This window comes from Macrotis lagotis, chromosome 4 (assembly GCF_037893015.1).
Source record: "Macrotis lagotis isolate mMagLag1 chromosome 4, bilby.v1.9.chrom.fasta, whole genome shotgun sequence".
NCBI lineage: Eukaryota > Metazoa > Chordata > Mammalia > Peramelemorphia > Peramelidae > Macrotis > Macrotis lagotis.
In genome coordinates this window covers 146,499,491-146,571,579 of record NC_133661.1, presented here as the reverse complement: position 1 = coordinate 146,571,579, position 72,089 = coordinate 146,499,491, and the positions used below count along the sequence as shown (strand labels likewise).

General features: G+C 35.4%; 1 protein-coding gene and 1 pseudogene across 4 annotated transcripts; both read left to right on the top strand.

Moving 5' to 3' along the window:
• The first annotated feature begins 36,201 nt into the window (after window positions 1–36,201).
• On the top strand, window positions 36,202–71,208 carry BNIP2 (BCL2 interacting protein 2). Of its 4 annotated transcripts, none has more exons than XM_074234276.1 (11): window positions 36,202–36,426; window positions 49,034–49,140; window positions 49,684–49,751; window positions 52,030–52,206; window positions 54,028–54,204; window positions 60,182–60,284; window positions 60,818–60,949; window positions 62,290–62,376; window positions 62,473–62,571; window positions 63,424–63,459; window positions 66,404–71,208. In XM_074234276.1, the coding sequence occupies exons 1-11, from the start codon at window positions 36,202–36,204 to the stop codon at window positions 66,453–66,455; spliced, it is 1,263 nt and encodes a 420-aa protein (XP_074090377.1). In that variant the 3' UTR covers window positions 66,456–71,208. The 4 variants fall into 4 exon arrangements, with proteins under 4 accessions (XP_074090377.1, XP_074090376.1, XP_074090378.1 ...); XM_074234275.1 differs by having other exon boundaries at window positions 66,401–71,208; XM_074234277.1 differs by lacking the exon at window positions 63,424–63,459.
• On the top strand, window positions 42,008–49,027 carry LOC141521580 (serine/threonine-protein phosphatase PGAM5, mitochondrial pseudogene; annotated as a pseudogene).
• Window positions 71,209–72,089: the final 881 nt, after the last annotated feature.

Sequence of the window (72,089 nt, the reverse complement as noted above, 5' to 3'; positions counted from 1 at the left end):
AGTAAATAGAAGCTTATTTAATGTGATACCTCAAAATAGGTACAAGTCACATTATTGCTTCAAACAGAGAAGAGTCTGGCTCTAAGCTTGTTTCAGGAAATCATGAACATAAATAAGCTTACAGAAGATAATTGGTAGGCTGTGAACAAGACTAAATTAGGACAAAACTGTAAAAGAATTTCTACATTGTCTTTTGATTTGTTGTGCTAATCCTAAAGGGAATTATGTATTGACATGGGTGGCTCAACCTAAGGAATTCTTGCAATTAGTCCTCTGCTTGGAAAGTATAAATGATGCTACTTGTTTTCTTGCAACTATATTCTCTAGTATTAATGTGACAACTGAATTATCCTTTTATTTTTGCACTTCAACTGGGGAAAACTTTATTGTCCAGGTAACCCCAAGGCTATGCAACGTGCCACTTTGAAGGGTTTATCTCCATCAATTTTGTGTTATACTGAAAGTGAGCCTTGTTTTCAGAAAGTTTCTATGTCTTCTTTCTTCTACTGTATGAAGAGCTTGCCAAGAATGTTCAGACTTTGAGAACTTTAACATGAGACTCTAAGTGCTTATGTTAGTACAGAAGAAAGATAATTGAATTTGAAATTAAAAAAAGCAATCTAGTATAACCTAGGATAGGAAATAATTTTCTGGAGTCCAGAAGATGTGTGTTCAAATCTCCCCTCATTTATTTACTGACTATGTGATTCTAAGCAATTCAATGAATTCTTTCATCCTAGGCTTTCTCATTCAGAAGATGAAGAGGTTTAGATTCAATGGTCTCTATGATCCCTTCCAGCTCTAAATCTCTCCGACTTGTTTTTGAATCCTGCCTCTGTTATTTACTACCTATATGACTAAGAAAATATTTAGCCTCTCTGGGTTTTCTTAACTACAAAAGGGAGAATTTATAGCTCTAAACTTATGGTCTTATGAAATGCCACCTTCTCACAATCCTCTCCCCAATTCCTAAAATTTGAAGAAATATCTCTCTGCTATGAACTACCAATTTGCCACAAATATCATTATGCTATCTTTTCCTCACCCTTCATTCAAATTTCCAGAATAGGACACAACTATCCTTCAAGTTATTCAGGTTCACAACCTTGCTGTCATCTTTTTTTTTAAGACTGGGACTTTTCATATCATTCAAGTTGGAAGTGCAGAAGCTCCTTACAGACCTAGTCCTATTCCAGTCAGCACAAGAAACTTGCTCAATTTCTTACTTGTACCAATTTGTTTCTCCATAGACAACAAGGTGTCTCCCTGCTCCTGGGTCAGTTAAGTGGATAGAGCATTGGACTTAGAGGCAGGGAGTAAGCTCAAATCTAGCTTTATGCACTTACTAGTTATATGACTGGTTGGTCACTTAAACTCTGTCTGCCTCAGTTTCCTCATGTCTAAAATGGAATTAATGATAACATATTAGGATTATTGTGACAATCAAATGAAATAAAATTTATAAAGCACTTTACAATTCTTAAAGTGCCATGAAAATGCTAGCTATTGTCAGATCTGTGGAAAAGGGAGAAGTTTATTACCAAAGAAAGATAGATAACATTTAAAAAGAAAAAATAGATAATTTTGATGACATTCAATTGAGTGTGTTTTTGCACAAACAAAAACCAATGCAACCAAAATTAAAAGGAATGCTTTAAATTGGGAGACGATTTTTACAACTAGTGCTTCTGACAAAGGACTCGGTTCTAAAATAGCACACTGAATCAAATGTATAAGAAAACAAATCATTCCCCAATTGATAAATGGTCAAAGAACATGGAAAGGCAACTCTCAGATGAAGAAATTAAAGATATCATACCTCTCAGATTGGCCAATTTGGCCAGAAAGGACAATGATCAGTGTTGGAAGGGATGTGGGAAATCTGGGACACTAAACATATTGTTGATGGAGCTGTGAACTCATCCAACCTTACTAGAGAGCAATTTGGAATTATACCCAAAGGACAATAAAAATGTGCATACCCTTTGATCCAGCAATACCACTACTAGGCCTATACCCTGAAGAGATCATGCAAAAGGGTAAAAGATTACTTGTACAAAAATATTCATAGCTGCTCTGTTTGTGGTAGCAAAGATTTGGAAATCAAGTGAATGTCCATCAGTTGGGGAATGACTGAAAAAATTATGGTATATGTAGGTTAAGGAACACTATTGTTCTATTAGAAACCAGGAGGGATGGGAATTCAGAGACACGTGGAAAGACTTGCATGAACCAATGCTGAGTGATATGAACAGAACCAGAAGAACATTGTACACCCTAACAGCAACATGGGGGTGATGATCAACCTCGGACTTGCTCATTCCACAGTGCAATAATCAGGGACAATTTTAGGGTATTTACAAAGGAGAACACCACCTGTATCCAGAGAGCAAACTGTGGAATTAAAACGAAGACCAAAGGCTACTACCTTCAATTTTTTAAAAAAGTTATCTTATGTACTACATAATTTTGCTATTTCTAATATTTTATTTTTTTGTCAAGGATATGTTTTTTTCTCTCAACACATTCAATTTTGATCAATGTATAGTTGTCTTCTGTTGGGGGGAAGGGGAAGGGGGGAAATTGTAAAATTTGAAACCTTACCAAAAATGATAGGTAGAAACTACAATCATACATAATTGGAAAACAAACAAAATATTTTTTAAAAATTAAAAAAAAGAAATTAAAGCTATCTATAGTCATATGAAAAATCATCCTAAATCATTATTGATTAGAGAAATGAAAATTAAAACAACTCTGAGGTACCATCTCACACCTATCAGATTGACCAATACAACTGACAAGGAAATCAATATTGGAGGGAATGTGGGAAAACTGGGACACTAATACATTGTTGGTGGAATTGAAAACTGATCCATCCTTTCTGGAAAGTAATATGGCATTACGCCCAAAGAGTAATAAAACTGGGCAAATCCTTGGATCCAACAACACCCCTACTAGGGATACTGCTGAAGAGATCACAGAAAAGGGTAAAAAAAACCCACATGTACAAAAATATTCATAGTAGCTCTTTTCATGGTGGCAAAGAATTAGAAATTGAAGGGATGCCCATCAATTGTTCTATAAGAAATCATGCAGGACAGGACTTCAGAAAAGTCAGGAAAGACTTACATGATGCTGAGTAAAATGAACAGAACTGGAAGAATATTAAATACACTAACAGCAACATGGGGCAATGATCAACTTTGATGACTTGTTCATTTCAACAGTACAATAATCACAGTCCATTCTAAAAGACTTGTGATGGAAAATACCATTCCTATCCAGAGAAAGGGAACTGTGGCATTTAAATAAAGACCAAAACTTACTATCTTCAATTTTTTTGTTGTTTTTGCAAGACAATGGGAGTTAAGTGATTTATCCAAGGTCACACAGCTAAGTAATTATTAAGTGTCTAAGATGAAATTTGAACTCAGGTCCTTCTGACCCCAAGGTTGACTTCAATTTTTTTTAAGTTCTCTTATGTATTATGTTGTGATTTTTCTTTCTACTGTTATTTTCTTCTGTTTAGAAATGATTCTTAATTCATAACATGATTAATATGGATCTATGTTTAGCATAATTACACATGTAGAGCCTTTATTAGATTACTAACCTTTAAAAAAATTGGTGAAAACTACCATTGCATATTGTTGGGAAAGAGATAAATAAAAATATTTTTAAAAAAGAAAGAAAATTCTAGTTATTATTATCACTAACACCTTACTTAGAGCAGGCATCCAATCCCCTTAACTCTCTGCAGCTCAAAACTCCCAAACTCAAGAGGTCTGCAAGTTTTAGCCTCTCCAGTAGCAGTAATTACAGACCTGTGCCAGCACCCTGGGATGCCAGCTTCAACTCTTTACTCTCTCAATCTACTTTTCCAATCAATTGGCAAATCTTAATTCTTTCTACCTCCTCAACTCTTGATTTGTCCTCTTCTCTCAATTCATGCAACTATACCATTAGTTCAAGGTCTCATCATACCACACTGATCTCACTGAATCAAGATTCTTTTGATTCCAGTCCTAAGTATCACTCCATAAACTCCAGGGATTACTCTAGGATCAAATATTATTTCACCTTTTATCTCATTCTTTTTGCTCTCTATTTTAATTTGTTATAAAATATTTATAATACAAATATGTACAATAATCATTGTATATATGAAATTATTAATGCATATGTAATTAACATATTATTGGAAATAAGAAATTATGCATATATTGATATGTATGATCAAAAATTTCTTTTGGGCATGAATCGTGGTCAAAAAGTTTCTCTTACCCCCAATCTTGTCAGTTACTTGAAAAGTAACCTAGGGGGCAGCTAGGTGGCGCAGTGGATAGAGCACCGGCCCTGGAGGCAGGAAGTACCTGAGTTCAAATCTGATCTCAGACACTTAATAATTACCTAGCTGTGTGGCCTTGGGCAAGCCACTTAACCCCCAGTTGCCTTACAAAAAAAAAACAACAACTTTAAAAATAAATAGTAACCTATAGGGATGGGGTGGGGGCGAGAGCAGAGACAAGATAGCAACATGGGACAGGAATTTCCAGACTCCTCCAGAACACTATAAATACCTTAAAATCACAACTCTAACCAAATTCTAGAGTGGCAGAACCCGCAGAAAGACTAACAATTTTCCAGCCCAGGACAACTTGGAAAATTTATGAGAAGGGTTTGTTCCCCTGGGGTTGGAAGAGGCTGAAACACAGCCAGGGCCCCACAGCACTGGAGCAAATAACCTCCAGCCTTCCAGGAATAGCCTGCAGGGGTTCCTGGGTCCCTGGGGGTTCCTGAGTTCATGGCAGTGGAGCGATTTCCAAACTTCTCAGCCCAGGGATCGCCAAGGACAATTTGCAAAGTCAGTGGGAAAACTCTGCTGCACCAGAGTGAGCAGGGAGCCCAGCACAGCTCAGGTCTCAGTAGAAGCATGTGTGGAGCCACCTGGCAGCTGTTTGCATATCCCATGGACTGTCAGGAGAGTCTGACAAGGTGCCTCTATGGTCCCTAAGACAAAACTCTGTTGCTTTTGTCCACACTCAGATCCAAGTCACAGTCTGGGGACCATAGTGAAGCAGGGACTCTCGTCACAGCTCCAAGGAAGAAGAGAGTGTTTGTGGTCATCCACAGATCAGAGCACAGGCCAGGAGAGCAGTGAGAGTCTCTCATAAGACCTTGAAGGAATTAAGGTCCATGGGGAGGTGTCCCAAAAACTCAACAGCTTGGGAAGAGCATTAAAACTAGATCATAGACTGGGGAAATGAGTAAACAACAGAAAAAAAAGAATTTCACCATAGATAATTACTTTGGTCCAAAGGAGGATCAAAACACACACTCAGAAAATGATTAAGTCAAAACTTCTGTATCCAAAGCCTCCAAGAAAAATCAGGCTATGAAAGAGCTCACAAAAGATTTTGAAAATCAAGTAAGGGAAAATTGGGTAGAGAAATAAGAGTGATGCGGGAAAATCATGCAAAACAAATCAGCAACTTGGTAAAGGAGATTCCAAAAGAATACTGAAGAAAATAACATGTTTAAATCAATGGAAAAAGCAGTCCAAAAGGTCAATGAGGAGAAAAATGCCTTAAAAAAGCAGAATTGGCCAGATAGAAAAGGAGATAAGAAAGCTCTCTGATGAAAATATATGTAAAATGGAGCTAAAGGAAGCTAATGACTTTGTGAGAAATCAAGAAACAATAAAACAAAACCAAAAGAATGAAAAACTAGATGAAAATGTGAAAAACAACTGGCCTGGAAAACAGATCCAGAAGAGATCATTTAAAAATTATTGTGCTACCTGAAAGTCTTGACCAGAAAACCCTAGACTCCATTTTTAAAGAACTTCTCCAGGGAAATTGTCTTGATATCCTAGAAGCAGAGAGTAAAATAGATATTGAGGAAATCTATCAATCACCTCCTGAAAGAAATCCCCGCCCCCAAAAAAACTCTCAGGAATATTATAGTCAAATTCCAGAACTCCCAAATCAAAGAGAAAATATTGCAAGCAGTCAGAAAGAAACAATTCAAATATTGTGGTGCTATAGTCAGGATTACACAGAATTTAACAGGATCTTCATTAAGGGCTCATAGGACTTGGAATATGATATTCTGGAAGGCAAAAACACTTGGAGTACAACAGAGAATCAACTACCCAGCAAAACTGAATATCCTCTTTCAGGGCAAATGATGACCATTCAATGATGGTGAATGATCAAATGATGGTCAAATGATGACTAATTCAATAGGGGACTTTCAAGCTTTCCTGTTTGACCAGATCTGAACAGAAAGTTTGATCTTCAGGGGCAGGTAGGTGGCACAGTGGGTAGAGTGCCAGCCTTGGAGTCAGGAGTACCTGAGTTCAAATCTAGCCTCAGACATTTAATAATTACCTAGCTGTGTGGCCTTGGACAAGTCACTTAACCCCAATGTCTTGCAAAAACTAAAGAAAAAAAGTTTGATCTTCAAGTGAAGCATGAGGAAGATGGATGGGAAGGGCAACCAATAAGGGATTTAAGGATGTTGAACTCCATGTATTCCTACATAGGAAGATGATACTGATACTCATATGGACCTTCTCATTTATTAAGGCAGTTAGAAGGAATATATATATATATACATATGTATGTATATATATATATATATAGGCAAAGAGGGAACTGAATATGAAGGTATAGTATATTACAAAGATGGCATTAATGGGTGAGAAAGGAATGCACTGAGAGAAAGGGAAAGGAGGGATATATTGGGTGAAAATTTTCACATAAAAGGCAAGAAAAAGTTTTTGCAATGGAGTAGAAGCAGGGAAGGTGAGGGGGAATGAGTGAGCCTTCATTCTCACTGGAAATGGCTCAGGGAGGAAACAACAAACACACTCAATAGGGTGTAGAAATCTATCTTACCCTAGAGAAAAAAAGGAGAGCAAAGGGATGGGAGAAAGGGGCCAGGGAGAGGGGAGAGGGAGTGTAGGTGATAGAAGAGAGAGAAGATCCTAGGAGAAGATAGTCATATACAACACATTTTTTTTTTATTTTGCAAGATAGGGGGTTGGGTGGCTTGCCCAGGTTCACACAGCTGAGTTGTTGGGTGCCTGGGGTCAGATTTGGGCTCAGATCCTCCTGGGCTCTATCCACTGTGCCAACTGGCTGCCCCTCAACACACTTTTGAGGAGGGACAAAGTGAAAGGAGACAGCAAATAGAATAAATTGGAGTGTGAAGGAATAGAATGGTGGGAAATAGCAATAACAAGTGTGGGTAAAAAATATTGAAGCAACATCTCTGGTGGACTTATGATAAAGAATGAGATCCATCCCAGAGACAGAGATGATGGTTTCTGAACACAGACTGAAGTACATTTTTTTCCTTTTTCTCTCACTTTATTTTTCTTGAGGTTTCTTTATCTTTTGGGGGGAGAGGGGATTATGTTTATTTTTACAACAAGACTATTATAGTAATGTGAAAATAAATTAATTAAAAACAAATATTTTAAAATTTTTTTATAAAAGAAAAGTAACTTGTATCATCAGATGCCAAGAATCACAAACATTCCTTCACAGATATTCCCACTAAGAAACTTTTTTGGTATTCCTGAAGTAAAATGGGTTAGCAATATCAGAGCAGTTCTCAATCATCTGAATAAGGATAACTCTTATTTGAAGAGACAAGTACTGACTGACTAGGGCAAACTCCTTTGGGACAGAGATTTTCTCATTAAAATCCTATCAGAGTAGAATTAACGGCAAGAGTGAATTCTTTGCTCAAATGGATCACAAAATATACAGAGCCTCTTGAATGAGATCTATGATCACTCAAAAAAGGTAAGTCTAACAATTCACATGGTAAAAAACAAGATCAAGAATGCTCATTTTCTAAATCATGATATGCAGTTGAATGAATATCTCACTAAGCCAATTCATCAGCACATAGCCCTTGGACAAGCATTGAAGTGAGAAAATGAGTGAGACCCAAATCCTAGAGAAGGGAGACAATGGACTTGATTATATTAAGGAAATTATACAGCAGTTCTGTGGGATCTATAGGCTACCACTCGTAGTGGGTGATCATGACATGATTCTATAATAGTCTTTTCCTAGTTCTGCTCAATCAGTCAATGGAAGGAACAACATGAAATATTAATTAATCTTCTTGGAACTTATAAAGATAATCATCCAATTTAATGATTATTTTGTTAAGCATTAGCAAACTTGATTTGCCCATAGCTTTTTGACCAAGGTTATTAGAGAATGATACAGGATCATCAACCACTTTAATTGAAATAGTCCTTAGCTCTCTTATGGAAGTGCCTACCATGCCTTCCATACCATGGAACTATACTTTTATTAGAGTGCCTTTCTCCCCACATATAGGTTAGCAATTATATTACATGAGATCAGAGTAGAGGAAATAAGGAAGAAATATCAAGTAAGCAATAGGGTGGGCAACTAGGTGGCACAGTGAATAAAGAACTAGACTTAAGGTCAAGAAGATCCAGCTTCCTGAGTTCAGATATATCCTCAGAAACTTGCTAGCTCTTTGACCTTGGACAAGGTACCTCACCCTTTTTGCTTCATATTCCTCATCTGTAGAATGAGTTGGAGAAAGAAATGACAAGGGGAAGCTAGGTGGCACAGGGGATAAAGCAATGGCACAGGGGATAGAGCACCAGCCCTGGAGTCAGGAGTACCTGAGTTCAAATCCAGCCTCAGACAATAATTACCTAGCTATGTGACCTTGGACAAGTCACTTAATGCCATTGCCTTGCAAAAACCAGAGAGAGAGAGAGAGAGAGAGAGAGAGAGAGAGAGAGAAGGGAGGGAGGGAGGGACGGACAAACCACTCTATATCTTTGCCAAGAAGACCCAAATGGAGTTACAAAGAGTTAGACATAACTGAAAGGACTCAACAACAGAAACTTAACAACAGCAACATTGATGAGTTGCTTAAATGGGAAATGGGAAAAGGCAAAAACCCTGAAGGCACTGAAATATTTTTTTTGAAAATGATATTCATGGTGCCTTAAAGTTTACTAAGCACTTTCCTCACAAAAATGTTTAGTACAAGTGTTGTATTTTAAAGATGAGAAAACAGAAAATTAAATAGGATAAGTGACTAGTTGGTGTTCATAGTAAATGTTAGAGCATGTATTTGACACAAGTTCTCCTGAATCTAATTATTTATACCGAAACATGCAAGTATTATTATCCTCATTTTGCAGATGAAAAAATTTAGTCTCAGACAGGATAGGTGATTTACTTGAAATTACACAACTAAGGGGAAGTTAGGTGATGCAGTATATAGAGCACAGGCACAGGGAATAGAGCACTGGCTCTGGAGTCAGGAGAACCTGAGTTCAAATTTGGTCTCAGACATATAATAATTACCTAGCTGTGTGACCTTGGGCAAGTCACTTAACCCCACTGCCTTGCCAAAAAAAGAAAAGAAAAAAAGAAAAAGAAACTGCACAACTAAGTCTTGGAATCAGAAGGTGAATATAGGTTTTCTGACTCCAGGTCCAGGATTCTTTCACTTTATTGTGCTGCCTTTCATAGAATGAGAAGCAGATTATTGTTGCTGACCAACTCTTCCTAGATGATATATTTTTGTAACATGTATCCTTTTGGCAGTCTGAGGAAGCCATGGAACCCTTCTCAAAAAATAATGGTTTTTAATGCATAATGTATTATACTCAGAATTACAAAGAAAATTTTAATTATATTGAAATAGTGCCAAAATATTTTAATAAACTCACAGACCCAAAATTAAGACTCCTGGTATATAGCACTTTTCTTTTAACTATATGGACAAGGTAATTCTGGTACTCATTGCCTTATTGTGACTGGAGCTCTAGAAACTTGCCCCCTTCCACAATCTGAAAGCACAAGACAATTGTTTCAATCTTCCATACTCTAGGCATTCTTTGCTTTCATCCCAGCTATTGGGATGAATCAAGACTCATGAAAGACTCACAAAAAGATCTTTGCTTGAAGGGTGGCTAGGTGGTGCAGTGGATAAAGCACCGGCCTTGGAGTCAGGAGTAGGTGGATTCAAATCCAGTCTCAGACACTTAATAATTACCTAGCTGTGTGGCCTTGGGCAAGCCACTTAACCCTATTTGCCTTGCAAAAAAAAAAAAAGATCTTTGCTGACATATTTCTATTGATATGAAATACAGAAACAATTATTTACATGGATTTGGAGTCTAATTTTCCTTCTTCCCAAAGATGGAATGGACTGTTACAAGGCCAGCCCTTCCTTAGTCTTAGGGCTTATACTCTGAAGCTGCTGTGTGTCCTCTTGCAATACAGGTGGCAAAGCACAGAAATTGATAACTGAAAAGAAGTCATGCTGTGAAGACTTTATTTCCATTTTGAAGGTTAGTAAGTGGGGGGGGAAGTGAAATCTAACAGATTCTTTGATCAGATGTTAAAAATGATGTCATCTGTTACATTCAGAAATATTCAGACCTTTTATAATGTTTTATCTATCTTGAGTTTTAGCTTTAAATTCTAGATCTGGACGTAAGTCAGATAAATCTTATCTCCTTTGTGTGCAAAGGAATTCAAAGATGAAATTACCAGTATTTCCAATTTGCTAAAAGTTGAATGCATTCCATGTTCAATATTTTTTAATAACTACAGTAAATAATAGGCTGTTCTGAAGTATAATAAATGATCACTTCTAAATTTTAATGATAACTGGCCTTAGTTATGACTCTTCCAAAAGCAATAGCCAATTAAAAAAAAGATCATACCTTCAATATATACATATCATTTTTAAGACTATAAAGTTCTGCATTGAGTCCATTCATTTAATTTATGGAAGTATGAAAGCCATTCTAAGTAATTTTTTATGAGTTTGATTCTCAGCAACTACATTATGTTCTTTCAGTACCTCCATTTCCCAATTTCCATTTCTGTTTGAACTCTTAATATTTTCTTTTCTTCATTTCATTATTGATCTATTTTGTAAGCAAATTCATCTGTTGAAAAACACTAGATAGAAATATAGATTTTCATCTTTTAAATATTTCCCAACTTGGAGACTACAAACTCACTCCATTTTAGATGGTAACCATATTTATTTCGAACTTACTAATGAAAATAAATCATTAAGTGACCTTTAAATAGTAATAGATATGGAAATGGCATACTAAGAATTCTGATTGTATTGCTTTTCTGCTATTTGCATATTATTAAAGTAATTTGCATTCTAGTATATTTGGAAATTCCTATAATTGTGTTCCCCTATGCTTCCTCTATTTTCAATATTGTTTTTACTTTGTAAATAAAATGTGCATTTGCAGCATAGGTATGTACTTTACCTTTTATGCAAAAGACTGTAGAACTATCACCAGTCAACATTTAGAAGAAAATCTCTAGCCACTACACTATTAGCACCTACTTTTTTATTTTAGTTCAGTCCATTTGAAATTTCCAAGTGCTTTTAATTTTCCTTTATGTTTTCTCATTATAATTGTCTTAATAAATCAGAGCAAAATTCTCAGACACAGCATTTGCAGTTCACTATCTTTATATGTATGTATGTTGATTCACTAGCTAAATCACTTAGGGAAAAAAAATTCTATTTTGGTCATCTTTTTCCATCCTCAGGAAAATTTTCAATGTTTTGAATTTTGAAAGGAGATATGGAAAAGAATATGGCTTATTTTTACAATAACAAACATAAATAAGTTGATTTGGAGACATAAATATCATGGATATAGTGCTGAAAGGGACATTACAAAACTCATCTTATTCAGCACTCTGATTTATAGATGATGAAACTAAGGTCCAGGGAAATGAAGTGCCTTGCCCAAAAGAGATTCAAATCCAAGTCTTCAATCACCAAAGCCAGCATTCTTCTCACACTCTTTTATTCCAGAGTGTCTCCCAAGAATCAGAAAGACCTGATTTCAAGTCCTTCCTTTCTCACATACTAGCTGTCTAACTATGGATGCTACTTAATCTCTTAGCTAGGAAAAGAGAAAATTCAGGAAAAACATGATGGCTTTCTGCAAGTACACAGTTCTCACTTTGTATAAATTTACATTATACAAAATTGAGGTTTATGAAAAAATTCTAAAAAGGCATGAGAATAATAGAAACATGTATGAAGAGAGTTTGAGGGGGGAAGGATGCCTGAATTTCATTCCCAACAATTTGTGGATTTGACAAACATGAAAGGTTCAAATAAGTGAGTAAAAAGATTGTAAAATTACCACTGAACTAGAAGTAGATGAAAATTATGTGGAGGTGTTGATTGAGTTTTGTAGACTGTCAAATGAAGATCTGATTGAGCTGCAAAGATTTCAGAAGAAAGGGAAGCTTCAGAACTTGAGATTGAACCAAAAAAAGTTCACAACAAAACAATTGGCAAAAGCATTTTCCAAAACTAGGATGCTAAAGAATTTTTGCTGGAGTTGTGAACTGATTAAACCTTTCTAAGTGTTTTCTGGAGAGCAATTTGGAACTATGCCCAAAGTTCAATAAAACTGTCCATAACATTGATCTAGGTCTATATCTAAAATATTACTAGTTCTATATCCCAAAGATATTCTCCTAAAGGGGAAAAAGGCCACAAGCCCAAAAATATTTATAGGAGTGTTTTTTTTTTTGGTTGTGACAAAGAATTGGAAAATCAGGGAATTCCCACCAATTGGGGAATGACCGAACAAGCTATGCCACAGGAATGTGAAATCATGAGGGATCAGACTTTAGAAAAGCCTGAAAAGACATCCATGAACTGATATTGAGTGAAGTGAGCCGAGCCAGCAGATCTTAGTATATATTAACAGCAACATTGTGAGGTGGATCAACTATGTTAGATGCAGTTCCTCTCAACAATTCAATGATCAAAGACATCCCTTAGGGACCCATTATGATAAATGGCATCCACATACAGAAAAAACACAAAAATCAACAACAGCAAGAGTCCCCCCAAAAAACAATGAAACAGATGATGAAGTTTGAATGTAAAACAAAGCATACTGTGTTCACTTTTTAAAATACGTTTTTTGTCTTTTATTACTTCCTCATGTTTTTTCCCTGAGTTCTAATTTCCTCTTTCACAACATGATTGATATGGAAACGTGATAAACAGGAATGTACATGTATAACTATTACCAGGTTCTTCCCTTGCCATTGGGATGGCAGAGAATAAGGAGAATATGTAGAAAAATGTGGAACTCAAAAACTTGCATGTGGATGAATGCTGAAAACTATCTTTGTTTGCAACTGGGAAAGAAATAAAATTTTTAAAAAAGTAAAAAAAAAGCATTTTCCATTTGAATTAATTTTTTCTTATATTGAAAAGATGAATATAAATACTTCATGATTTTTAAAAGTCCAAATACTAGGGGCAATTAGGTGGTGTAGTGGATAGAGCATTGGCCCTGGAATCAAGAGTACCTGAGTTCAAATCCAGCCTCAGACACTTAATAATTACCTAGCTGTGTGGCCTTGGGCAAGTCACTTAACCCCATTTGCCTTGCAAAAACAATAAAAAAAATAAAACGTGTCTTATGTACTACATAATTTTGGTATCTCTAACATTTTATTTTCTACTCAAGGATATGATTTCTCTCTCAACACATTCAATTTCTATCAATGTATAGCAATGTATAGAAACAATGTAAAGATTATCAGACTGCCTTCTGTGGGAGCATGGGGGAAGGAAAAGGAGGGTAAGGAAAAAATTGAAAATTCAAAACCTTACTAAAAATGATAGGTAGAAACTGCTATTTTATATACATATATATATATATATATATATATATATAATTGGAAAACAAATAAAATATTAATAAAAATGCATTGTTAGAAAATTGACTAGGCCAATCTGGGATCAGTGAGGGATAATAGATAAATAGCCCAAGTGTCCCATTGGTACTCTTAAAGTGCAAATATACCTAAGATGAAGGCTTTTTAGGTTTTTTGTTTTTTGTTTTTTGCAAGGCAAGCAAGGCTAAGTGGCTTGCCCAAGGCCACACAGCTAGGTACTTACAGTGTCTGAGACTGGATTTGAACACAGGTACTCCTGACTCCAGGGCCAGTGCTTTATCCACTACACCACCTAGCTGCCCCAGAGGAAGACTTTTTGGCACCTATGGAGAGCTTAGAAAAAATCATTAACATGTGCAGGTTAAGAAAGTATAGATATATACACGGCAGAGGGACTACACAGTCTTTTTTAACCTGGAAATCAGCAAACATTACAAATTAGGACTTGATTTATTGTTTTGTTGCCTGTCTAGACTTTAAAAAGTGATGGAGAAAATATGCAGATTAAACTCAAAAATATGTCCTGTGTTCATTCCCCCACCCCCAGAGTGTTGTTAAACATTTGCCAGCATACTCCTGTGACCAGTTCCTTTGACTTATAGTCATATGATGCGGATTTACTTCAATTTATCATGTACATGAACTATCTTAATGTACAACATCTCATAGACTGGGCATTATAAAATTTTCATTTGCTTTGTTTTTCTAGTGTACGTGCTTAAACTAATCCCTTTTACATTAGTAATCTGAATTTCTAGCCAAGGTTAGGGCATTTTTGTATATCTTTGAATATGTATAAGGATACTCCTTCCCAAATGATGAAGAGAATGACGATATTTGTGAGAGGCAGAGTTGTTTCTAGATACTCTGAGCCAGAATTTCTTGGCAAAAGATATTTGTGGTTGCATCCTTTCTTCAAATTGGACTCCAAGAGGGCAGGAAAAAAGAGAAGAGAAAAGGAGAATAAAGGAAAGAAGAGGAGAGAAATAATGAAGCAGAAGAATTCTGGGCTGAGAGAGAGATATTGTATTTTCTTCTCTGTTTTAGAGACAAAAATTGTAATTTAGACAAATGTCATAATCCTTTTTTCCTGTATTCTTCTGATACTTTGTTTTCAAGCAATATATAAGAGCAAGGGGAAAAAGTATCTAGCAAACAATTAATCTTTTAAAACAGTTAAAACTTCTCTTTTATTTATATTAATGTTGTACTAGTCTGCTATGCAATCCTAGCTAAACTACTGTCTCCAAGTTATCTTACTAGTTATAGTTATACATAGTTATACACCATAAATTCCTAGTTATGCATCATAAATTACTCAAAACTACCTTGTATTAACAAAGAATCTAGTTAGGATACTGTAATATTATAAGTTCTTAAGGTAAATTTTTAATTTTTGTAACTTTTACCTCCTCCAGACACATGCAGGAAGGAACACAATGTAATGAATGCATTAAACCACTCCTCAGTCCCTCCTGGTGCTGCTCTATCTAACCCATCGCCCTAACTCCTCTGTACAGGAGGTGGGCAACACTCCCTTTAAAAATTCTGCTCAAAAAAAAAAATTCTGTTCATTCTCTCCAAACTGCTGAACTCAATTTATCTTAACTAATTAACTCTTCTACTACTTGCAGCTGTATTCCTCTTCTCCATTCCCTCTTTCCCCCTTAACTGTCTTTGATGTTCACATTTGTAGCTATTTCTATCTTTGCTTAACTTTACTACTTCTATTAAAATTCACTCTCTTTATCTTGCTTTCTTCCTAAAGAACTCTCTGAATCAACTTGAATTTTGTTTTGCAGTAGCTTGTGAATTAACATTTATAAACTTTTCTTATACTCTTGAGTCAGAGAACCTTGTGATTTCTACACTGATAAATGAACTAGCCCCCCCATCCTTGCAAGCTCCCCCCACCCAGCAATTATCCTTGTTCCAATGTGGGGGGAGGGAGGAGAGAAAGGAAGGGAGACACAGAGAGAAAGAAGGAAAGATTTTGAAAATTTGAGATGTAAGGAAGTCAGTTCCTTATGTTCCTTGATTCCCAGTTTGCTTTCCTAGAGACTTTGAAGAAATAATTTCCCCTTGGAGTAAAATCGGGACTCTCTCTCTCTCTCTCTCTCTCTCTCTCTCTCTCTCTCTCTCTCTTTCAGTTTCAGTTGAGATCTTGTATTATTCTCCTTAGAACTAATTCACTCTGAAATTTTTCTAAAATATTTTAATCTGTAAGACTACTGCAAATTCTGTTTACTTTTGGTTAGATAAATGAATTTACTCACTATTCATAATTTGTGATGGTCTTCTGGAGTTGGTGGGAAAGGGTCAAATTTCACTTGTAGGTATAAATCTGTATTACCCTCCTAAGTGACCAGAGAAGTGGCTTGTATTTTGAATTTATTATATACCCAGACTCCAACAAAAAGAGCACTTTTGTTCCCCTCAAGACAGCAATCATAGTCTTCCTTAGAGAGTTATAGACCAGATTCTGGTACTAATATTTATGCTTCCTTCAAGCCATGTTTTAGACAACCCATGTAGATATATACACATATATCTTTTTTGAGTACATACATTTTCTATATTAATCTGAATTTCATTGTGATATAGTAGCAGAAAAGACTATAATTTCAATCTACATGAGGAAGATAACTAATTTGAGGACCGTCTTTAAGGCTGCATTTTGTTATACTGAATAAAATTGTTTTTTAAAACAAGTCAGTGAGTGACCTGATGTAAAAATGCCACCACTACAACTGAACTAAACTTCCCTCTTGTGAGAGATTATACATCCCCTTGGATAGATCTATTAGGGATTAGCACAAAAAAAAATTTCTAGTCTTATGTGATCCTCAAATTTAAATAAGAGTCTTAATTTTGGTCTGTGTAAAGTAAGAAGGATGCCAGAATAGACCTGCTAGGGATTATTACTTAAGAACTATCTCAGGACAGCTAGGTGGCATAGTAGATAGAACACCAGCACTGGAGCCAGGAGGACCTGAGTTCAAATCCAACCTCAGACACTTTATAATTACCTAGCTGTATGACCCTGGGCAAGTCACATAAGCCCATTGCCTTGCTAAAATAACAAAAACTATCCCAGGATACTTCTTAGTCAATTAGGTTCCAGTCTTGAAAAGTTGATTTGAGACCCTTTCCTTCCAGTCCAAAATGATTACACACATAGAAGGATACAGCACCTTCACAACTTCAGACCTGTGGAAAAGTATCCAAGCAACTTGGCCTTTACAGCTGACATTAAGAGGGGTCATCTCTTGTGGAGAGGGAATTTGATATTACCACCACCAGATAACTAAATGCCCTAATTCTTCTATCTTTTCTCCCATAACCAGGGGATATTGTGAGACTCAAATGAGACAATAGATATAAAGCTCTTTGTTAACATTTAAGACCTAAATAAATACTAGTTATTAGTATTGTCCCACTGGGCAAAAGCAAACTGGCTTTCCTCCCTCTCTCCTTCCTTTCCTTTCCTTTCTTTCTTCCTTCTTTCCTTCCTTCTTTGCTTTCTTACTTCCTTGTTTCTTTCCTTCCCTCCTCTCCTTTTGTCTACAAAGTATCATATCTTTACCTACAGGTGCTTTGCCCAAAGTAAAATATATTTTGTTCACTGATAACTCCCAAGATATCTTGGAGTTTATGGGCTAGATTTCTTTCTTAAGGAGCAGGACTTAAACTCAAATCACTCTGGCTCTCATTGATTGGCCAACAATAGGTCCCAGTCCAAGACTCACTTGTTCTTTATTTGGGCCTTGAAGGCTCAGACTGAGTGTAGAGATTGTTTCTATTTTGGTCAGAAATTCTGAGGGCCTTCTCCCAGATTGATGTTTTTTTTTAATTTTTTTTTTACTAGGTAATAGAGATCATCCTTTGTCTCATTTTTATCTAGCCTTAATCACTGAGTGGCCATTGCCTCAGTCAAAATGACTGGGAAAGACCTTAAGTTAAAAATGCCAAGGTCTCCCCTTACATCCAGGCACATCTGCAGTTGTCTTGGCCCATATCTGGCCACTGACCCCAGATGGTTCCTGAGGAAGGAGTGAGACAGGTGACTTTGCACAGCATTCCCTCACTTAAATGCAATTCACTTGCCAGTCATGGCATCACCTTCCTAGTGTCATGGTCCTCTTGTAGAATTTTGTCCTTCATTCTAACAAACAGCAACAATGATTATCCTACAACTCTTTATTCACTGAACCTTTTGCTGTACTTTTACTGAACTCAAGTAATGCTTATAGTGCAATACAAGGGTGTGCTGGTAATTATTTAACAGTCAGACTCTCCAGAAAAAGGGAAAAAAATGTATGCTTGCAAACTTTATTTTTAATATGCTTTGTTTACACTTTCTTAAATCTAGACAGTTTTGTCATTTAAACATTGATATGTGAATTTCTGAGGTGTAAATGCTCACTCTGAAAACCAATAGAGCTAGATAAACCTTATCTCTAGTCTGAAGAAGCAACCCTTATACATTTGTAACCTGGGTACTTCCTCTACAAGAATAGCATTCCTCTCCTCAGTGGTTACAGTTATTGAAGACCTAGAGAAGAAGGTTCTTAGCACCAAAGTTCCTCATACAATGGTTCAACATCAGAAGCCAATATGGCTTTATTAGTTAAATTATCAAATAAAGATATTTTACTATATGACTTTTCATTGTACTTTAAAGTCCACAAAGCCTTTTCAACTGACTTGAAATCAAAAGTTCCTATAGGTTATTCATAATAGATGTGTTCCTATTTTTCTCTTTGGCTGTCTAGTGTTTAAGTAGCACAGGGGATACACATAGGCAAGAAATATTAAAATAGGGTAAATATTTAGCAAATATAAGATAAAAGTTTAGTAAATGCATAGCAAATATTTGATAAATGATTTTTCAATCATTTCATTTATCTATTAATGAATAATAAAAACTCTTCCACCCTTTTATTTATTTATCCAAAGAGAACCTGTAAGATACCCCTTCATTCCTTCATTTCTTTTTGTCTTCTAAATTTATATTGATAATTTCAAGATTGAAATTCCTATAGTAATATGCTCATGTATGTTATTCATTCATTTTATATTTAAAATGTTCAATTTTTACTACACTTTTCTACCATTTTATTACCATAAATGCAGAAGTGCCCAGGGAAGAATTTTCCATGTTCTCTAAAGTGTAGGAATGCAGCAAAGTACAAGGTGAAGCAATACCAAGAGTAAGTGGCTTTGGTCAAATGTGTTCCCTAAACAAGTGACTCATTACTATTTTACTTAGTTTATATCCTCTATTCCCATGGACATTATTTATGGAAGAATTAACCTTTATGGGAGGAGTGTTTTGTAGATACTTTTCTTTTCTATATCATTGTAGTAAATGCATGTGCTGAGCTAATTTTGGCTACTGTCTGACTGTTAATGAGAGATACATTGATGGGCTTATGAACTATAGTTTTAGCCCCTATAAACTAGAAGCAGCATATCTAAGTGCATCTTGGAGGAAATAATCCATAGGAGATGTTATAGCTATAAAGAAAAACTCTTTATTTCTTATCACTTTGTTCTTTCCAGTTCATCTATAAATGTCTCTGATTTAACAGAATGATCTGGTTTAACTATATCAGGTTTAACCATCTCATCTTTTAATCTTTGTAAGTTTCTTTTCTTATGGGATTTTTTTCTTATACAAAGACTATATATTAGTTTAATTAAACTAATTAAACACATGTATTTAGACAATCTAAAAACTGTGAATTTTTAAGCACCTTATAACTCAATTTCTATCATTTCACTATTGTCATTGTAGTGGTAGAAAGCCACAGAACACTAGCAGAATATTTGTGTCCATTTCAAAGTGGTGACCACAGCTCTCTCTTTTCCCTCCCCCTCCATAAATCAATCAATCAATCAATCATTACCTAGTAATTCTTTCTAGTGATAAATTTCTCTGTATTTTAGCTAAATTGGTTTTTTAAAAACTATACATTTAATGAAAGACTTTACATTTTAGTAATGCCTTTCACTGATTTAGATCACTAGGATAACTTTTAAAGATTCAATGTTATCTTCATTCATTTCCACAATGAAACATTGGCATGGTATTTTTGTGAGAGAAACATTTTATAATCTTAGTGGTGTGGGGGGAGAAATGAAAATCATTTTAACTGAAATAAGAACCCACAGAAGCTGTGGTTGGCATTGGGTAATAGAGTTTTAATGTATCTCTCCTGTCGGGTTGGTGTATTTGTGTGATAATTTTATGTGACAGTATAATTAAATTGTAAAACAATTCCCATTTCCTATGTATTTTATCTATTTATCATAATTTATTTCTTTACTTTCTTTTACTGTAATAAATATTATTGTAAGGAGAGTTAAATAAGTTAAACCAATGCAATTACTTTTACAAGCTAAAATTAACTTCATATATCAATTTACACTGCTTTATACAGAGTACCTACTACTTTCCCTGTACAAATAAATGTGTTTGTTGTGGTATATTTATGATGTCACTGTGGTTTCTGTGTTTGCATTCCTTTTGAGTAATGGTCTGTATTTTAAAACTTGACATTTTAACAGTATTTTCAAACAATTTCATTCATTATCAAATAACCATTTATTTCACTATGGCAATTTCATACCATTTACTGAACCTTTTAGACATCCCTAAACAATGATTTATCAACCAATGTACAAATTTTAATGCTTATCACAGCAAATGTAGAAAATAATATTAAGAAGTGATTTGACAACAGATAACTAAATTATCTTTTTTTTTTAATCTTGATGAGTCATGGTCAGTAATAGCTGGTTTGTCAGTTTATAAATGCACTGGAAATTGAGAAAAGTAGATTAGATTGCTATATCTTCCCTGTATGTTTTTTAAAGTTAATTATAAAATCTACAGGGACACAAACCATATAACCTCAAGTGATATTTTTAAAATACTGTTTTCAATGTTTTGATACTGACCTGCTTGATGTTCTTTCCCTTTTCCCCCAATGATAGGGGGTTGGAAGAAAAGTGGGGGCCAATTTTTGATCAGAAATTACTTATCTGGGTAGCAAATCTGGGACTGTCATTTTTTTCTCTGAACGAGATAGAATATGTTGTATGAAAAGACCAGCTACTTACCATAATCTTATCATTTTGCAGCACATAGTTTATTTTAATCTACATGAGATATGACTATCTCATTCTCATAAGAGCACAACCTAGAAGATTGACTCTTAGGTAGTCTTATTGGAAGAAAAAATCTGAATTTCTCTTTTGAAAGAATGCTCAATGGCACAATAAGGTTGGACACATGATTCATTCTTATATAGTCCTTCAATTAAACTGAATAAAACTTGATGTCTAAAAGCAAAACCAGAACAATACCACTTGTCCTCCTGCTTACAAGCTCCAAACCTTCAAAAACACTATGAATTCTAGGAATACTTTCTTTTATGATAGAAAGAGGAAAAGGACAGTAAAATAAGCATTCATTCAATAAGCACAATTTACCCAAACTGTTAAGCCCAGTAAAAGTTTCTGTTAAGATAAAATTTTGTGTATCTGTTATGATATACTTCCAAAGTGCAGAATTTGATATTATTAAATATAAAGGTTAGATTTATACAATCTCCCTAAAATTATTTGTCCATTGAAATTCACAGAGAATATGAATTTGAAATTCTTTTCTAGATAAAAGAATTTAAAATCAAGTATAGTTATTGGACCAAAAAAGCCCCTATAGTGTGTAACTTTGTTCAAAAATAATATCTGAATCAAGGAAGTCTCATGATAATATAATATAAAGATGTCTAGTTATAGCAGTCCTTAAAACAAAAACTGATTTTCCTATTTGTTTGTTTGTGATCATATCAGAGGATAACGACACATTATATTTGTAGTTTGTTTATAAAGGACTTTTCATATTTATTGTCTCATTTAGTTTTATTTCTTTATTTCTTTAGGCTTTTATAAGGCAATAGGGTTAAGTGACAAGGTCACACAACTAGGTAATTATTAAGTGTATGAGCTTATATTTGAACTTAGTTCCTCTTGATGCCAGGGCCAGGGCTCTATCCATTCTGCCACTCAGCTTCCCTAGCTCATTTAACTGTCACCCAGAGCTGTTAGGAGGAAATCAGCAAGATATTGGAATTACTACTTCTCATCCTTTTAGTTAGACATAGTATAGTTGAAATATCAAAGTTTTTAAAATACTATGATTAAAATCCAAGAAAAGTTTAAGTTTTCTCTTAATATTTTTCTATTTTAATTCCAAGAAGGGATTACTGTGGTTTATGAAATGTATTAAATTAAGGGTTGAAAAGAATTTTAAGTTGAACCTTCAATTTCAATATCAGTTCATATTAATGTCTGAAAGTTCTATTATCCAATTTGTTCTTGGAGCTTTCTAGTTTAAAGAACTGGGAAGTTGGGGCCAGGGTGCCTAGAGAGAAGAAGAAACCTCTAAGTGGTGATAGAGAAGCAAGCCAAAGAAATTATGTTTCTATGTCCTGGATTTGAATCCCCATTCTTCAGCCTGGTTTCTGTATGATGATGGGTAAGTTATGTCATATCCTTGAGGGAAAATTTCTTTATCTGCAAAATTGGATAGTGAAATAATACTCTTATTACAACTTCTCAATGTTGTTGTAAGGATCAAATGAAATAATATTTGTAAAGTATGTGCCTATTATTATCACTATTATAAAATTTTATCATTGAAATACAACTTACTCATCATCTAAACTAGTAATTTTCAAGTTACTTTGTGTCCCATCGATTAACACACAGCATATGTTGAACACAACTTTCTCAATATGTTTAATAACTTATTTATAAATGTGTTATATTATTATATTAACAATTATGTGTCTTATAAATATTTCATAGAAATAGAAGATTTTAATGAAATGTAAATGAAATAATATTTTATCTCAGAACCAATAGAAAGCCACTGTAATGTATTGAGTAGGGGAGTGACAAGGTCATATCTATGCATTAGAAAAATCACTCTGCTTTGTGGAAGTTGGATTAAAGAGAGGAGAGACTTAAGGAAATAAATTAGGAAGTTATTGTAATAGACCAGGAAGCAGGTAATGAGGGCCTAAACTGGGATGTTGCCAGTAGAGAGGAGACAAAGAAACAGGTGTTATTAGAAGGACAGAAAATAATTAAAGAACACTGAGGATGAAAAAGAATATGTTTAACTGGGAAGATGGTAGTATCCTTGAGAGCAACAGACAAGTTCAGAAGGATAAGTTCTGGGGAAAGGATAATGTAAAAAAAAGTCTATGATGCATATTACAACTCATCCATGTTTGAGTACCCTTTGAGACACACTCTATACCATTCAAAGTGAAAGACAGGAGTTGGGAGTTTTACTCACTGTTTTCTGCCCCAAAGCACATTGTCAATAGCTCAAGGGGCATTTACCACAGCCACGATTATCTGGAAGGGAAGCAAGTAGACATCCTCGAGGGAAGAGAGAAATCCTATTTTGCATAATACTGCAGAATAATATTGTACTGTATCCCCAGTATACTTAAGTTATAATCACTCTTGGGGAACCACATGTGACTCAGAAACTGAGAGTTTGGAAACATGCATAGAAAAGAGAGTAGAGAGACAGGAATGTGGAAGGATAAAATTAGGTGTAGTTGTGTTAGATATAAGTGCCATAATTATCATAGGGACAATGGGATGCAACTCATTCTCCTAGAATTCTCTGATTGCCATCTGTTGAGATCATGCCACAAACCTCACTCTACACCACTTCCCTTAATTCTATACATGAGAAAGGTGAAGTGACAAAGTTGCACAATTTGTTTAAGCTCCAAGGCCAACTGAAGAACTGAGAGACACTTCAAATTTTCTCACTCATACTCATGTTCTTCCCATGATAACATGCAGATTTAATGCATTTTTCCGAGTTTTTAAAATAATAATATCATTTTAAATCTCTTAATTCTCAGAATCTATTCCAGTATTTTATTATCTACAAAATAATGTTTATCTATTTGGGCTAGCTGTCATAAAGTCCTAATCTGATATTTCATCAAAGCTTAAAGATAACCTTGGATTCTCAAAAGGCTATAACCAACTCTCCATCAGGTTTTGCCATGCCAGTAAGTTTTATAGGTACAGGTAATAGATCATATGTCTGTCCTCTAAAAACCAACCCAACTCAATTCAACCCTTCACCAGGTTGACTGCATGATGAAGAATTTTTCTACTACATAGACTTCCTGAGATCTTCTTAATCATAGAGAGAGATGTTAAAAATCATTAAGGGAAGGATTCTATTCATTAGTAAACTCACACATCCTTGAAGTACGGAATTATTGAAATATCTTTGTCAAGAATTCTGGGGCAGCTCGGTGACACAGTGGCTAGAGATCTCAGACACTTAACAATTAACTAGCTGTGTACCTTGGGCAAGTCACTTAACCCCATTGCCTTACAAAACAACAACAACAAAAAAGGAATTCTGTTAACATGCTGTATTGGGCTTGCTACAAAATGTTAAATCTAGCCAATTTCCTGATTATTTTATACCTAAAGATCAATAAAACTCTTAATAAATTTCTATATTTTAAGATTGCTTACATTTTAACAAGAATCAAGGTTTTAAGCTAAAGTTATGAATTTTAAAATTGAAATTTTAAATATCTACCAGAGAAAAAAGTTCATTTTTTCCCAGGTTTCCTAAAATCATACCACATCATAGATCATCACTATCTAGTCAATTAAGCAGATTAATCCGAGGAAAATAAGAATTCATATTGGGTTGAAACTGACTTTTTTTAAATAACAAGCAATGATTCCCAATAAGAATACCTTGTTGGGGGTGGTTAGGTGGCACAGTGGATAGAGCACTGGCCCTGGAGTCAGGAGTACTTGAGTTCAAATATCTCCTCAGACACTTAATAATTACCTAGCTGTGTGGCCTTAGGCAAGCCACTTAACCCCATCGCCTTGCAAAAACCAAAAAAAAAAAAAAAAAAAATACTGTCTTGAACATCTTGTCCTGTGTCTCTGTACATTAGTCTGGTTCTATTTTATCAATAAAATATAGGGATCTATGCTGAATTTTAAAAAGTAATAGAATAATGGAGCTGGAATAAAACTTTAGGATCATATAATCCAGTCCTTTGACAATGATGTCCAGGAATCAGAACTAGAACCCATGTCTCTGGATGAGCTGCCTCCCTTCTGATATTGTTGTTCAGTCGCTTCAGTTGTATCCAATTCTTGTGACCCCATTTAGCGTTTTCTTGGCAGTGATTTACTATTTCCTTCTCCTCCACCACATTTTACATATGAGGAAACTGAGGCAAACAGGGTAAAGGGACTTGTTCAAGATTACATGGCTAAGAGGTGTCTAAGGCCAGATTTGAACTCAGAAAGTGGAGTCTTCCTGATTCTAGACCCCGTGCTCTATCTATCTACTGCACCATTCAACTGCCCTCTGGTACTATATTTCTAAATACATCTAAAACTGGATTCATATCACTTTTTTGATGCTTTGTCAAGTCATCTAGAAGAAAAAAAAAACTTTCACATAATGCCCTGATAGTGTTTGCCTTTGTATATTCAGAATCTTGACTGCTATGGAAACTTTTTAGAATCCCTAAGACAGTTGTTTTTATGTTACTTATTCTCTGAGTTCTCACCAGATTTAAACATTTATCATCACCTAGATGATCCCAGTGCATAAATTACATTTTGGGACTGAGGCACTTTTGGAAATACATTAACTCTTTCAGACCCTTATGGAGCATTTAGTCTACTACAACAGTGCACTAAAGGATCCTATTTACTAATTTTTATACTTGCATCAAATTTATTCATCTGCCAGTGATTTGTTTTGTTAAATATCACAATAGCATTCCTAATTGCCCACCAATTGCTAATTTGTTTTGTATGCTTTTGGAATGCTATACTAAAAACAAATAAGAATTTGTTTTTACTTGCAGGGGAAGAATGAATGATTAATGACATGGTAAATGACTGTGTCACACTTAGCTTTATGCTGAGCTGGATGAGAGGATCTTTAACAGACTGAAGAACTTATTTACCTGAGCTGATTAGTTTTCTTTTTCAATTCCCCAGAACAAGAATGGAAAAAATCTGTTATATCTTTGAAGGAGAAAAAAAAATCACCCAGATTCTATTTTTTTTTCTAATTCAGGCTAATTCTAAGGCTCATGATTTTTAAAATATATTTTGGTAACTTCATTTAATATAATTTCTTTTCTTTGTTGTCCTATGCATTCTATTTTATGCATTTAAAAGCATTATTCTGAGATGGGAGTTATAGACTTTAACAGCTTGTCAAAGGTGTCTGTGATACACACAAAAAGGCAAGAATCTCTGTCCTAATGGAAAGATTTTATTTAATTCACATTTTCCTGTTATAGATAATCACATTAACCTGTCCTAGTAACATTTCAAAAATTTTAGGATTGGATGGCTAGTATTTACATCTATTTTTAAAATCAACCTTTGGTTAAATTACAAACCCAATATCATTCTGAAGCATTAGTCCACACTTGTAAGACTTTATCATGAGTAGGTTAATGAATTAATGCTTTGAAATATCTAATTATATAATTCTATCCATATTGTTCTTCATTGTATAGATCTTTATTTCCAATTATCATCTCAATTACAAGAAGTATTTGTAACTTTTAATTTATTTACTATTATAATTCTATTTATCTTTATAGGTTGCATTCTCACCAATATGTGATACTAGATTAATTAATAATTTTGTCATCTTTAGCCAATGTATTTGAATTTAACTTCCATCATGTTTCCATACTTTTAGACCTTCAAATTTAAAAAATAACATTTTATATCATTTTTCCAACATGAGGTATATATGTTATGACGAGATATATGATAGCTTCATGCAGCCCAACTTCGCTAGTTGAATTGAGAAAAAAGACAGACTCTCTATGTAACAATTCCTTTGACTGGTTCATTGTAAAAATGAAAACTTGTCACAGTGCCAAGGATAAAAGTGCTGCTGGGCTTAGTTTTGAATTTTATAAAGTGAATAAGTGAAAAATGTATACACATTCACTTCAGACTCAAGTTATGAATAATTAAGTGAATATATAATTGTATCCAGTTTTGCCCTCAAGCTCAACCAGCAAAGACATCTTCAGTCCATGTAAAAGGAGTACTTCATGTTTTTTTCAAAAATTATGAGTGAGCTGCCAAACATCACTGAATTTATATGCTTGCCAGTAAGAATAACAAGCTCATGATTAAATTATACAGCAGACTGAAACAACATGCAACAGTTTTGTTTAATGTACCTTATGGCTTTTAAAATTTGAATTTACACAAATGTGGCTATAGCACTGTATGAAATATCTTATTTTTAATCATTTTTCCCTTAATTTTCAATTTAAGATGAAGACAGACAGAATATTATCAATTATGAGTAAACACATAAAGAAAATCATTTTCTAAACTTGAGACCACATGTTCAGACACATTTTTTTTTTTATTCTAACATAACCAAAACACAACTGAGTTCTTCTCAGAGCTTTTCCATTTACTCTATTTGATCAACTTAGGACAAATACTTTACATTGCTAAGTACTGATTTTGTCATTTCTAAAATAGATGAGTAATAGTCATATTTAAGTTCATAAATTTGGAGCTGGAAGAAACCTTAAAGGTCATCCAGTCTAACCCTTTCATTTCACAGCTTGAAGAACTGAGTTCTGGAGTTAAAATGATTTGGGTCCTCTTATTTCAATACTACTACTTCTGATTCCATACTACTTTCTACAATACCATGCTGCCTCCTATCAGCTTTAATGATGATTATTTATAAAATAGTTTGGAACATTTCAAGAAAAAGATATCCTTTAAAAATGCATTTAAAACTCTTGAGTACCAATGTCACTATTTACTTGTAAATTAAGCACTTTGGGAAATTTCCTAACTACTGGGACAGTTATCCCAGCCAGTTATCCCAGCTTGGTTTTAGGGAAGGACTTAATAAAGAACAAAAACACCTTTACTTTAATCCCTAGTCCTACTGAATCTATCTACATAATGACAATGTTTCAGAGTTGGAAATTGACCATTAGTTTAGCTTATGCCTAAAAAGTCCCCACTACAATATACCTGACAAAAGATTATCCATTTTTTTGCCCAAAAAATGTACAATAAGAGGAAAGGCATTATCTCCCAAATCAGCCAATTTCACTTTTGAATGATTCTAATTGTTAGGAATGTTTTCCTTATAACAAGCCCGAGTAGGTCCTTTGGCAACTTCTATCCATTACTTCTAGTTTATATTCATCTCTGGTATAACACCTTTAATTTCTTCAACATATTTTCATATGATATGGACTCAAGAATCCCTCACCATTCTTGTTGCCCTCTTCTGAAGATTCTGCAACTTATCAATGTCTTTTTAAAAAATGCTGAACACAATACTACAGATGTAGTCTGGCCAAAGTAGAGTATAGCAAAACTATATCTTCTTTTTAGAAGTTATATCTCATTTAATGAAATGAGATAGACTTATGATCCTACTAGTTTTGGGGGCTACCATAACACCTTGGGCAAGCCACTTTACCCTGTTTGCATCAGTTTCCTCATCTGCAAAATGAGATGAAGAAGGAAATGGTAAAAGCCACTCCAATATCTTTGCCAAGAAAACCTCAAAAGAGGGTCATGAAGAGTCAGACATGACTGAAAAAACTAAGTAACAACAAATCACACTGTTAAATTATACTGAGCTTGCAATCTACTAAAAGTCCTAGATATTTTTCAAATTAATTGCTGTTAAACTTTACCTCCACCTTAAAAAATGCAATTAATTTCTTGAACTCAAAGGTAATGCTTTCTATTTATCCTTAGCAAATTTTATCCTTTAAATTCAGCTTAATTTTCTAACCTGCTCATTTTGGCAGGGGGCGAGAGAGATGCTTTCTCCATCATCTAGTGTGTTAGACTTTTTAGCTTGGTAACACCTACATATTTGAAAATAATTTTGGACTGAGAAGTAATATCCAAAAAAATCACTGCCACATGGTCAACAGATTTTCCCCTAAAAAGAAAAGGAAATTGTCTTTGAGATTTAACTGAACCAGGCAACTAAGACTCAATTTGTTGATGTAGCATTCCAGTCACATAAGACATGAAAAATTCCCATTTGAGTAGTTGATTTTCAGAAGGCTTGACTGATGTATTCTACCACCTTCTACGTAAACATATCATTCTGACTGGGTGTTCCACTGTGGTAAATGCAGAGGGAATCAATGCTGCAGATGTCTTTTCCATACCATTGTTAAGTAAACTTCTTTTATTAAAATTTTCATGGTGCAAAAGTTTCTCCTTTCATTCCAATCCCAAGTCCAAACCCAGAATAGATAACATATGTGCTTTGATTTAAATCACTGAAAGAAAAATGTTAATCAGCATATGACCAAGCTCAGAGTATTCTATTAGAGTATTCTAGAGATTCCCTTCCAATTTGGCAAAGAATCAGTAATGATCACTTTTTAAAGTCCAGTAATTCAACTTCTTAGCTGAATTCAGTCACATTTATATGTTAATACAATGTAGTGTTGTTGGGTTGTGTTTTTTTTTTGGGGGGGAAGGGGAGGATGACCTACAAATTATTTATACTAGATCATATGTGACTCCCGAATGAGGTTGTAAATCAACTTCTCCATTCCTACAGTAACTATTTCATTCACTGGCACTTTGCAATTACCTCTTCTGTATAATTTACTATATTTTCAGCAAGTCAATCATTGATTGACCTTTTTTGCTATGTGCTATGGATGTCTACTCAACATGAATAAGCTAGTCTTCCTTAATGACCTCTATTAGACTTGATTATCTTACAACCTGTAATCACTGAAACATAGATAAGTGCTAAAGATATTGATTTCGACCCAACCTCTTCTTTAATGTCTGTCCATTCATTTCTGATCTTAGATTATGAAGAGTGAACACAGGATAAAACTCTTCCCTGCAAGTTTCATGTCCCAACTACATGTTGGCTATCATTCATCTTCTTTGTGACCCATATAATCCGTTTGCATGTCTTCCTCTTCATCTGAGTCACAGTCATTTATTGAATTCCGGGATTTAATAGATGGTATATTAATACTTATTACAACTGTTATATATTTTTTCAGTACTATATCTGCAATATTGGGAAATTTAATTAATTATTCATAGAATAACATGTTATTACTCATTTCAATATAACTTATGATCTGAATGTGAATCTCATTTCACCAAAAAGACTTGCATATAATAAGCAATGTTTTTTTCTAAACTTTAGTTTTACATTTAAAATTCTGTTGTCTGTAGCATCCTTCTGTTTGTGAGCCATTCCATTTTTATTTTTTGCATTTATTTTTGCTTTTGAATTTGTAGCATCAGTAAACATTTTATGATTTTAAATGATCTTCTGCCACCCTGTGGGCAAGATGATTCATTGCAGACTATAATAAATAGAAATAATTTTGACTGAAAAAAGATGTTTCTGTCAGATGAGGAGAATACATTAGAAATTGTATAAGAAATTAAGTATCTAGAGTTGTATTGAATGTGATTGCTCAATCATTTACTTAATGGCATTGCTGAGAATGTTTGAGAAGAGTGGTGATGATGAGGATGAGGACAATGATGATGATGATGATGGTGGTAGTTTGTCCTTCATTCTTGAAGAAGAACATGACATCAGAGAGGTGGTGCAACAACATGCACTTAAATTGGATTTGAGTGAAGCCACCACCTCACTTTCTCCTCTAGAGCTATCTGGGTCCAGTGGCCAGATATGAATCAGGATTATCGGAGATGGCCTTGGATACAAGGCAGAGTTAAATGACTTGCCTAAGGTCATATAGCTAGTAATTGTCAAGTGTCAGACTTAAGATTTGAACTCAGGTCCTCCTGACTCCAGAGCTGGTTTTCTCTATTATTATACCACCAGTAGTAAAAGATATAGCAAGATAAAGATTCAAAAACCTCAGTCACTCCTAAGTCATTTCTTTGTTGTTCGGTCACTTCAGTCATGCCCAACTCTATATGACTATTTGGATTTTTCTTAGCAAAGATTCTGGAGTGGTTTGCTATTTCCTTCTCTAATCTATTTTGTAGATGAAAAACTAAGGTAAATCTGGTTAAGTGACTTGCCCAGGGTCAGATAACTACTAAGTGAAGCTAGATTTGGACTCAGAAAGTTCAATCTTCCTGACTCCAGGGTGCTCCATCCACTGTGTCACCTACTGCCCCTCGTTCTAACATTCCCTTCCATTTTTTTTTAACATTTTGAAATCCTGTGAAGATCATTGGAAATAGCCTTTAAATGCTAGAGATGAAAGAGAACTTAATTATCATTAAGCCTAACATTCTCATTTCATAAATAAACCAAAGCATAGAGAGGTAACTCTGAGAATATTCACCATAATTCCATTACAGCTTGATCTCACTAGCATGAGTAATCTACCTTCATGACCCAGAACTCTGATATTCCTCTGTATAAACACAAACTCCTGACTTTCAATTCTTCTGTGATTCACTCCTTCTAAGTCTATTCTTTTTCATTACAATTTCCAGTAGTTCCACCTCTCCCTCTTCTTCCAGTCCATTACTCCTTTTCTGAATTCATTGTCACCTTAATGATATTGACCTTTGAATTTTTGGTTATTTATTAGAATATTAAGTTAATTCTAGGGAGGAGCTAGCATGAGAGGAGCTGGCAATCTCCACCATGTCATTCTTTGTCCCCAGCTTGCTATTCTAGAAATTTGGGGGAATTTCCTTCTTTGATAACATCTGGGAGTCTCTCTCTTGCTTGAGTTGAGTTACCTCAATCCCAAAGGGAAAGCTAGTTCTTTTTGTGTTGCCTGATATATTCTTTGATTCCTGCTTTGCTTTCAATTTTGTTTGCTAAAAATCAAATCAAATCTCAGTTGGAATTAGAAAACTATTTTTGGAAGAAATTAATGATGCTTGAGAAATGGTAACACTTAAGAGAGATGTTCTACTGAATAATTTAAACTTCCTGAGTTAGTGCTGACCTCTAATAACAAAAAAGTATGAACCCCCCAATTTTATCCTAATTGGATATAATAAACGTTGTGGCATACTTCTGTTTGTGAACCATTCCATTTTTTATCTTTTGCTGATCACTGGATGGCGCCACCATCCTAGAGAGGGAAGATTCCCATGTTTTGTGGAGGTATTAGCATAATTGACAAGGCATAAAGTTCCTGGTTGGGAGAATCATTCCTGCTGGCAAGTTCTTCTGGCTATATCTCCTAGGAAGTATATCTGATATCCAGCTCCATACTGAGTTGAGAGCCACTCCTCTGATGGACTCAGAGGAAACTTTTTCAGATTTGCCTTCTGATAAATTTCTATAAGAACTCATCTCCAAAACTCTATTTTAGGGTCTGATTTTCTAGTCAGTTCCCCCATATGCCTATGTAATCAGCCAGCTTAGAGAAATAATAATAAATATGTCTATTAACCTAATTCTATGTGTTTTTTTCTTGAGACATTTGTCTCTTATTAGGACAAGTCGGGAGGTTAATGTGTGTTTAAATTATTTTTTTTAAACTAAGCTCCCAGGAGGCTATCAATAGTTAATCAGCTAAATTATTCCATTAATTTCCTTGACCCCTTCATCTCTTGCTACTTCACTCTTTCCAAACTCAAACCCTTGCCTTCCTCCCATATTCATTTTCTCTACTCTTGCTGCCAAATTCTATTGGAGAAAAAGCACACAGAAATGCTGATTGGGATCAATACAAATTTATGCTTTCTAATTATACTGGACTTTCATTGCTGAATGAAAGTTCTTTTATACTTCCATAATTCGTTCTTTACCACTTTTCTCACAATAATTTTTCCAAACATTTTTTTTCCCATAGGCCTCTTGCATCACTCCCTAGCCCCTTCCCCTAACAAAGTAATGAGTCAACAACAAGCATTTGTTAACTTAATTTCATGTCAAGTACTATATTCATCACTGGGGATAAAAGGCAAAAAAAGTAATTCCTGTGCAAAATAGCTAATATTCTAACATGCATATATGTATAGATAAGACACATGTAATTATAGATACATATAATAAATATATTTATGTGTGCATACATCGAATAAATACATTTAGCGTAAATACAAAGATTTTGGGGTAGGACACTATAAGTACAGGAATCAGAAAAGTCTTGATGCATATGGAACCATGTGAAAGCTATGATATGGATTCCTTAAGTAGTGAAATGGGTTTCCTAGCAAAAGTCTCTATCAAGGGGCGGGTAAGTGGCACAGTGGATAAAGCACCGGCCCTGGAGTCAGGAGTACCTGGGTTCAAATTGGTCTCAGACACTTAATAATTACCTAGCTGTGTGACCTTGGGCAAGCCACTTAACCCCCTTTGCCTTGCAAAAACCTTAAAAAAAAACAAAAAAAGTCTCTATCAGTGAAAGCTATGAATTAAGATTAAAGAAAGTATACTGACTAAAGCAAGACCCTGGCATAACTGCATATATTCAGTCTATAACCTTGCAAGTTCAGTACTCTAGCCCAAATAGCTCTGCTATGGCAACCATGTGTATGTGACCCAGGATCAGTGCTGAGCAGAGTATATCTCAAAATATCAACTAATCAGTACTAACATACTCCATAACTCCTCCTCCCTTTGTCTGATTTCTATAATTACCATGGGTTTTGAAGGGGTCTTTATGGGGTTTGAAAGATATGTTGTCTGACTACCACCCAAGTCTTCCTTGATGTCAATAACCTGCTTTGATTATAAAACTACTTATATTATTTTTTGTTGGACCCCTTGTTTGGGGGAGCCTTAAAAATGGGGGATTTTGAGGGGTAGCTAGGTGGTGTAGTGGATAAAGCACTGGCCCTGGCATCAGGAGTACCTGGGTTCAAATCCGGTTTCAGACACTTAATGTGTGGCCTTGGGCAAGCCACTTAACCCTGTTTGCCCTGCAGAAAGAAAGAAAGAAAGAAAGAAAGAAAGAAAGAAAGAAAGAAAGAAAGAAAGAAAGAAAGAAAGAAAGAAAGAAAGAAAGAAAGAAAGAAAGAAAAAGAAAATGGAGGATTTTTCAGGCAAGACATTGTAGAAGGTAGCCCTTAAACTGAGTCTTGAAGTAGAGATGTGATGAGGCAGAAATAAAGAGCATTGGTTGTTGTTTGTCCTTCATTCTCAAAGGATATCACAGGGAGGTGATGCTATGACATGCAAGTAAATTGATTTAGGTGAAGGAGACGTAGGCAAAGTCACCAGCCTCATTTTCTACTCCAGAGTCATCTGAGTCCAATGGCCAAATGTCTATCAGGAGATGCGGTAGCAGATCTTGGCCTTTTTAAGTTAGAGTCTTTCAGGTCTCAGTTCAACCAAGGCAATGTCCATTCAGTGATTAAGGCTGACTAAGAAAGGAATGAGGCAAAAAAAAAAAGTCAGTGGGGAGAAGACTCAAAGAGTTCCTGGTCAAAAGAAACAATTGTTGTTTACATTCAATCTAACTCTGAGTTGATCAGAGTCCTACCAATGGCCTAGTGAGTCTTGGATTCTGATCTCTTGCAGGCCACTCAATGTGAACCTGAGTGATTTAGGTTTAGGGTCGGTAGGTAGGAGTAGTGGGGGTGAGTAGGTGGTGCAGTGGATAGAGCACTGGCCCTGGAGTCAGGAGTACCTGACTTCAAATCTGGCCTCAGACACTTAATAATTGCCTAGCTGTTTGGCCTTGGGCAAGTCACTTAACCCCATTTGCCTTGCAAAAAAAAAAAAGATCTATCAGGGGAGCTAGGTGGTGCAGTGGATAGGACACCAGCCATGGAATGAAGAGGCCCTGAGTTCAAATTCAACCCCAGACACTTATTTACCTAGTTATGTGACCTTGGGCAAATCACTTAACCCCACTGCCTTGCAAAAAAAAGAAAAGAAAGAAATCTATCTGGTAAACTCTAAGATCTCCTGCTAGGCTTCAGTGATCAAAATTTGTATTCCACTGAGCAGAGCACCTGGTTGGTTAGGGTATGTTAACCTATGTTGAAAGAGGGAAGGGAAAGCAAAGAAGGAATTGAATCCTTAGTGAATTCACAGAGATTTTTATTTGTCCTTTGCTCTTGAAAAAGGCCATGACATCAGGGGGGTGATGATATGACATTCAAGTAATTTAAATTTCTCTTTTTTTTTTAAGTTTAAAAGACAGTGGGGTTAAGTGACTTGCCCATAGTCACAGACATAGTTAACTATTAAGTGTCTGAGGCCGGATTTGAATTCAGGTCCTTCTGAATCCAGGGTCAGTGCTCTGTCCATTGTACCACCTGGCTGCCCTTGGGTGAACTGAATTTAAGTGAGTGAGGACTGTGTAAAGTCACCAGCCTCGCTTTCTGCTCCAGTGCCATCTGAATCCAGTGACAAGATATAGATCAGAAAGACTGGAGATTCACTGGGGACAGCCAGTGAAAAAGCGCAGTCCTGGGAAATGGAGCACCATGAAGAGCGGTCTGTTTGGCTAGGCCATAAGATTCAGGAAGGGGGGGTAGTAATGTATAACGAGTCTAAAAGGATAGATTGTATATTATAAATGACTTTTTAAAAAAAGAATTGATACTAGAAGCAATAGAGAGCTCCTTACATTTATTGAGAGTGACACGATTAGATCTGTGCTTAAGGAAAATCCCTTTGGCTACTGGAAAAATCACTTTGGCTATTGTACAGCAGATTGGGGTAGAGTGACTTAAAAGCAGAGATCTTAATTAGAAGGTTGCTGTAAGGGAGGCAAGGTGGCACTGGGGCGGCTAGGTGGTACGGTGGATAGAGCGTGGGCCTGGGAGTCAGGGAGTACCTGGGTTCAAAGCCAGCCTCAGACACTTAATAATTACCTAGTTGTGTGGCCTTGGTTAAGTCATTTAACTCCATTTCCTTGCAAAAATCTAAAAAAAAAATAGTAAAAGCACTTTCTTCACATTTTTTTGTAAACCTTAAAGTACTAATTATTTCAAAACTTCTTTCACAAACTTTAGTGATAACCCTGACAATTTGACTTAAAGTTAAAGGGTCAGAATTTCAGACTTCTAGAAATTCAAATCGTGTGGGTCCAAATCCACAGAAATGGGGAATTTTCGGGGCCCTCGGTTAAGGGGTAGCAGGGGCCGCTTTGGCCCGTGGGGCGACCGCAGCGGAGGAAAATCACTGGAGAACGGGTTAGGAGACCGCGCGTGCGCAAATCGCCTCCTCCGCTACCCTGGAGACCGGAGGCGAGCCTCGTTGCCGGCAGCGCATGCGCGAGCCTGGCGGCCGTTGCAGAGGTGGGGTTTCCCCGCCCTTCCCTTCCCTTCCTTCCTTCCTTCCTTCCTTCCTCCGGGCCGGGGCCTCCGCCTCGCTCGCCCAGGCGAGGGGAGCGGAGCGATGATGTCACTTCCGCTGAGTCCCCCATCCACATCCAGGTCAGCGCTCGTGCCGCTGCCGCCGCGGCTGGGGGACCTGGCTGGGGTCTCCGCCGCCGACCGAGGGGCTCCGGTGGAGCCCCGCGCAGGCCCCAGCTCCGGGCCGGTCTTCCCGACTCCGCCGGCCCGGAGGGGCGAAGGGGCCGAGGACCGGGCGGCGGAGGCGGAGGCGGAGGCTCCCTCCCGGGTAGGTGAGGGCAGGGCTGGGGTGGGGAGCGGGGCGGCCGTCTCGGAGTCCTCTCCACCGCCGGGGCCGAGGGGCCGGGGAGCCGCAGCCCGCACTCACCCGGGCTGTGCTTGTCCAGGGTTGCTCTTGGGGCCGGGGGTGGGGGCAGGCGCGGCTGCCCTCAGCACCCCGAGTCCGGGGCCTGGTCGGAGACTGGCTCCCCAAGCCTCCTGGGGCGTCCCGGATCGCAGCGTCTCAGCGAGGCCACTTCGCCCCTCGGGAAAGCGATTCAGGAAGGCGCCTTTCCACAAATGTCACGTTGACTCAGGTAGAGACTCCCCTGGCCGGAAGGCTTAGACGCTGAATCACCTTTTCTCCGCTCCTTCTTATGTCAGAGCCTCTGCAAGATTCCCTTCTCAGCTTTGTGAACCACAGAGTTGCAGCCCTGTTTTCAACCCTGAGCCTCGAGGCAGAAAGGCCATTCCCTATCTCTGTTTTCCTAGGCGAGGCAGCTCCTGCTTGCCTCAGTTTCCTCAACTGTCAAGATAGGGACAATAGAAAGCACCTACCTCCAGAGGATGTTGAGAGGGTCTGATGAGAAGATATTTATCAAAAGTGCTTATTCTAGTCCCTGGTAGGTAGCCTATAAAGCCTTATTCTTTCTCTCCCCAACTTGAGTTGAAACTGCAGAGAATCCTCAGTTTTACTGATTCAAAACTTAAACTAGATCTTTTGTTATTATAGTAATTAATCATCATTTGGCACATAATAAATGTAAGCCAACGATTTTATTTCTACTGGCTCATTTCTTTTAATATTAACTAGCATTTTATTTTATAGTCAGAATATTTACATTGACATTGTTCAGTGAAATATCAGAAAAGTAATTGCTAAAAGTATTACTTTTTTTAAAATCATGGATACCAGTAGTTGGGTTTAATTAAGTCCTGCTGTCTGGTAGGTATTAGAATTTGTTTTTCTTTTTAATTGTACTGTATTTAGAACTATTTAAGATACGATTGACTTGAAAGTTTCTGATCAGAGACTCCCTAATTTCCTTTTCAAATCATTGGATTATTTTTCTGCTATTCCCTTGCCCTTTAATTAGACATCATGGCAGGCAAGCATTTAAGATTTTTCTTGATTAGGGGATAACAATTTGGGAGGTAAAATGTTCTGTACTGTTACCGAAATTATTTACTTTAAGGTGGGAAAATATGAAAATATTTAAAAGCAGACACTCAGATCTGCACACATACCATCTGTTCACCATATAATTTATTTAAACATGCTACACTAATCTAGCTGTTAGGACTACTTTCTCCTTCATAGCCTTCTGGGTCCATGTGGATCAGGCCGACTGCAGATGGCCCTGGATGCAATGGTAGACTTTGACTGTTTTTAAGCTAAGATCCCTGCCTGAGGCAATACCCATTCAGTGATTAAAGCTAGGAAAGAAAGGAGACAGAGAACGCGTCTCTTTTACCTAGTCAAAAAAAAAAAATTATGGTTTTCTGGCTAAAACAGAAACCATTTATATTCACTTTGGGGGCCAACCAGGGCCCAAACAATGACCAAGTGGCACTTGGGCTGAGACCTACTATTGGCCAATCAAAAAAAAAAAGAGCCAGAGTGATTTGAAACCTGTAAAACCCAAAATATCTTGTTAGGTTTCAGTGATCAAAATTTTTATTTCTTTGAGCAAAGTGCCTGGCATATTAGGGTGTGATATCCTATGTGGAGAGAGGGAAGGGAAAGGAAAGAAAGGAAGGAGAGGAATTGAGTCTCCAGTGGGTCAGTTTGTCCTTTGTTCTTAAAGAGGGCTGTACATCCAGGAGGTGATGCTATGATATGCAAGTGAATTGAATTTAAATGAAAGAGGGCTATGCAAAGTTAGCAGCCTCTAGTGCCAGTCTAGGACCAGTGACCAGATAGGAATCAGGCATAGCATAAAGGATAAGAAGAGAGGCAGCTAGGTGGAGCAGTGGATAGAGCTCTGGTCCTCAAGGCAGGGGAGGATCTGAGTTCAAATCATACTTAGCTGTGTGACCCTGGATAAGTCATTTAACCCCACTAACTTACAAAAAAAAGGATAAGACAGGAAAGGTAGGGAAGGGGCTAGGTTATAAAAGACTATAAAAGTAAAACAAGATCTTATTTGATTGTGGAAGAATAAGGAGTCAATGGAGTTTACTGAGTAGGAGGATAACATGATCTGACCTGCATATATATAAGAAGATAACTTTAGCAACTCAGTAGAAGATAGACTGAACTGATGAGAAACTTGAAGCAGGGAGACCAACTAGAAAGTTACTGAAACAGCCCAGGAGTGAAGTAATTAGAACCTATTGCAGTGATTCTTCAATCCATGGAGGAGAATCAGGTAGAGCCAAAGATTTTGTGGAGGTAGAATCTACAGGTTTTTGTTATAGGAACTGTTGTTCAGTCATGTTGGACTTTTTGTGATCCATGGACCATAGCATACCAGGTCCTTCTATCCTTTATCTCTCAAAGTCTATCCACATTTATGTTCATTGTTTCCATGATATTCTCTATCCTTCTCATCCTCTTCCATACTTTTTTCTTTTTTGCCTTCAATCTTTCCCACCATCAGGATCCTTTCCAGTGAATCTTAGCTACTCATGTGGCCAAGGTATTTAAACTTCAACTTCACCATTTGACCTTTCAGTAAATAACCTAAATTAATTTTAAGTATAGTGACTTGATGTCCTTGCTGTCCAGAGGAGTCTAAAAAGCATTCTCAAGCACCACAGTTAGAAAGAATCAGTTTTGCGGGGCTCAACTTTCTTGATGGGCCTTCACTCTCAGTCATATCTTGCTGCTAGAAAAACCATAGCTTTTACAATACAGCAAAGTGATATCTCTGCTTTTTAGTATGCTGTACAGATTTGCCATTGCTGTCCTTCCAAGATGCAAGCCATCTTTTAATTTCATTGTTGGCATTACTGTCTGCAATGATCTTTGAGCCCAAGAATATAAAATCTGACGGTGCTTCCGTTTCTTCTCCCTCTTTTTACTAGGAAATGATGAAATCAGTGGCCAAAATCTTGTGATTTGCTTTTTTTTTAATGTTAAGTTTCAAGTCAGCTTTTACACTCTGCTTTCACCCTCATCAAGAGACTTCTTAATTTTCTTTCTGCCCTCAAACTGGTTATCATCTATATTTATGAAATTGTTGATATTTCTGACTTTTGAGATATCCATCCTAGCATTTCATATGATGTACTCCACATATTGGTTAAATAAAAAAGTTGACTATATAGGCTTGTCATACTCCCATTTCCAATCTTAATCAGTTATTGCACATTTGGTCCAGTTGCTTCTTGACCCACATGCAGATTCTTCAGGAAACAAGTAAGATGATTTGGAATTTCCATTTCTTTGAGGACTCTCTGTATTTTCTATATTTTGTTGTGATCCACACAGTCAAAGGCATTAGTGAAGCAGAAGAAATTTTCCTGGAATCCTCTTGCTTTCTCCATAATCCAGCAAATATTTTGCAATTTGGCTTTTAGTTCCTCTCCCTCTTTGAAAACCAGCCTGTCCTTTTGGTATTTGTCAGTTCACATAGTGTTGAAACCTAACTTGCAGAATCTTAAGTTCAACCTTTCTGGCCTGTGGAAAGAGCACAGTTGTTCAGCAATTTGAACATTTCTTAGCTATGCTCTTTTTTAGAATTGGGACATAGATTGATCTTTTCCAATCCATTGGCTACTGTTGTTTTCCAGATTTGCTGATCTATTGAATGCAGCACTTTAAACCGTATCATCTTTTAGGATTTCTCTGGTTTTCTGGCTAAAACAGAAACCATTTACTTTCACTCTGACTGGGGGCCAACCAGGGCCCAAACAATGACCAAGTGGCACTTGGGCTGAGACCTACTATTGGCCAGTCAAAAAAAAAAAAAGCAGAATTCTATCACTTCTACTAGCCTTATTGTTTATAGTGCTTCCTAAAGTTCACTTGACTTTATTCTCCATGATATCTGACTCTAATCATTAACCATATTGTCGTGGTTATAGAGGATGTTAAAGATTTTTCTTTTATAGTTCTTAATTTCTTTTTGTTTATTAAATTCCTGCATTTTTATCTTTTATCATTCTCATTTTTGCATGAAATTTTTTTCTTGGTATTTTTGGAGTATGGAGTGAGGAATTTGAGGGATGACACCTAGGTTGTAAAATGAGAGTGACTTAGAAAAAGGACAAGGTTTGAATTGAAAGATGATAAATTCACTTTTGGACATACTGAGTTTAATTACAGCAGTAGTGTCAAACTCAAGTCAGATAGAAATTAAATTATAATTTGATTCAGGCTGTACTTATTGTTCATAAGAGTATTATGAACCACATTTGACACTTCTGATCCAAAGGACATCCATTGATGTCCAATAAGTCTTTATTGGTCCAGGACTAGAAATGAAAATAGGAAATAAGTTAGGCTGAATAAATAAATCTGAAAATCATCTTCATAGAGATGATAAATCTTGGGCTGATGAGATCACAAGTGAAAGAGTATAAAAGGCAAAGGAGGTCAGAGTCTTGAGGGATACCTGTGACCTCAATAAAATAGCCAACAAAGGAAACTGAGATGGATCAATCCGACAGAAGAAAAACCAGGAAAGGAATATCACAATAACAGAGGAAATAGAGAATCAAGAACAGGATGAAAGGAGAAGCTAGTGTTCATTAGACTGCCAATAGAGTTAGCAATTAAGAGGAATAACTGTTCTCATTGGAGAGAAATTTCAATTGAATGATGAGATTAGAAAGCCAACTGTAGAGTTTTAGAAGAAAATGAAAACTCAATTTAAATGGGGTAGGACCACTTGATAACTACATACAAACAAGATAAATGATAGAGAGAGGTCACTAACATTGAAGGGGATCCAGAAAGAGTTGTCACTTTAGATGGGATTTTGGCTAGAATTGGAAGGAATTTGACAGAGATGAAGAGGGAAAGTATTCCAGGCATGAGGGATAGCCAGTGAAAAATGCTTGAGGTGGTAAATGAGAGGATGTCTTCTTTGAAAACTCTCTGGGGTTAGAAAGCATCAGTGGGTCGAGAGTAAGGCATTTGAAAACTAGAAAGCTATTAGGGGCTCAGGTTTTGAAGGGAATTTAATGCCTAACAGGAGTTTAATTTTGTAGGAAAACATTTTTGGTAGCTTAATGGAGGGTGGATTGGAGTGGAGAAAGGTTTGAGGTGGGAGACTGACCAAGAAGACTATAGCAGTGTTACAGGTGAGAGATGTTAGGACCTGGACCAGAATAATGGCAGTATTACGGAGATAGAAGGAAAGCATATATCAATAGGCCTTGGAAATAATTTAGACATTATTGGGAGGGAAGGACTAAGGGAGAGAGAGAAGAGTTGAGGATCACACCTAGACTCCCAGTCTAAATGACTTGGGAGGATGGTGGCATCCTCAGTGGTAATAGAGAAGTGTGGAAGAGGGAGATTTTGAAGGTAAAGATGAGTTCAGTTCTTAAGACATCTTAAGATATAGGGCCGCCTCCGTGCTCCACGCCCAGGCGAGAGGAGGCGGCGGCGGCAGGCGGCCCAGGCCCAGGCCCAGGGGATGGCGTTCCGTCAGGCCCCCAAGCTGGCGGCCTGCGGGCTGGCAGGGGGCTCCCCCGCTGTGCTCTTCTCCGCTGTGGCCCTGGGGAAGCTGCGCGGGGTGGATGCCTCGGAGGTGGAACCACGCTGGCCCGGCCCGGGGAGCCCCGCGTGGAGTGGAGGGAGGGAGTGCGGCCCGGCCCGGCCATGGCGTGTGGGTCAGCAACTGGGACAAGTGAGAACCACGGTCTCTTATGAACCTGAGGAAAAGAAACACAGAAACTGGTGAAGAGGAGATAGCCCAAACTGGAGAATGTCATATCTTCCTGATCAGGCATTCCCAGTACCACTTGGTAGCCTCCCTTGATAAGGATCAAACTCTGACTCAACTTGGTCCTGAACAAGCTGTACTGACTGGTGGTCCCTTAGCCAGCTTGGGTGTGAAGTTTGATAAGATCTTGCATTATTCCATGACTCCAGCAGTAGAAACAACTGACATCATCTCCAAACACCTGCCAGGAGTCAACAGAATCAGCACTGACCTGCTTCAGGAAGGTGTTCCCATTGAACCCGCCCCCCCGCCCGCCCCCCCCATCTGACTGGAAGCCAGAAGCTTGGCAGCATTATGAAGACGGAGCCCGCATTGAGGCTGAGTTTCGGAACTTCATCCATCATTCAGATGCCAGGCAGGAGGAGGACAGCTATGAGATCCTTGTGTGTCATGCCAACGTCATCCGCTACATTGTCTGCAGAGCCCTACAATTCCAGCCTGAATGCTGGCTGCAGATGTTCCTTAATAATGGCAGTATAACCCATCTGGTGATCCATCCAAGTGGAAGAGTAGCACTAAGGACCCTAGGGGACATTGGATTTATGCCCCCCAACAAAATCACCCGCACTTGAATGCCAACCACTGCAGTCATCACTGCATATCCACTCATCAGGACCCCATCTGTTTTTGTAATGTTTGACTAGAATACTGTGTTTTCAAGTCTATGGTTTTTCCCTCATGTTTTTCCTTTGCTGGCTATACTTCTGTCCTGAAGAGATAAAACTGTGCTTATATGCTGCATTTCTGTCAAAGGCCATCTTGACCAGGGAGGATGAAGACACCACTGGGATGTCACAGGGTACGGAAGGTTCTGCATATAGAGAAGTTGCTTCTCTTTGACCAAAGCTTTTGTGTGATTTAAGGGAATAAAGTAGTGGGATAGGAGTTGAAAGTTCTATTTTCTATACATTGGGATGTAGCACGCTGTTATGGATGTGTACAAGTCGCACATGAGACTAAATTTTCATCGTGAGAGGACATCACCAACAGCTAAATTTCCTGCCATCTGAGTCAGTCTGTCCCTTTCAAACTAAGGCCTTCTGCCAGAAGTGTGCCTGCAATGGGTACAGCTGTTTACAGTGGGGCAGTCTGCTGTGATCAGTCATGCAGTTGAAGAATAGTTCAGGCTAGGTCTAGTGATTCCTAGATTAGTAAAACTGATTTTTTATTTTCCTAAAGACAGTATCTAATTAAAGCTTTCACCATTTTTCTAGGCCCTTACTACCTGGTTTTGAAAACCCCCTTCTTAACCCAGTTATAACTTGTAAAAGCTCTTAGGGTAACAAGGGCTGCTCTGAGTTGTCCCAGGCCTGTGGAAGGTAGACATATCCACTGGCACAAATGCTTTTGTCCAGCCTAGGAAAAGCCACTAGGGTGGACCCATGCTTAACAGTTTACCTGGAGTGAGTGGGAAGGGGGGAGGGGCCTACTAAGTTTGGAGTTTCAACAAAGGTCTAGTACTAGAAAAGAAAATCTAGTTGAAGGCCTGTTTATATCCCAAACAAAAGTCTTTGGTTAACTTCTGAACTGGGGTGCCTGAGGTTATTGCTAATGTTTTGTACATAAGGATTCAGCCACCCAGTAACCCTTAACTGCTTTGGGTTTTTTTTTTTGACAAAAAGTCTGTTCCACATATTCTCTGGCCACAAATGTCTTACTTAACTCAGATAAAAACAAGGTGGTAGGAAAATTACTGTGAAAAAGTGGTTATAAGATTTTACTACAGCGATTCAATGCACTCAATTGTAATAACTTATCATTTTGTCTATCAACTTTTTTTAACATTTACAATAAATATATAGGGGACATCTGAGATATATAATACTCGGTTGTAGATAGGAAACTGAACTTTTGAAGAGAGGTTAACCTGGCTAAGTAGATGTGAGAATCATCAGCATAGAGTTTGTAATTGAAACTAGGGGAGCTGATGAGATCACCAAGTAAGACAGTATAAATGAAGAAGAGAAGAGGGCCCAGGACAGATCTCTGAGAGACACCCATGCCTGATGGATATCACCTACAAAGATCCCAACTAATAATGGGATCCAGAAGGAGTGGTCAGACAAGTAGGAAGAGTTTCAGGAAGGAGTAATGTCCTAGAAATGTAGAGAGAAGGGGATTGGCTGAGTCAACAGCTATAGAGAGATCAAAAAGTATTAAGAGTGAGAGGGAGGGGGTGTGAAAATTACCATTAGATTTGGCAGAGAGCTAATGGGAGGTAAATGTTATCAAGTGAGTTTTTACATTGGGGGCAAATATGATTACTGATTTTATGCAGCAGGGAGTCAGGTAGTAAATGGGGAGATTGTAGATTCGTTTTGGTAGGAAGATTAGGAATGGTAGCAGGGCCAGTCTAATGGAGAGCATGAACTGAGATCATGGCTGTATCTAAAAGGGGTAGACTTGGCAGGTAAAAGGGACACCTCTTCATTTGAGACAATAGTGAAGAAGACAGTGGGGGAAGACATTTGATTGATTTGAATTGAGGAGGAGAGAAGAGGGAGCTCATTAGAACATAATTTTTCCACAATATCTTTCATCTTTCACCTTCACTCCTTCCCCTGTAATGCTAGTTTCAGGTACTTATCCCTTACTGCCTTGACTTGAAGTAACCTCCTTAATGATCTCTTCTTAAGTCTCTTCTCCACTCTAATCTATCCTTCATGCATATTGCAAAATGATATCCTAAAACACTGGTCTGGCTACATTGCTCTTCTTCTCTGTAAATTACTATTTAAGGCAATGGGGTTAAGTGGCTTGGCCAAGGCCACACAGCTAGGTAATTATTAAGTTTCTGAGGCCAGATTTGAACTCAGGTACTCCTGACTCCAGGGCTGGTGCTCCATCCATCTAGCTGCCCCTTTGCCCTTCATTTTTGAAGAAGATCATGATGTCAGGGAGGTAATACCATGACAAACACATGGATTGGATTTGAAAGAGGGAGTGCTGTGCTAAGTCACCAGCCTCACTTTCTCCTTCAGAGCCATCTGGGTCTAGTGGCCAGATAGGAATCAGGATGACTGGAGATGGCTTCATAACCTTTCTCCAAGCTACCTTTGTTACATACTGACCTTCTATATCTTGTTCCTTGAATGTACTTTATTTTTACCTTTGCCTCAGATTATCTTGTATGTATTTATATGTGTCCATTTTGTGCCCTCCACTGAAATATAAACAACTTGAGAGTAGAAGGTTTTTTTGGTATGTTTGGCATAGTATAAGAATATGCACTTTAAAAAGCACTGGTTGACAAGGAAATTATGTAAAAATGTTGTTTAAGGTCTTACTGTGTGACACTAAACAAGTCTGCCTCACTTTCTTAATTTGTAAAATAAGGATATCCTCTACCTTTTAGGGTTGTGAGGATAAAAATGAGAATTTTTCAAGTAATTTTCAAAGACTTCAATTACCATATAAATGTTAACTTTGATATTATTAGAATATTCTGAATTGATCAGATCTTTCAGTTATATTAGATTTAATTTGGTACCATCCCTTTGTGTAGGCTTTAGAGGGCATAGTTAGAACCATTCAGTGAGAGGTACAGAAAGTGCATGTTGACTTGATACGAAAAACACTTTTAGTTAGTGGTATCCAAAAGTAGAAAGGGTTACCTAAATGCCTACTATGTGTAAGACAAGACAGAAAGAAAAAATAAAAAATAAATTCCTTTCTTTAAAGAAATGTGCATTCTACTCTGAAGAGAAAACATAGATAAGTAGGTAATAATGAATAATAGTATTTTTAAAACACTTTACAAATATTATTCTGTAAGGTAGATGCTGTTATTACCCTGATATTACAGATGAGGAACTGGGCCTAGTAGAAAGATTTGAGATCAAATTTGACCTCAGACTTTTGTGTCTGTCCCTGGACAAGTCACTTAACCTCAGTTTCTTGTCTGTCAAATGAGTTGGAAAAGGAAATGGCAAACCTCTCTAATATCTTTGACAAGAAAACTCCTTTTGGGGTCATGAAGAGTCAGACATGACTGAAACAACTGAAGAACAACACACACACACATCAGGAAAAAGGTTGAGGTTTTGTGTTTCAAATCAGGAGAAAACGTGGAGGTAGGGAGAGTTGGGAAAAGGTTTTGCAAAAAGTGTATAAGATGAAACTTAATTTTGAGACCTGAAATTTGAAAAAAATGTATTACATAAAGTTATTGAACTCAAATTTTATTCATCATGAAGTTCAAGGACCTTCTGAAGCTCATAGCTTTCAGGCATCTTTTTGGACAAGTCTGGTTCATGGACACATGCTTATTTAGTCCATTCCATTTCATGAGCCCAAAGCACTAGTCATGTCCTTCTTTGAAGTCAATCACTTCTTTTTTCATCATCAATTCTTCTTGCCTCATGCTGAACCATCTCTGTGGACATAGGAAATTCCAACTACCCTTTGCTCTTCATACCATCTCTTCACTTTCCTCTCTAAATCAAGCCATTTTGTTGACTAGCCTCTCATGGTCTTCTTCTGCCATGGTGCTTTTAATAGGGTTTCTTCTGCCTGTAGCCAGTCTTGGATTGTTTCCTCATTTGGAGGAAGACCAAAATTAAGTCCAGCCAGCACTATTTTCATTCACTCTTTTTTTTTTAAGGTTTTTGCAAGGCAAATGAGGTTAAATGGCTTGCCCCAAGGTCACACAGCTAGGTAATTATTAAGTGTCTGAGGCCTGATTTGAACTCAGGTACTCCTGACTCCAGGGCCAGTTCTCTATCCACTGTGCCACTGCGCCACTATCTACTTGCCCTTCCTTCATTTTTGCAAACTGGATCACTTTGAATTTGAATCTAGCACTGTAAGAAAATCTTTTCTGAGTCATTTCTGGGCAGAACATGGCAAAACATAACCTAACATACCAATAACAAATGCGAAACAATGAATACAAAGACAAGAGTGAGAAAGCAGGAAATGCAAGTAAAAAATCTAAAACCACTGTATCAGAAGCTCCTAGTTTTTCCAAAAATGGGTGCATCTTATACATGGGGAAATGTGGTAAGTGAACCTTACAAGAAGTTAATTATTCTTAAGAGGTTCTGGAAGAGAATGCATTTCAGAAAGGAGAATGGCACAGAGTGCAGGGATAAGCCAGCCTCTTACTAAAAAAATTAGAAAGGTATTAAGCCAAAAACTGTAGTGGGCTGATACACTGATTTCTTCATTCACTGGATTCATCAACTTATTCTCTAAAGGAGCTGTGACTAGATTGTAAACTTCTTAAGAGCATTTTTAATTAATGTTAATTTTTTTCTTGTTTACCTGAGCAAAAAGGAACTATTCCCCTTCATTGTTTTCCTGTTAGTCATGTCAATACCAGCTACCAATAAGATTAACAAATCAGATTAATCATGTTAATTTCTGTTAGCTCTTTTTTTCCTAGTTTGTAATTATTTTTGCAGGAAAATAATTAGTAAAATTTGTGAGTCAGTAGTACTTTGATTTCCATCAAAGTAGTTATGCTTATATGACACCTTTCTTGTTAGCTTCCTGCTCTTAAATATTTTAGATGCTACTATTTACAAGAATGCTGATTAAACTGACTAATCTTGGTTTACTAGTCTTATTCCTTATCTGAAGATTTGCAGTAAAACAGCAAAAATGTTAAATTTTCCTTTTGTCCCTCAGGTATTTACAAAATAAACAAAAAATCGAACCACATTAATAAATATGTTGTGTGTATAGAACTTTAAAAAATGGCCTGGGTGCCTAATCATGACACAAGGTTATAATTCTGAACATTGTTGTTTTGTGTTGTATGTTAATTCTAAAGAAACCCATTTGTCCATGTTCAATTCACCAAAAAATTATTAAATACTTTATGAGTGGGCTCTATTTTTGGAAATAAGAATACAAAAATAAATCAACAGGCCTTATTTTTATGAAGTTTATAATAGAAGGGAAAACATTGGGAACAAGAACATTAATTGCAACCAAGAAGAAGTATTAGATGGTTATGCTCAAGAGGCCAAAATTAAGGAACTTAATGTTAGTTTTTTTAAAAACGTAACATTTTTAGAAAAAATACAGGACTTGGAAACTGGATTGCAGAGGTTGAAGTAGGAAAGAAGTCAGTTTTGAGTCTGGGTTGCTGAAGTAGGGAAGTTTCAAAGATGAAGATTTTGGAGAAGATAGGAGATCTGTTATAGACATGTTGAGTTCAAGTTATCAGCAGGACATCCAGAAGAAAAGGTATAGCAGGAAGGTATATTGAAATTGGAGGAATCATCCACAAGATTGTGATTGAAACCAGTAAAGTTCCCTGAGGGATGGTGACTTTTTTTTTGTCTTTGTCTTCTTAATTTACCTAATAAATGTTTGTTGAATTAAAGTCCTGTGAGTTGATAAGATGTCCTGAGGACAGAAAGTACCTTGGGAATTATCTACACTTATGGGGTGAAAAGAGGAAGAGAAACCAGTGAAGGGTATTGGAATACTAAGAGAAGAGAACTAGCAGAAAACATCATGAAACCCAATAAAATACTTACAGGAGATGATTGGTATTTTAAATTAAGAATTAGAGTTGGTAAATATAAATCTTTTCTCAGTAATTTGCTTTGTGATTTTGAGCACGTGTTTGACATTAGAGAATAAGGAATTTAAAAATTCATTTTTAAGTAAGTGCAACTTTTCAGCAGATAGACGGGGAGAATAGATAAGAAATGGATTAGTTGATTGTCCTAACTATAATATCTGTGTCTTTCTCTGTCATAGGTCAGCAGTTCTCTGGATTACCAGGAATTTGTAGTTGATATTGAGACCAGGCTAAGGATGGAAGGTGTGGAACTTAAAGAAGAATGGCAAGATGAAGACTTCCCAATGTAAGCAAGTTAAAGGGAAATTTTTAACAGTTGTTGTAACTTTTGGCTTGAAAATTAACTTATTAATAAATGTTTAATTTCTTTAGGATTTTAGCAATTTTTATGGTAGAAATAAGGTGTCAGTACTTCATAGCTTACAATGTACTTGTGCTTGTGTTATTTGCATGTTCTTTGGTATTGTTGAGGAAATGAACTTTGAGAAATTATCTGCTTACAGTAAATCAGGACTAGTACTTAGGCCTTCTGACTAGTGTTCATTTTACTATATTATAACTGTCTGTTTATTTTAAATTGTTATTCCTATTGATGAAAAAAGATGTGTCATCTCTACCATTTTTCCATTCAAATATATGATCTACACATTAGATTATTTGCTTTGATTTAACCTCTGATAACTTCAGCTAAGTTTCTTTTATTAGCTAAATTTACAGTGTAGCTCAATCCACATTACATATAGCCTTTACTTAAACAATCGTTTTAATTTCAATAAGTCACTTGATATGTGATAGAGAAAGGGATAATTATGATCTCTGTATCTTGTAGACCTTTACCAGAGGATGACAGCATTGAAGCAGATGTATTAGCTGTAGCAGGATCAGAACACCAGCCAGGTAAGGATCTCATTCTGAGGATTTATGTGAAATGACCTGTTCACCTCATTTTCCCTAAAAGAAAAAGTTGCTGACAATTCACAGTTCAAACCAATAAGCATTAATTAGTTAAATACCCCTTTTTGCCAAGCCCAGTGCCAAGTGCTATGAAGATTCAAAGGTATAATGAGAAATTATCTCTGCAGGATCCAACATAAAAAGAGGTAAGCATATGTGAGATGAAAAAAGGCTGCTTCTAATGGAACAGGGAACACCTTGAACCAAGTTGAAGAGATTAAGGGTTTTCAGAAGTGCAAGGGAAGAGAGTCGCAGATGACAAACCTGTACAAAAGCATGGAAATGGGGTCTGGAATACAGTGAAAGTAACAATTGTTAAGTCAATCCAATATGATGTGAAAAAACCTTTGGGCTTAGAAGTTAACAAACCATCACCACACTGAGGAGAAGGATCCATATTACAAGGTGACTAGGAAGTGGAAGCAATAAGTAAAATTGTTATTAATATGTCTTGGGCTATGAGAGGAGCAGGGATGAGACTAGATTTGAACTCAGGAAAATAGACCTTCCTGACTCCAGGCTCAGCATTCTATACACTGCACTGCCTAGCTGCTCAGAGAAAGGCAAATTTAGATTTTCCAAAAAAGAAGAGAGCAAAGATCTGCAAAGTATAGCTTAAATAGCATAACTTCATTTTTGGCCTGATTCCAGAATATTTATTAGAAAAGAAAGCAGTGCCTACCAAGAACAAGATGGATGCATCAACAATAGGTCATGCCAAATAAGGTATATGTATTTTTTTGACAGGGTTATTTAATTGGTCTGTCTGCGAGAATGCTATAGTTTATCTAGCTTTTATGAAAGTCAGCTTGACTTTCATTTGATATTCATTCATGTTGCCCTACTGAACTAGATGATAGATGAATTGGTTGAATGAACCAAATCCAAAAAGTATCCATTAGTGGAACACGTTTTCATAATGAAAGCAGCTCCAGAGATCTGAATGGATGAAGGAAATGACACTGATTGCTTGAGGTATAGTCTCCTGACTATAACAGAAACCTGTTAGGGGGAAAGAACAGGTTTGAGGGGGTAAATGAGTTAAGTTTTGGGTATGTGGAAAATTCCAGTGGGGATGTCCAAGTGTATATGTATAGGGTCTGGAATAGGAAAAAGAGGATCAGGGATTATAGTTAGTAATGCATATTTTGGAGTCATCTGAATAGAAGTGATCATTGAAGCCATTGAAACTGTATATAAGATTTCCGGAATAGACAAGTTGTCTAAGGACTGGAAAAGATGTTTAGCATTGTTAAATGCTACAGAGAGCTTCGTGGATGGTTAGATAAAAACCCATTGAATTTGATAGTGTTAGAGGGTTATTATTAGTGTGGTAGTAAGAATTGTTGAAGAGGTTAAAGAATGAGAAAAGATGGAGTTGTAGGTGTTGAGGCTAAGTTACATTTAACCTCCATGAAATACTGTGAAACCTTGAGGGGGTTGGGGAGTTTCACATCATTGACATTGACTAGAAACTCTGTTGTGTCCCATTCTCCCTCACACACACACACACACACACACACACACACACACACACACCCCGTTCCTTTTTAGGAGTCCAGTGGCTAGCATAGCAATTTTACTTAACCATTAAAATTTTTTACAAAGGGATATTTATTTCAAACATTTCACCCCGTACCTCTGAACATAATCTTATTCCCCCTCCATTCTCCCCCCCCCCCCCCCCCCCCCCCGCCCATTCTCTGTGTTCTTTTTCTATTGCATCCTTTGTCTTAAGCAAAAGTAACCTAGCCTCTTGTCCGGTCCCTTTCTTTACATTCTCTAATTTTTATTCTTTTCAGCTTTCTTATCTTTTTTTTTATCATATTCCAATACTTTGATTTCTATTTGGTATTGGGTGCCACTTGGTACTGAAAAAAGATATTGACCAGTAGTCTTATGTGGAGTTTGTTGTGAATATCACATTTTTAAAAAATACAATAATATAATTCAGTGGGCAAAAGCATCTGCTGGGGAGGAAATTCCAGCTTAGGAACAATAATCTTATTGGTGCTTATATTGGCAGAACTAAGGCATAAAGTTAAGAGCTAATAGTTTATTTTAAATTAGCATTCTATAAAAAGTGATGGAAGACATTTAACACTTAAGTATTTTATAGCTTTCAATCAATAGTTGTTAATGAAACAATGAAGTTTGAACTCATTTTTTGTTATGAACATCTAACATTAATGTACTTTGCATTTTCATTTATATTTTGCAGACCCTCTAGAAATAAATGGAAATAAAGTAAGGAAAAAGTTAATGGCTCCAGATATTAGCTTAACACTGGATCGGAGTGACGGTTCCATTTTATCAGATGATTTGGATGAAAGTGGAGAGATTGACTTGGATGGTTTAGATACTCCATCTGAGAACAGTAATGAGTTTGAATGGGAAGGTAATATTTCATTATCTTTTGTAATCTTTAAAGTAAGGAAGTAATTAAGGAAGTTGGAAGATGCATTATAATAATGCCTATATTTCCAGCATTTTTGATTAAGATATATAGTTATTTTCTCTTGAATATTCTTTCTTCCTATATATTTAATGTACCAAAAGCCCTTTTGGCTTACTGTTTAATAATAGAAAATCTGCTGTGGAGCACAAAATATTTTACATTAAAAATTTTATTACATTTAGCCTAGGTAGCTTCATGTTTACTTTCAGAATATTGTAAGAGTTTGTTTTCTCATGATTGATTATTTATATACTTAAGAATAGAGTTTGGCCCTGGGGGGTGGGGTAGGGGCTGCTGGTGAAGTATTGTTATTTTTTTCCCCTCAGTTGAATTTATCAAGTTAACCAACTAAGAGCCTTAACAGCTTCATGCTTTACTGTAATTGCTACAAAGTGACCAAAATTGCAGTTCTCTGCAACAGCCCCATTTCATTTGTGTTGATGATAGCAAAATAGGATGACTGTAACTCTTTGGGGAAGACTAATTGGTCAGATTATTGCCATGAAAACAACAGTGGACTTCTTGATCCTTTGAATCTTATTGAATTTCATATAGTCAAAGAAGCTCATTATATACTATTTTGATAACTTTCTTTCCCCCAACTAACTGCCATGAATGACATTCTTTATGCAAAAATAAAAATTTCTTGAAAACTTTTTTTTTTGCTCTGTGTGTGTGTGTATGGTGTGTTGGGGGGAGCTGATTGTAGAATAAAAAAGATTTTAGATCTTTATGTTAGAGAGAAAAATATACTTGTTAGAGAGGGAAAAGCATTTGTCATGTACTGACTAAAATTCAATTAAATTTGTGTGGTCTTGAACCTACTTATTTTCATATCAACTACTTGGTTCAGGAAATGTTCCCATTTGCAATATTTTATAAAGATGCTGAAACAGGTTTCTGCCTATTTGTTTTGTCTTTTCTTCTTTTGATGCTGCTGCATTCATTTCCTGGAAGGATATTTTCCGTTAACAACTTTGTCTTGGAAACAGACAACTAACACGCAGTAGGTTTTTCCTTTCTACCCTTTCCCTTCCCAATCCATTCAGTTTTTTTCGGTTAGGACTATGATACTAAAATTTTTTAAATCGCTTTATTATTATTAAAGAATCAACCAAAATGTAATCTCAAAACAAATTTCATTGGGTGATTGGTGCTTATGCTCAGGTTAATGTTAATTTTAAATAGATTTATTTGCATGTATATTCAGAATATCATTAATGTGTTTGTTAATTGCTGCTTCCCCATAAACTTGCGATCAAATGAGAAACAATCTAGTTAACCACTTTTTTATCTAATGGGTTAATATTTTAAGGAATAATCTGCATGATTTTAAAAAGGAAATTGGCTATCACCCATTTTTTTCATAACATATAGGAACCATGAAGGTTGATAGGATATTTTTCCCCCATGACTAAAACCTGTAAAACTAATGTAGGACCAGTACCTGAATAAAATTTTGTTCATGATAGTTTATCCATCATGTATGCATCATTCTCTGATTAGAGGTTACAAAAATTAATAAAAATTCACTTGAGTAATATTGACCTCTGAAAGAAAAACATGAAATTAGATCAAGGCCCTTCACATTTTGAAAAATGAATATATTCTACAATTGAGTTAAATTTAAAGCTTCTGCAGATTATAGTATAAAGAAATTTACCTAACTAATCCAAATAGATAGTAAAGTGGTTAACCTATAAATTGATTGTTATTTTTGCAAAAATAAAAATTTATGCATCATTAAATTTAATTTGGCAGATGATCTTCCAAAACCTAAAACTACTGAAGTAATTAGGAAAGGATCAATTGCTGAATACACAGCAGCAGAAGAAAAGGAAGATGGACGACGCTGGCGTATGTTCAGAATTGGAGAACAGGATCACAGGGTTGACATGAAGGCAATTGAACCTTATAAAAAAGTTATCAGTCATGGAGGTAAGGGCCAATAAAATTAGGGTTTTTTAAAACAATGTATTATCAGAACTTCAAATGTTATAGAAAACTATCTTTTATTTAGATAGTCATAATCTTGAAAGAATAGTAGGCTTTTATTTATCATAGAGAACACAATCTTGTACATTGAAATAGATTTTTAAATTTATTATTTATTTTTGGTTTTTCTGTTTTGAGGTCCAAATTCTCTCCCACCTTCCCATCCATCCCTCCCTTGAAAAGGCAAGCAGCATAATATCAGTGATACATGTGATTTCCAAATTAATTATGCTCCATCTCTTTTAAATCTGAAGGTGTATCTTTCTTTTGCAAGGGTGTCTTTTGTAAATGATAACATTGTTGAATTATGGTTTCATTTCCATTTTATGTGTGAATTCATCCTATTCAAATTTCTGATTAATGTGAATTTCTCTCCATCCCATTTTCTTCTTTTTACCCTGTCCTTCCTCAAAAGTCTGTTTTGCTTTTGACCACTTCCTCCCCTAATCTGTCCTTCCTTTAATCATTATAGGTATACCCTCTTGCCTTGCTCTTAGCTATGATAGATTTCTATACTCACTAGAATGTGCAAACTAAATCCCTTCTGATTTCTCTTTCCTGTCTACTTTTTAATACTTCTTTGGAATTTTGTACTTGAAAATTAAATATTCTGTTCAGCTCTGGTTTTTTATCACAGATGTTTAAAGTCTACTATTTTATTAAAGGTTCATTTTATTTTTTCCCCCTGAAGGATTATACTCAGTTTGCTGGGTAGGTTATTCTTAGTTGTAATCCTGGCACCTTTGCCTTCTAGAAGATCATTGCAAGCCCTGTATTCATTTAACATAGAAGCTGCTAAATCTTGTGTGATCCTGAATGTGGCTCTACGGTATTTGAATTTTTTTTTCTGACTGCTTGCAGTATTTCTTCTTTATGTGAATGCTTTCAAATTAACCTAAAATAGTTTTCATTTTGGAATCTTCTTTCAAGAGGTGATTGGAAGATGCTTTTCATTTCTGTTTTACCCTCTGGGTCTAAGATGACAGGGCAATATTTTTTTTAATAATTTCTTGAAATATAAATTCTTTTTATAGCTCTCAAGTAGTCTAAACATTCTTACATTATCCCACCTTGATCCATTTTCCAGGTCATTTGTTCCTCTGAGATATTTTACATTTTGTTCTATTTTTTTTCATTTGACTTTATTGGGGGTTTTTTGTTGTGTTTTTTTTTTTAGGTTTTTGCAAGGCAAATGGGGTTAAGTAGCTTGCCCAAGGCTACACAGCTAGGTAATTATTAAGTGTCTGAGACCGGATTTGAACCTAGGTACTCCTGACTCCAGGGCAGGCGCTTTATCCACTGTGCCACCTAGCCGCTCCGACTTTATTGTTTCTTGATGTCTCATAAAGTCATTTATCTTCCACTTGCCTTGTTCTGATGTTTAAGGAATTGATTTCTTCAGTGAGCTTTTTTTTTTCCATTTGCCATTTCTGCTTTTTCAAGTTCTTTTCTACAGTGAATTTTAATTAGGTCATCCTTTTTTTTTAAGCTGTTATTTTCTTTAGCTTTTTTTGTGCCTCATTTACTGAGCTGTTCATTCTCTTTTCATAATTTTCTTGCATCATTCATATTTCTTTTCCTGATTTTTTTTTACTCTACCACTCATCTCTTTCTTTAATTCTTCAAAGGAATTCTTGTTGGATTCCTATACAGTTAATTTTTTTTTTCTTTGAGTGTAATTTTTGTTGTTTGTAGAGGAATGTTGGGAGAGTTCATTTGGGTTACTACTACTCCACCATCTTCTCTAATTATGGTTTTTATCTTTCCCTAAAGCTCTGGACTTATTACTCATCTGTTACAGAACAGAAACAGTCAATTCAATATGTCCATTTAGAAGATAACTGATTTTAACATCTAGCATATATGGGACATAGTTTTGGGGGGGAATTGGCAAAGAGAAATAAGACAAAATAGAAGAGACAAACAAATCAGTAAGAAATTCAAGAACATTTAAGCACCATTAAAGTGACACCAATCAGCCCATTTTAAAGGTAAGAGAGCTAGTTTCTCAGTTTATACATAGAAAAAGCTTCCCTGAAGAAGTATCCTTTGAGGTAAGTCTTGTTAAAAATTAGGAAGTGAAGACAAATCAGGATGATATGAGGAGGAAGACATCATAGACAAAGGAAATTATATTAGAAAACTTATAGAAATAAAAGTGTAATACAATTATCAGCTTTCTAATTTAAAGACCATGACATCAGGGAAGTGATGCCATGGCAAGCACATGAATTGGATTTGAGTGAGGGGGGTGTTAAGTCACCAGCCTCATTTTCTCCTCCAGAGCCATCTGGATCCAAGGGCCAGATATGAATAAGGACAACTGGAGATGGCCCTAGATGCAAGGCAATCAGGGTTAAGTAACTTTTAGCCCAGGGTCATACAGCTAGTTGAGTGTCAGAGGCTGGATTTGAACTTGCATCCTCCTGATTCCAAGTCCAGTATTCCTTGCCATCTAACTGCCTAACTAGGTTTTAGGTAAAAGGGTAGTAGGATATTAGACTGGAAAGGTAGTTTGAAGGTGAGATGTCTTAGGCATCAAGATGAAGAGTTTGAAGTTGGAATTTAATAATTATTTTTGTGAACAAATGATCATATAATGGATGGGAGTGTTTGTGGAGAGATGGGCAGCAATAGGGGGGAATACAAATGCTAAAGAAAACAGTTTGATTTCATAGCATGTCTGGATAAACATTTCAAAATTTTCTAGAAAAAATTTTTGGGCTTAATGTGTATTAAAAATTGAGAGGTCCTTTTCACTACAAGTAACATTATTATTATGCCTCCCGTTTCTCCATTATTTACACTTTTTTTATTCACTTACTGAAACAATTTTTAGAATAGTAATAATGATTAAGATTCATCTTATTTCTCATTAAGTAAGAGTTATAATGAGGCCCATCCAAGAAGCTCAGTTTCCTACTTAGAAGCACCCTTCATAAATATACTGTTTGTCATGAGGGAAAGTGATGGAGAGTTAATTCAGTTCTATGTATGCTTGAATACAATGAATAAATTGAGTGTGATAAATATATAAATACACAGATATAGAGAATACATAAGTGAGCATGATGAGCAGACCTGTGTGATAGAGGAAATAAGACATTCTAACAAATGGAATGAGTATTAGGTGGGCATACTAAATAAAGAGCTTTAGGAACTGAGAGGGAAAGAAATCACTTGTGGATATGTAACCTCAGAGATGACTTTAAGGGGGAAATGTGAGCTTTGAAAGATATATAAGATGTCAATAATCTGAGAAAAATTTTTAGGGAAATCAGGTGGTAGTTAGGGAACCTGAAGGAGGAGGGCATTCTATCAGAAGAATGACTTGAGGGGTGGTTAGGTGGGGCCATGAATAGAGCACCAGCCCTGGAGTCAGGAGGACCTGAGTTCAAATCCAGCCTCAAGACACTTTATAATTACCAAACTATGTGACCTTGGCCAAGTCACTTAACCCCATTGCCTTGCCCCCCCCCCCCCCCAAAGAATGACTTGAACAGGTAAGAAAGTGGAAAGGGAAGGGCATCTAGGTAGCGCAGTGGATAGAGCACTGGCCCTGGAGTCAGGAGTACCTGGGTTCAAATCTGGCCTCAGACACTTAATAATTACCTACCTGTGTGGCCTTGGGCAAGCCACTTAACCCCATTTGCCTTGCAAAAAACCTTAAAAAAAAGTGGAAAGATGAGAAATATAATCAGAAAATCTCTAGCATAAGGTACAGGTTAAGAATTTTAAGATCTTATTTTTAGGTATAAGAAAACCTAACTAGGTAAAGAAAACAAAGTCAAACTTGTTGAGTCTAGAGAAGTATAGGAAAATGTCTTTTCTAGGAGTTATGTTAGAAGTTTATTAAAGTATTTGAGTTAATAAGGGTCTGAAGTAGGGTAGTGTAGGAAATAGGTGTTAAAATATTTAAAGAGAGAACTTAAATGATTTTGTTGTCAGTTAAATAGATCCAACTACCTGAAATATAACAGTAACAGTTATTGCATTATTATTTGACTAAGCAGCATATAAAAATAATAATAACATAACCAAAGTATATAAAATATTTTGAAAATATTTAAGTTTTTTTAATGCAGTGGTTCTCTTTAGTTATAGTTTCAAGGTGGAGGTAAGTTAATTAGAAAGCTATTTAATTAGTTCAAGAATGATGTAATGATTGGAATCTAGGTGATGGCAGAGTGAAAAGAAGTGACTGGTTGAATATGAATAGGTCTCTACCTTTCTTACCCCTGTTGCTTGAACTCAAGCATTAAGCCAGAGAGATTAAAATACTGTAGGAAAAAATTTTTGTATGCATTTTGTTTGTTCATTGTTTAATGTAGCTCCTCTTGCTCTATAAATCTCTGAAAGCAAATCACTTAAATATGTGCAGTAATTTTTCTGATTAATTGGATCTTTTGCAGAAGGCAAAACTGGTTAATCTGGTTCAGAAAGTTCAGAAACATTAAATGAAACAACTAATTCATGAGAAGCAAGTTTTAAAACCTGTGGGTTTTTTTTTAAACTTAATCTCTTTTCGAAATGGCTTTTTATTTCATTTTTCAGAGGACAAAAGAGAAAAGAAACTTTAAGGAGCATTAACTATATATCTTTCCTGGTTGTCATGTTTAATATTTTTCTTTCATTAAAGTTTTTAAAAAATTGTGGTCCAAGTATACACAAGTTAATTCTCAATATTGAAATTGTTTCTAATGCATGTTAAACTGTATAAATAAAACTTAAACTTTAGACCAGGGTTCAGAATACCTGTACTTTGAATACTCCATTCATTAACATGAATCATTTAATGTCTGAGCCTTTTTCCTTTTCTGTATAAATGAAGGTAATACTTGTTCTACTCATGTTACAAGCTTATTGTAAAGAAAGTATAAAACACTGAATTACTGGTTAATTATCTGAATACCAACTCTTGTGGTTTTTTTTTTAACATCTTCTGTAGGGCAAAGGCTTTTCTTTTTTATATTTCCATCACTCTAGCATAATGGCTGACACACAGTAGCCACTTAATAAATGCTTCTTAACTGAGATCAAGAATTTGTTTTGCTACCGATTAACATAATATTTTAGCCCACCTAATACCTGTCCCTTAGAAAGAGAGTGAAAGAAAGAGAAAGGTGGACAGAAGCATCCACCTTCCTCTTTTCTTTGCGGAGGTAGAAGATATTGGGGAATGTTTCTGATACTGATGAATTCATTCAGTGTCAATTTTGTCAAATGTTTCGCTCTTTGAAAATATTCTTTGTTACAAAGGGATGACTCCCTGGGGAGGTGAAAGAAAGGACATAAATGAAAATTAAGATAATAGGAAAGGGGTGGCTAGGTGGCACAGTGGATAGGGCACCGGCCCTGGAGTCAGGAGTACCTGAGTTCAAATCCAGCCTCAGACACTTAATAATGACCTAGCTGTGTGGCCTTGGGCAAGCCACTTAACCCCATTGCCTTGCAAAAAACCTTTTAAAAAAAGATAATATGAAAGCAAGATTATTAATAAAAAATTTAAATAAAAATTTGTATTTTTCTTTTTTCTACTTCATAATGTATTTTTTCAATTAGTGCCTCATTCTTGTATTATACTTCAAATATTCTTTCTTTTGAATTCATTAAAATTTACTCTCCATAGCTAGTATATTGTACTACATATTGAAATAAGGATAAACTGACAGAAATATCAGCATTGTGATAAACTATGGGAAACAACTTAGAATTTTCAAATTAATGTCCATTTATGAATGTGAAACTTAACATTATAGGGTTTATTTTGCCATATTATTTTTAGAGTAGATTTTTTAAAAACTCTTATTCTAAGGAGTTAGTTAAAATTAATGCTTTATTTTTTAAAAGATAATAAAAAGGCCTGTGATATTTTTCAAGTTAAATAGAATGTTAGTGACTTGTTTTTTTCCAATTTCAGGTTATTATGGAGATGGATTAAATGCAATTGTTGTATTTGCTGTCTGCTTTATGCCTGAAAGTGGTCAACCTAATTATCGCTATTTAATGGACAATCTGTTTAAGTAAGTAATATTTCAATTCATATAAAGAGTAGTTAGATTTTAACCCTCATTTCCAAGACCTCTTAAGGAATATGATAAATATGAAAAGTATGCCCTGCCAATTTTCTGCCTTTTTTTTCATTTCTTGTTTTTCTATCATGAAAGGAAATTTTTCACACTAACCATAAAAGAACAGAATTTGGGACTAGGATAGAAATACCCCCCCCCCTCCCCATTTATATTCAGGAGATCTGACTTAAGCCCTGGCTCTGATGCTTCCTACTTTTGTGAACTTGGTCAGATAACTTGGTTCCTTTGGGCCAAGTTGAAGGGGACTGCTTTTGATGACCTTTTGACTACTTCTATTTTTAAAAATCAGTTTTGGTTTCCTATTTAAGGTTTTGTTGGGGGGGGGTCTTTCTGTAAAAGCATAACTCAAAAGAAGTTGCACAATTCTCCCACATAACAAGTGTGTGTGTGTGTGTGTGTGTGTGTGTGTGTGTGTGTGTGTGTGTGTGTGTATTTATATTTTTTCTCCCACTTTGTCCTGGCAGATATGTTATTGGCACTTTGGAGTTATTAGTAGCAGAGAACTACATGATAGTTTATTTAAATGGTGCTACATCACGAAGAAAAATGCCAAGTCTGGGATGGCTCAGGAAATGTTACCAGCAAATTGATAGAAGGTAATTTAAGCTTTAAAGATGCTCTGAATAGCATCACAGTTGATTAAATTTGTTTTTTAGAGGACACTGAAGGGAACTAAAAAAATAATTAGCAGAGTTCTCTTATTTCTCAAAATTGATAATTTACAACATAATGTAGTTGAAAAATGTCAAGTGCAGTTCTTCCAAAGGAACCTCTTAAAATGAAACTTCTCTTTTATGTTTTAGTCAGTACCATCCACAATTTATCTGCTTTTTGGATGGAAGTGATCAAATGTCATTTTGCCTTTCTATTATTTATATACTCTTTTCTCAGAATTTCTTCGTGAATATTCACAAAGCAATTATTCACTCAAACTACTTTTAAAAATATTTATAATTGTTGCTTATAATTAAGAATATAGAACTGCTTGTAACATTTATTACTTTTGCCAATATAAACAGATTCCTTTATTTTTCACGTTTTAATTCCTTCCACTTAAACTTTTCCTATTTGTGACATTTGTATTCCACCAAAATTTGGGAGGAGGTGGGGTTGGATTTAAAAGGTTAAAAACTATACTTCTGACATTTACTGAAGATTGACTTGACCCTAAGTGAGTTAGGGGTATATGTTTAATTAATATATGCAGAACTCTAAAGAAGTAGGTTTATATTGGACATTACCATGAATATTTTTGTGCTTATTTTATTTTTTAATTTTTTTAATATCGAAGGCTTTTTTATTAGAGGCCAATATGTGATAAGACATTTTTATGTTACTATGAAAGTCACTAAGTATCTGTCTCTGCATAAACACTGGTTCCATGTTCATAAGAAAATGACTTAATGCAAAATGACAATTTTTACAAGCAGTGGAAAATTTAATAATTCTTATCTTTCCCCTGAAAAGACTGTCTCTATTTTCTTAATTATCAATTTGTCAGGTCATCCTTGACTCTTCTTTTTTTAATATTTTTTCAATTATATGCAAAAATAGTTTTCAGCCTTCATCTTTTTTGCAAACTTTTGAGATCTACATTTTTCTATCCCCATCTTTCCCTCCCTGTGGCAGCATCCAAGTTTATTTTTATTTATAGGATCAGACATAAGACTGGAAGGAACCTTAGAAGTCTTCTAGTTTTAGATAAGATACTGAACTAACTTCAGAGTTGAATATGATTGCTATTAAGGAGTAAAGCACTGAAATTCAAATATAAGCCTATAGTCCCATTTTCATTGACTTTGAAAGGAACACCTTTAAATAATTTCAGGAAAGGGAAATTTCCCCAAATTCAAATGTTTTAACTTAAAGTCATTATGGAAGTTTACTGATACTTTTTCTCTTAACATGAATATTTGATGTTTCAATTTTTTTTCAGGTTACGAAAAAACCTAAAGTCTTTAATAATAGTTCACCCTTCTTGGTTTATCAGAACACTTCTAGCAATTACAAGGCCTTTTATTAGGTAATATTTTGGAAATCACCTTGTTTTCAGTTTTCTGTTAACTCAAGTGGTCATAATCAAAAGTAATTAGATGTTTGTGTTTTTGTTCTTTCATAGCTCAAAATTCAGCCAGAAAATTAAATACGTCTTTAACCTGGCAGAACTAGCAGAACTTGTCCCCATGGAATATGTTGGTATACCAGAATGCATAAAACAGTATGTTTTCGTCTTGCCTTTTTACATTTCAGTGTGATGGATAGTGAATATTACTTCCCCATGCTGTTTGTTGTCCCCCAGATCATTTTTAGCCACTTTTCCAGATCTGTCTGTTGTGGCAATATTTCAACAAAAATTGGATAGAAGGGGAAACCTCCTTGTCGGACTTTTATGGAGGAAAGAAAGTTATGGCAAAGGGAGGATTAACATTCTACCCATAGCTACTTAAACATGCAGAAGACTTCCCTATATGGGTTTTATATTTCCCCTTCTTCCAAACTTTGTATTTGTCAAGCTAGTTAAACAGATGTCTCTGCCCTCAGCCTTTCATTGCTGAAAATGCATTAATGATTTAGATGGTAAAGTTTTGATTCTTGTTCTTTAGCAAATAATTGTTGAATAATTAAGGAGTTTTGAGAATCTCCAGATCCTAAAATAATCTTTATCTACAAATCTGTTAAGATTAAGCAACCATCTCAGAGATAATGGTTTTTTGTGAAAAATTTGACAGAAGACAAAAAGAAAATCATAGTAGAAAAGCAGACAATATTTTGCCATAATAGAAAAGTTCTTTCACTGTCTAGCAACATAACATTTTTCTTGAACTTTTTATTATAGATATCATTTTAAAACATGTTGTGTATTTGCAGGCAGTTTTGATGTTTGTTAAACTAACGTAGTATATAGCTACTAAAGAACCTATGCTTTTGACATCCTTATTTCAAAACTTAAATTTGTCTGCAAGCTTTTTTATATTTTTATTTATTTTTATAGTTTTATTTTTGTTGTTCTTAGTTTTTATTGGTCCTCATAACTTGTATATATTTACTGAAATAACTTTTCCCTACCAAGGTATGAAGAAGAAAAGTTAAAAAAGAAACAAAAAAGGTATATGCACACCTTGACTGGGTTGCATCTAGACTAGTCCATTTGCATTGCACACACTAACTCTTTTCTTATTGGTTAGCTTGCAGACAAGGATATAGCATTTGAAAATATAAATACTCCCCAGAAGCTAAATAAAGTATTTTTTTCTTCCCTCATGATGCCAATTGCATTGTGATTTTTAGAGTCCTTGTTTATCTATTCTAAGAATGACATAGGACTTGTCTTGTTAGCAAAACATGGTCCTTAGATATTTCAAGAACCATGTTTTTATATGTAAATTATTGCTATTTTGCCAATTAGAAAATTATTAGTTATGTGTCTTGGGATTGACTTTCTTTTTAGAAAGTATTTGTATAGTATTTGAAAACCCATTTGTACAATAGCCCCTAAATGTCAGATTGCTTTCAAATATTATATTTTAGAGCTCTGAATTGTATATTAGATGTATTTATACACATTATTTTCTCCTGGGGTTAGTGATTTATATTTGCAATGTGTATTTTCCTTTGCTAACCAATATGTTAAATTCTCTTGTATGCTTAAAATTAAATGGCCTGCTAACCAGTCAAGTAAATCATATATGTGATAAATTACCTTTAAGTTCAAGTCACTGCTTTAGCCACTGTACCATTTAACCTTCAAAGTTCCCGCTTTTCCTTTAAGTTAATTCTGCTTTGAGCATAACAGAAACTATTTTCTGTCAGTGTTTTGTCATAGAGAAAAAAGGCATGAAATGGGAGGCAAATTTTGGCTATAATAAGTCATAAATGGAATTCCCAGTCTAAGATTAGTGTACTGATATGATTAAATAGAGACACATTTGAATTAGCCAGGAGTTCTTGCAAAAAAGTTTAGTGTTTGTATGTAAGGTTTTTTGTTTTGTTTTTTAATGATGGTTGAAAGTATGGAGAAAGCAAGTCCTAAACAAAGTGCTTGTAAACAGTCTTAAACTCTGTCCTGGATTTTTTCTAATTTTGAACTCATTTTGGTTCTTTTTCCTATGAATCCATTTCTTCACGTATTATAATTGGCAGCTAATCTTTTTTCTGTTACCTAAATTAATGGCTAATAGAAGGTTTAGCTAATTTTATATGCAGAGATGGTGTTATGGCCATATCATTAGTACTACATGTACTTGGAGTTTTCCTATTTTTACTTCCTATTACTTCTCACATGGAACTCAGCCTCCAGTATGTAGACTATTATAGCAGTGTCAATATCCAACTTCATAGTAAAGTATAATTTGGGTATTGTAGGAAAAGAAAACCCTTTCTTTTCTTTCTAAAAATCTTTACAGAATCTCTGATATTAAGTACCAAGTATATATACACAAGAGAATATAGTAGTATTTTACTATACCTTAAGTTCTATCTTTCTGCTTTCATATGTGTAAGTGCTCATAATATAAAACTTGGACTGACAGAGATGGGGGGAGGAATACTGGAAGCCACCTTTATTTATATTCCATTTAATTCTAGAGTGGTATATTATAGAAATGTCAGCAGCACGATGGATAAAGTGCCAAGCTTGGAATCAGCAAAACCCCAGTTCAAATCCAATCTCAGATACTGAATGACTGTTTTCCTGGGCAAGTCACTTAACCTGTTTGCCTCATTTCTTCAAGTGTAAAGTAGAGTTGATACCATATGCTTCTCATGGCTCTTATGAGGAACAAATGAGGGTAATATATGTAAAGCAATTAAGCCCAATGACTGGCATATAATTAGTGCTATATAAATATAAGCAATTTAATTATTAGTCTTATTATTAAAAGACCTGGAAGATTAGTGATACATAAAATATTTTCTAAATAGTTCAAGAATGAGTATATTAAAATGTTATTTTTTATATTTCTTTGATATTATTAATGTCTATATCAAAGACAATAAATGCTAGGAATCTAATTAAACATATAGCTTCTGGAAATGTTTTAATGATACAGTGTTTTAGTGATGGGCCTTCCACTTCTAATTATATGTCATTCCCACTTTGCAAAGTAAAGCCTACCTTTCACTAAATTAAAACACATTTGACCATAATATGATATAGCATAAAATATTGATATTCACATATTCTTTCCAGACTCTTAGTCTAAATTATTATATTTTAGCAGAAAGTAGTCCTAGGAAAAAAGTTATAATGTAATCATAGATACAAGTAAAACTTTTTCTGCTGATTTAGCAATAGTGTCATCATTTAAACTACCTAATCCATGTGGCTGTGTTCTTTGAGGAAGTAGCCTGTTGTACTTGAGAGTCACAGGTACTGACTTCTCATTCTAGCCCTGTACCTGTATACAATGAGCCAACCACTTTACTTTCATCACCATAAAATGGAAAGGAGATTTGATTTGGATTCAGAAGCTCCAGGGTCCAGTCTTGCCTCTTTTCCTTAGGTCCATCACACTGGGCCTTTGTTCTCCCATTTAAAAAAAATGAATGGTTTGGATTAGATGACCTCAGAGGTTTCTTCTTTCTCTCTCCTTCTTTGATCCTGTAAGAAGGAGGGGTTTGGCCTAAGATCTGAGGCCCCATCCAATTATACATACATTATCCAAGATTCAGCAAGCCAAGTTTTCCAATTTTAAGATGCTCCTACTAGCCTTTGGCTATTTTGCTTTTTAAATATATAACCTCTGATAACCTTTAAAAAAAGCAAATATGGTTTAAAATTGTTGTTTCTTTGATTTTTCTCTTAAACTGGTTTTCTTGTTATTTAAAGGACCTGCTTGGTTTGGGGAAATAGAGTTGTTTGGTAAACTTTGTATTGTATCAGCATCTGTTTCTTTGCAAATTTTTGTTTTTAACAGTATAATCTGTGTACTAAAAATATTCATTATACCTCTAAATCTGAATTATTAAAATTAAAGCATTTTCTTTGGAAAATCACTTGTTTTAATAAGTCAGTCCCTACTAATTTTTGTATTTCGTTTTTCATTAAGCAGAGTTGATCAGGAATTGAATGGGAAACAAGAAGAGCAGAAGAGTGAACAGTAAATTTGGAGTCCAAACAAAAGACCTGAGAATGTGCAGATGGAATGATGTGATGCTCTTTTGCATTATAATGCATTTATTGGCCTTAATTTCTCTGTAATCTGTTACAACATTGACTTGATTATCTTAATGGACTTTTGTATGAGGGACTGTTCACTGCTGTATTGGTTTGCAAATCTTTTGAATTTAATTCTTTAATAGCTACTTTAATATTATATTGTAATCGTTTTGTATTTTATATTGCTAAATGTAAAAGAACCACACTTTTTTATGAGGCATTTTTGCATTTGTTTTATCTAAGTGATGCATGTTCTTCAGTAAAATATTTATATGCGTAAAATGGTAAAGGAAAGAGATAATATATATTTTTATGATTTTTTGAACAATATTTTATAATATTGTAAACAATATGCAGGTGAATAAGGCCATATAAATGACTCTTAAGTCATTATTTTGTAAAATGCATGATGGAATTTTTGTTTTTGTAAAGGGTTAGACACATTTCTTATTTTAGAAAATTAGAATGTTTTTATGTATTGAGGGCTGGTTAGACCAGTTATCACAAATACATGAAGACTGTTCTTGTTCATGTATTGGATACATGTAGAATATGCTATGACAAGCTTTCCTCTTCTAGTGTACATTTTTCCCCCCCTCATTATGAAAATGCAACTACACAATGCATTGTACACTTTTTAAACAAGTCAAAAAGCCATTTGGTGACCTGGATAATTAATTGTAGGAACTAGAAATTGGTGGGTGTGCTTGTATGCATATATATATATAAACTTTTTTTACCATCTGGCCATAGATAGGAACTTTTCACATGTCTTTGGATTGTGAAATGAATGTGAAATGAATTGCTAGTCCAGGATAATATTCTCCTGGACTGCTTACTACAAAGCACTGCAAAATATGTGGCATGTTGTGCACTGTCACTCTTTGTTCCATAGAAAGCAAAAGCTTACTTTTTTTAATCCTGTACCATCAAAGTAACACTTTAAAAAAAGAACTATTTACTTATCATGTCATTTTTAAAATTAAGTTTTTTGACTTAGTCCATCAAGATATTTTTTTCCATGGGTCAATCATGTTTTACAATATCTTAATAGAAGTTGACTGTAAATCTAAGTAACATTAAATTGTGTTGTTGTCAATTAATCATTTGATGAAAATGTGTAAACTTCTTGTTCAATTTGGAAAGTGTATTTACTGGAGTTATGAGAAATGGTACACACACAACTTGGAAATTAACTAGAAAAACAAATTACTATTTTGTTGAGATTGCCTAGTTGATGATGAGTTAAAAGGAACATCTCCATTAGAACAATTCCTTGCTAAAGTGTCTGAGTTTTGTAAACTTCTCCAACTTTAAGCTCATTTATTCATAGGCCAGCATTGGGTTTTGAATACAGGTTTTAAACTCTCCCAGATTCTGGGTGAGATATTTGAAAGAGATTTCTGTAGCAAATGGTTCTTTTGTAAAGGGAAATTTTTCTTCTCTATATTGTGTGTTTTTGTTAGTCATAAATTTACATGAAAAGGCTATCCAAGAAGAAACAGATCAAAACAGTCTCCTGAATTACCAGGATTAGATAGCTTATAGTTTCATTATTTCAGTGTCTCAAGAATTTTGAAGTGCTATTTATTTTAAAACAGATTAATAGGGGCAGCTAGGTAGAGCAGTGAATAGAGCCTCAGACACTTAATAATTATCTAGCTGTGTGACCTTGGGCAAGTCACCTAACCCCATTGCCTTATAAAAACTAAGGGGAAAAAACAGATTAATAACTTAAGGATTTGAACAAGACTAGATATAATTAATAGGTTCTTCTCTTTCTCACAGTAAGTTGTCTTACTTAGAATTAAATTGAGGCATTCATCTGTAGTCACTGACAGTGCACTGTTGATTTTAACAAATGCCTTTTTCTTCTCCCTAATCTGAGTTCCCCTAATGTCCCTACCCCCTCAAAAAAAAATCAATCCCAGCTGTATGTAAATATTTGTTTCTTCCATTTTTTTACATTCCAAGATGAAAGTAAATAGTCATTCCAGAAATGACAGAGGGGACTTCCCCTTATTATCAAAATTGCTAAGTTCTCTGATAGGAAATACATTAAAACTCTATTACAGCAATGATATGGGGAAATGATAACACCAGAGTTTTATTGAGAAAAAGGTACATTATCTTCATATCAAATTTGACCCAAAGTGTAGTTGACTCTTTAGTGTGCAGGGTTATGCCTTTTAATGGTATTTCTGTAAGCATTTTTTCTCTTGAATATATTAGGAGATTGTAATAATGATCCTTATAAAACAAATTTACTTTTCATCTTTAATTCTTAATTTGAGTTGTAGCAATATATACATGTAGCATTTTGAATTTTATCATTTAGTCCATATATGGAATCCCATTTTTAAAAAAAGAATGTCTTTCCATATAGTCATGTGAATTCATTTATTAACTTGGATAGTATTTTGGTTCTGTTTGTATTGGTGTTATGTTGTATTGTTTGTACCATTTATTTTGCAAGATTTTGATATATGAGCTCAGTTCGTTAATTTCAACAAGATTGCTTATATGAATAGAGAGCTTTTGACTTCCTATCCTACATGATAGTGTTCATAAACAGTACTGATCATTAGGATAGGATTCCATAAATTTTAAATTCTACAAGGCAGTCTAAAGTAGGGCCTGTGGGAGTAAGAGAAGGGGATGAAAATATAGGAGAGAGCCAAGTAAAGGAATGCAAGAGAAAATGAGTTGAGATAGGGGAAGGGGAATGAATGATAGGTTACCGTGAACAATTTTACCTCCAGTATTAGTTAATGGCCAATGTTGTATAAGACATGCTTACCCCTAAAGATAATAAGGTGCAGAATGATATATTTATTAACCAAGCTCTTTTTTGTGCAACCAACAACTCTAAGGAAATGAAGGGTGAGAGTTATTAAACTTCCTTTGATTACTGCAGTCAATATACAGAATATATGAATAAACCAAGGAACACAAGCAGTCAGTAATACACAGTAAAGTAAGAGATGATCAAAGTAATAACAATATTGAGAAACCTATTCAGGTTTGTCATTTTCCTTTATCCATTTGTCTTCTAATATAAGCATCCTCTTGTATCTCTCAAGGCAAGTTGATGCTGAGAAATCAGGGGCAGCAGTCATACTTCTGTTTCTAGTACTCAGTGAACTCATTCTAATTTATTTGCCCAACTCTTCTTTGCCAACTACACATCCTGCATTGACTTATCAAAATCTGATTATTTCTAAACTTAGTGCTATTGTGTTATTGTATATAAAAGAAATGATACATCTAAAGCAGTGTTTAGAAGTTTTATATAATCTTTCACACTCCCTTTTTTACATGTAATGGATCTATTATGTACAACTTCTCACAGAAGGGGATATATTGTGGTACATTGAAGGAAAATAGTTCCTTCCCCAACTAATTTATATCCTATTTTTCTACCCATACTACAATTTGTAAAATTGATCAAAGCAAAACTTGAGGACATTCTAAAAGTATTTAAAAGAAAGAATATTGTGGTAGTGAATCAGCTTTAGCAAAGTAATTGGAATATCCTGTTATATTTAAAACAGAAGTTCTTTGACTGACCTTAGGATAGACTAATTGGAAGAAGTCTAGAAACTAGCTATGTGAGAAGACCCGCTGGTAAGGAAACAGACATCCACAAGGGCTTGGAATGGTAGTAACCCTGGCCTTGATGATCCCATTTACTGAGAATAAAGCAGGGAAGATGTCTGTATGATTCATTTTTATGTACTACTAAATGTTCTGTGTATTTCTTAGGAAGCTCCCAAAAGGGATGCCCTTATACTGCCTCAGCATTTTCTGTAATTTTAAATTTGGCATTTACCACAGGTATGTATGTAGTTCTTCACAATCTTATCCCTAAGAAATAGTGATAAGAAATGTTCTACTTTGTCTAGAAGCAAGTATGATTGCGAAGGATTTCAGCATTGGAGCTTTATTTATTACATAATAGGTTCTCTGCTTAATTTACTGTATATTGCATATAAATTTTTTTAAACATTAAGGAAATTTCTGAAAGTATACTATATTCAGTTAAGCATGAGATGAAAACTAGAAAAGTTTCAAGCTTAAAAAATTATATTAGAAGTTTTAAAAAAACTACACTAAGACATCATTGGGAATTTAGCACATTTGCATTTGAAGCTATTTTGATCTTTTTCTAACATACAGACTGAACATACTTAGAAATACCTCAGAAACATTTTTATAGCCAAAAAACTTAAATATTTTCTATATTTCTTAAAGAATTTCTATACCCAGTCTTTCAATGTTTCTTTTGCCTTCATCTCTTAGATATGTAGTAGTCACATTTATTTAGAGGAAAATATACTTGCTTATGTAATCTTCAATATTGCTGGTATTCATTTTATGACTTGGCTTGACTTTAAAAGCACTTTGATTTTTTTTTAACTGCAAGGTCCAACATTTAATGCACTGTAACAGTTAACTTATTTAGTTGTTCCTTAGTATAGGGATTAATGTATAGAAAAAGTTCTGTCATATGTATAGTATAAGAAAGTCAATTTGAGTGTGTAATGTTTGTATTAAGAGTAATAGAGGAGTCTTTCAGCCAAAGAAACCTCTTTGAGGTTTTCCTTTGGCATGTCAGGAATATGGTGATATGCAATCTGTTGCACTTCCTTCTATTACAAATTTAATGAATCTTAAATAAATTAATTGGAAAAGTAATGCAATTTGGCTCATTTTACCTCATTTACCTGATCCAGTAAGCTATGTTAATCTATCAACCAATTTTTTCAAGTGATTTTCAAACCTTTCTTCTTACATCATTACTTTATATATCTTTATTCCTAATATCCTATTTGCAAAAAGTTAAAACTCACCTTTTATTCTAAACATTTTAAAAATCTGTTAATAAATTTATATTCTTATAACATCAGATAGAGAGTTTTCAGGGGTAGTTGATCTTTATGTTTGTGGTTTGCCTTTTTTTTGTTGTTCCATACTTAACTCTCCAACTAGTTTAATGTTAAATTGCTATTGGCATTCATGCTGCTTTTCACCTTAATCAGTATGATTATCAGCTAGAGTTTGTAATTATAAAGAGATGCCCAATCAATCCTTTAAGGAGTCATTCTCTTATTTGTAAAATGGTAGATTTATAATTAGATAACCTTTGAGCTACCTTTCATCTCTAAAATTCATGATCAGATGGAAAGGTGTACCAGTATTTCCTCATCTATTACCCTGGTTTCATGCTTCAAGGATCAGCGCTGGTATCATCTTTATTTCTCTCTTCCTCCATTCCCAGTCCCTCCAATTCCAAGTCCTTTGAATTGTATCTCTTTCAGTCTCACTTCAGTTTTCCTTCTATACCCACTGACAGTCGCATCATATTTAGATTCCTTTATATCTTGCTTTATAGCATCCTTTTATACAACTCCTTGTATTAAAAAAAATTTTAAATTACAACAGCATGAAACACGTTGCATCTCCAAGTGTTTCCTCCAAAATATGTACTTGGTTATTATCTTTGACAAAGTTGAAAAGGGGGAGCTGGAACTTCTTTGGCAGGTGGTTTCTAAATGATCTCCCTGCCCTTTTTTTCC

What these genes read in the sequence shown, in the direction of transcription:
- BNIP2 (XM_074234275.1), top strand. Translation starts at nt 36,202, where the DNA reads ATGATGTCACTTCCGCTGAGTCCCCCATCCACATCCAGGTCAGCGCTC. An exon ending in AGGATCAGAACACCAGCCAG is followed by an intron (nt 49,752 to 52,029) that starts GTAAGGATCTCA and finishes TATATTTTGCAG; the next exon opens with ACCCTCTAGAAATAAATGGA. An exon ending in AAAAGTTATCAGTCATGGAG is followed by an intron (nt 54,205 to 60,181) that starts GTAAGGGCCAAT and finishes TTCCAATTTCAG; the next exon opens with GTTATTATGGAGATGGATTA.